Source organism: Rhinolophus ferrumequinum, chromosome 7 (assembly GCF_004115265.2).
Source record: "Rhinolophus ferrumequinum isolate MPI-CBG mRhiFer1 chromosome 7, mRhiFer1_v1.p, whole genome shotgun sequence".
Lineage (NCBI taxonomy): Eukaryota > Metazoa > Chordata > Mammalia > Chiroptera > Rhinolophidae > Rhinolophus > Rhinolophus ferrumequinum.
Window position 1 is genome coordinate 78,656,209 of NC_046290.1, and position 72,089 is coordinate 78,728,297.

General features: G+C 38.0%; 1 protein-coding gene across 2 annotated transcripts; it reads left to right on the forward strand.

The window, feature by feature from the left end:
• Nucleotides 1–2,480: 2,480 nt before the first annotated feature.
• On the forward strand, nt 2,481–57,887 carry LVRN (laeverin). Of its 2 annotated transcripts, none has more exons than XM_033110728.1 (20): nt 2,481–3,340; nt 16,786–16,928; nt 18,475–18,614; nt 21,805–21,931; nt 25,033–25,187; nt 26,645–26,758; nt 30,181–30,324; nt 30,854–30,919; nt 31,017–31,082; nt 31,474–31,646; nt 33,246–33,322; nt 33,696–33,835; nt 36,451–36,506; nt 39,486–39,639; nt 41,429–41,523; nt 43,823–43,930; nt 44,652–44,819; nt 45,034–45,171; nt 51,795–51,870; nt 55,499–57,886. In XM_033110728.1, the coding sequence occupies exons 1-20, from the start codon at nt 2,643–2,645 to the stop codon at nt 55,637–55,639; spliced, it is 2,979 nt and encodes a 992-aa protein (XP_032966619.1). In that variant the 5' UTR covers nt 2,481–2,642; the 3' UTR covers nt 55,640–57,886. The 2 variants fall into 2 exon arrangements, with proteins under 2 accessions (XP_032966619.1, XP_032966618.1); XM_033110727.1 differs by having other exon boundaries at nt 2,510–3,340; nt 45,034–45,160; nt 55,499–57,887.
• Nucleotides 57,888–72,089: the final 14,202 nt, after the last annotated feature.

Genomic DNA, 72,089 nt, shown 5'->3' on the forward strand with positions numbered 1-72,089 from the left:
AGGATGGAAAATTAAAACACATGCTGAAGCATAAACAACAAAAATAAATTGCAATACAAGATACAAGGTGAAGTTTCATTTGAGTAGCATATGAAAAGCTTGGATTATTGCTTTAGGTCAGGATTTCTGAACAGCAGCACTGCTGACATTTGGGGAGGGGTATTTCTTTGTGGTAGGGAGCTGTCCTGTGACTGCAGGATGTTTGGGGGTATCCCTGGCCTCTATCCACTAGATGCCATTAGCACCACCCCGCCTCCAAGTTCTGACAACCAAAAATGTCTCCAAACATTGCCAAATGTCCCAGGGATGGGGACACCAAAAGCTCCCCCCAGTTGAGAATCACTGCATAGTAAATAGAGTTTTAGAGCAGCTCATTAAAAAAAGATTTTAAAAAACTGTTTAGTTAGTGTTTTTCTAGCAACTAATCTGTGTTCCAGAACTACTCTTTCATTGAGATGGATTTCATATAATAGTATTTTCAAATATTTCATGTAACAGTATTTTTCAGTATTTTAATTACATAAGCATGACTCAGCCAGTATATTATTTTGCAACTTCTTTTGCGTGACATTAATGGTTTATCCAAAATATTTCCCCTTTTAATAAGATATTTAAATTGCTGAATCATTTGGTGAGATTTTATTACTTTGAAACTTTTTGTGTGGTAGCCAATCTCTATTTCTTTCATGATATTAGAAAAATGGAATTAAGTATTCGTGTCCACAGACTCACTTTTCAGTAGAGCTTCTTATTTAAAATTGAGGGGAGGGACACCTCTAACATGAATTTGAAATCATTCTGTTACTGGCTCCTTTTCTTTTTTCTTTTTATCTTTCCTTGGGACTCTGGAATCCTTCAAGAAATTGTCCAGGGGGCGGTAAGGACAATAATTAAGTAACACTACATCTGTGACAATCCCCATCTGACAATGACCTAAACTCAGAGTATCCTGCTAGCTCAGTAGCTCACAATTCTGGCAGCCTGACTTGGGGTAGGTTTTGCAGAGAGGAATAGAGGGAGCGTCTCCTCCCATGGCTCTACCCAGGATCTTCTGGGAGTTATTCATGTGGTCGTAATTATTTTTAAATACGATTGTTTCGTTTCTGAAGAAAGCAAACCAAACTTGGAATCAGGAGGCTGGTCCACAGATGACAGCACAACCATCTGCTTGAGCTTGGTGTCAAGTCTCCATCCTCTTCCCCGGCTCGTTCCAGAGGTTTTTATTTTTAATGTGGTTAGTTTTATTTCGAGGAGCGGGGAAGATCACATTTGCCAGGAGAATCACCTGGGCTTATCTTGTCTGTGAACTCAGGTGAAAGGATTTCCTCATTGGGAGATACAGTTCAAAGTAGGAAAGTGAAGACCATTTTATGGCGGTGACGGAAAGATTCTCTTCGTTCTGAAAAAACTGAGAGTCTAACGACGGGATGTGCTCAAATAAATCTGGAGGCAGCAACAGGACCTTTAACCACCCTCTCCTCCCTCTTCCGCCGCGCCTCCTGGGTACTTGCAAGCCATTCCCAATTCACCCGAGAGCGCGTGCAAACTCGGAACTCGGCTCACAGGCCAAACTCTCCCAGGAGCATCGCTCAACAGCAAACTGATGCCCGCATGCCAAGGGCCTCACTGACTAGGCCCCACCTGGGAGACGAGTTCCAGCCCCGCGGTTTCCGAGTGGGAAGGCTGGCCGCCGGACTGTCTTTTTCTCTGCTTATAAATTGTAGGCCGTTTTTTGAGAGCGGGATTCCCCTTTCCCCGGCCAGGGGCGCGGAGAACCAGAGCCGGCTCCAGGACAGGACACCCAGTCCCGGGCAGTTGCGGAGCGGCATCCCGCCCTGCCCGGTCCCTAGGTTAAGCGGCGGTCCCCACTCCTTCACTGCGGAGACGCAGACGTCACGCCCCCTGGCTTTTTGTCGCCCCTCCTCTCCAGCTCCTAAAAGGCTGCGGGACGCGGGACCTTATTTTCATCAGCGCACTCGCTACCTGTGCCGCGTTGAGTCCCCAGCTTATCCAGGAGATGAATTTCACGCCAAAGATTTGGCTCCGGAAGTTAGTTCTGACCGCACGGTTGTCCCTCGCAGAGTCATTTCAGAGCGCGCCCCGAAACTCCAGGTTCTTAAGCCTCCGCCGCACCCCCCAGCGCATGAATACCCGGTGGTGTCCGGCAGGTGTGCTGCCTGCCGCTCACCGCTGCGTTCAAGGAGCTGAGGGTGCTCCGTACCTGTCTCTTTTCCGACACCTGAACTGCACCGGGACTTACCCAACAAATCCCACGAATCCACATATCCCTGTCGGAGGTTTCCAAATTCCAGTTTCTTCCGACCGTCCCGCCCCCGCGCCGACTCTAGAAACCTCTTCTGTGAGGTCTTTCCCTTCCGACCCGAAGGGGCGCGCGCTTGGGTGCGCCGAGTCCGCCTCTTCCCCGGCTCTGGAGGGCGGGGTGGGTAGGCAGGGACCTGGATCTGATTAGGTGGGAGGGGGAAGCCATGGTCCCAAACCTCCTCTCCTGTCTCCCAGCGCCTCCGGGAGGAAGAGGGTAGGCACAAGAGAGGTGGGTCCCGTCTCCAAGCACCCTGCCCGGGCATCTGAGCCACTGCCGCCGTATCCGGGCTCTCACCTCGTTCTTGTCTGGGGTCCCGGCCATGGGGCCGCCTTCCAGCTCTGGATTCTACATGAGCCGCGCAGTAGCCCTGCTGCTGGCGGGGCTGGCTGCTGCGCTCTTGCTGGCGCTGACGGTGCTCGCTGCCCTGTACGGCCACTGCGCGCGCGTGGCGCCGTCGGAGCTTCAGGACTGCGGCGTCCCGGACGCCGCACCTTCCCCGCCGGGTGAGCAGGACCAGTCGCCGCCGACCCGGAAGCCCGATCCGGCTCTCGAGCCGACGGTGGCGGCCACCCCGGACAGCTGGCGACCCCCGGGGCCCTGGGACCAGATGCGCCTGCCTCCTTGGCTCGTGCCGCTGCACTACGAGCTGGAGCTGTGGCCCCAGCTGCGGCCAGACGAGCTCTCGGCTCCCGCGTTGCGCTTCACTGGCCGCGTGAACATCACGGTGCGCTGCACTGCGGCCAGCGCGCGCCTGCTGCTGCACAGCTTCCTCCTGGACTGTGACAGCGCGGAAGTGCGGGGTCCTCTGTCCCCGGGCACCGGAGACGCCACCGTGGGCCGCGTGCCGGTGGACGACATGTGGTTCGCGTTGGATATGCAGTACATGGTGCTCGAGCTCCGCGAGGCCTTGCAGCCCGGCAGCCTCTATGAGCTGCAGCTCAACTTCTCGGGCCCGTTGTACCAGGACACCAGGGAGGGACTATTCCTCAACGTCTACACGGACCAGGGTGAGCGCAGGTAAGGGCTCGACCCTCGCCATCAGTCCAGCTGTCTACCTGCCTTCAGGTGCGGGTCTCCTTCCCTTTCCCCCAAACCCTCCATCCTACCCCTCGCGACATTTTCTTTTAGAGCCAGAGGCAGAGTGCCTGCTTTCTCCCCTTCTCTCCAGAGATTCTGCTTGGAATAAAGGCTTTGAGACCGTGGTCCTTCCTCAGGCCAGTTTTCATTCCCATCCCTGCCCGTCCAGGTTTTTTTTTTTTTCTTTTTTTCTCGTTGCCCCCTTTAAGATCGCCGCCACCCCAGAAGTTAATCGTCCTCTTCAGAAAGTCCCATTATTCCTATAACCCACAATTTTTTCATCGCAGTGAACAAATTCCTTGCTACTCAAATTGGTCGCGGACCTGCTATAGCTGTAATAACCTGGGAGCTTGTTCAAAAGGCAGACACGTGGGCCCCACCCTCGATGGAGGGGATTAGAATTTACATTTTAACAAGATACTCGGGTGATTTCCGGGCGTTAAAATTGGAGAAAAGCGGGGCTATAGCATCCTTGCTCTCCCTGAGGATCCCTCCTGGGCGTCCCTCCGCGCTCAGCTCCCTGTTCTGCCTCTTTTCCACAGCTCTTTGAACATCTCTGCTGAGTGTTGGAGGCGCTTTCCGGATTCCTCAGCTGAAAAAAGTAAAATAAAAGCGATGACAGAGCTCCCCTCTGAGTTTGCAAGCTCACTCAGTGTACACATATGATCTTCTAACACTCATTTGAGATAATGTCTCTCACTAGGGATGTTTCCAGTTCGAGAATTGCCCTTGCCAGCTCTGCGACCATATTACTCGACCTCCAGCCAGTATGGGGGTGTGGAGTGGAGGGAATGGTTTAGGTGTAAGATACCAAAAGGTCTTTTTTACAAACTGGCGGTCTCCTTCACTCACGCACTGGCGAAGCTTTTGCGGTTTACACAACTGCATGTACTTTACCCTTTATTATTAAAGAAAATGTTCTCAGATGTTCTCCGAGGGGAAGAAACCCACTAAATTACCCCGTAAATCGTCCCCTGAGCTATTTTCAAAACTTCGAGGATTTAAAAAAAAAAAAAAGTTTAATAAGCTGCCTTAGTGGGTGTGTAATCTGTAAGTTTTGTTTTAAGGACAGTATGCCTCAAAAATGCATCAATGCTTGAAAAATCGTTTTGAAAATTTTCATAGTGGGATAACGTGTAACTAGACTTATGAGCACTGGAAACCTTTTGAAATTACTGTGTGTAGTTCAGGGTGCAAAATTTTTCAGAGAGAAAAAATGGCCACTTTCTGCACACATATCTGGAAATGTTTCCTGCTGTCAGGAAGTAAATCTTCATCTGTTCACCCATCTCTTTCTTCTTCCTTGATGGGAAGTCTTCATGGGGCCCAGACAACTGGCTCTAGCAAACATGGGAACGGAAAGTCCCTTTTTCGATTGTGCTGCCAACTCTAGTGGTAACTAGAAACCTTATTTTGAGAAAAGTAAAATTCAAACAAGCAGAAATCTTAATAAAGTTTTACCGATGTTCATAGACCAAGGTAGAACTCCAGAATTGTGACATCTTAGAGGAGCTGTTGCCTCAAAGCTGTTCTTCAGGGTCTGTGCTTCTGAAGCCACAAGGAAAAGAAACCTGCGGTTGAGCTTGAAGCCAAGATCACAAAGACACTGGACAAAATGATGACTGGTGGTGAGGCAGATTTTGGAAGCCCAATGAGGCCTAGGTTTGAACCTGAGCGGTGTGACCTGAGCCAGTCTCTTTACCTCTGAGTTTGTTGCCTCATTCGTGGAATAGACATAATAAGTGTCAACCTTTAGAGTGTTGTGAGAATTAAGTAAGAAAGGTGGGACAGTGACTGGCTTACAACCTGTGCAGTAGTAGCTGCTATTATTCGTTCTGGGTATAATTGTTAGGAACATTCTTCTGTTACCTACACCTGGAACTTGCCACATTCCTGGTAGACATGAGTTTAAGAAGAAGATTCCCATTTGGGAAGAAACTGCCTACTGATATCACGTTTTTCTCGGGCTATCTCTCACTTCAGCTGCAGCAGTTTGAACCTGTTTATCTCTCTTCGTTGGTGATCCTTTATCATATTCTGGACAGACTCATGTTTTTAAAGAATTTCAACATTAAGGGAACAGAGAAAGGAAATCATTGCAGAAAATACAAAAAGCATCACTCTCTCCCACTTTTAAGGTTTAGGTTATGATTTTCTACTTCAGAGGTTTCTGAGGGTGCTTCCCACTTTTCCTTGGCCCTTCTCCACGTGGCAGGTGTCATCACATTCCTACCATATGGCAGCCATCTACTGGACGCCTTGGACATGTATGTCTGTGTGTCAGTGCCTGGTTCCTTCGTTCCGTGTGTAGAAAGTTGAGAGCAAGATCCAAATGTTAATGTTCCTCAAAGCAGTATTTCCCAAACTTCATCCACTGGCGTGTCACAATTTCAAGTTGTGTCAAATTATTCACCTATCTCTGCCCATCGTATTTGCTAAAAAAAAAAAGCTACTGGATTTAAAGAAAAATATTAAGTAGATTTATTGAAAAGCAACTCCATACCATTGTCACAAATGGATAACCATTTGCAATTTATAGAATATAATGGCACAGTTAATACAGTGTAAACAAAACAATGCTGATGAGTTCTACCTATTATTATTGCCTGCTGAAGGGTCTGAAGGCTCTGAATCTGAGGGCTGTTCTCTCTTTGTCAAAAAGGAAAATAGGAATTAGGTGTTCAAGATAAATAATACCAAACTGAGACTTTCTCTTGACCTGATCAGAATTATTCATAAAATTGGAAAAGGACTGACTTTCTCATCTGTGAGTCAGATCTATAGAGCAGAGTACCTGAGGGCTACCAAAAATCTTTCTCCATTTATACTTTGGGGAATCCTGCGTGAGAGTAGTGACTCACAAACTTCTAATGTACATCAGAACCATCAGAGGAGCTCATTAAATATGCAGATTCCTGGGGCACAGCCTCAAATATTCCAGGTCAGTACACTCGTGTTCACAGCAACATAATTCACAACAGCCACAAGGTAGAAGCGACCCAGTGTCTATTGATAGATGATGGATAAACAGAATTGGTATATACATACAATGGAGCCTTATTCAGCCTTAAAAAGAAGGGAAATTCTGGCACCTGCTACCACATGGATAAACCTTGAGCACATTCATTATACAGAGGGTGCCAAAAAAAATGTATACACATTTTAAGAAAGGAAAACTTATTAAAACTGTAATACTCAATATATACTGATAACAGAAGATGAATATAATCATGTGTATACATTTTTTCGGCACCCAGGTATAAGGTACCTAGAGTAGTCAAATTCATAGAGGCAGAAAGTAGAATGGCAGTTGCTAAGGGCTGGGGGAGTGGAGAGTTGTTTAATGAAGAATATTTAGGTTTCCAGTTTAAGGCTATTATACATAAACCTTCTATGAGCAATTGTGTATACATTTTTGCATGAATGTGAGTTTTCATTTTTCTGGAATAAATGCCCAGGAGTGCAATTGTTGTATGGTAGTTGCATGTTTAGTTTTTCAGAAACTACCAAACTGTCAAATGTGTCCCAAAGGGTCTGTACCATTTCACTTTCCCACCAGTAATGTATGAATGACAGTTTCTCTGCATCTTGGCCACCATTGCATATTGTCACTGTTTTTTTATTTTAACGTGTATAGTGATATCTCGTTGTGATTTTAATTTGCATTTCTCTAATGGCTAATGATGTTGAACATCTTTTTTGTGCTTATCTGCCATTTGTATCTCACCTTCAATGAAATGTCTTTTGCCCATTTTCTAATTGAATTGTTTTTTTACTGTTGATTTCTAGTAATTCTTTATATATTCTATGTCTAAGTCTGTTGAGATATATGGTTTGCAAGTGTGTTCTCCCAGTCTGTAACTTGTCGTTTCATCCTTTTAATAGTTATTTCAGAGAGCAAAAGTTTTTAATTTTAGTGAAATTCATTTTATCAATTTTTTATAGGTCATGTCTAAGAATTCTTTTTTTAAAGACTATATATTTTTAGAGCAGTTTTACAATCAAATTGAGAGAGAATTACAGAGATTTCTCATTAACTCCCCACCCCCACACATGCATGACCTCCCCCACTATCAGTGGCACTTTTTTTTTTTCACCAAAGATGAACCTATATTGACACATCATAATCACCCAAAGTCCGTAGTTTACCTTAGGATTCACTGTTGGTGGTGTACATTCTACAAGTTTGGACAAACATATAATGACATATATCTGTCATTATAAAATCATACAGAGTATATTCACTTCCCCTACATCCTCTATTATCTGTCTGTTTATCACTCCAACCATTGATCTTTTTATTGTCTCTGTAATTTTGCCTTTTCCAGAACGTCCTATAGTTGGAATCTTTATATATGTATGTAGCCTTTTCAGATTGGCTTCTTTTACTCGGTAATAGGCAATTGAGGTTCTTCCATGCCTTTTCATGGCTTGATAGCTCATTTCTTTTTAGCACTGAATAATATTCCATTGTCTGGTTTGATCACAGTTTATTCATTTACCTACTAAAGGACGTCTTGGTTGCTTCCAAGTTTTCGCAATTATGAATAAAACTGCTATCAACATCCATGTGCAGGTTTTTGTGTGGACATATGAGATCAGATAATTAAGTTTGCGAACTCATTCTAGAAAAAGTGCTACATACCTCATTGCTGAATATCACTACGGTCACCTTCGAAGTACTCCCCTTGGGAAGCTATGCACCGACGCCAGTGCCTAGTCCACCCTTCAAAGCAATTTTGGACCTCTTTTTCTGGAATTGCCATCAGAGCTGTCGTCATATTACACTTGATGTCCTGAATGTCATCAAAGTGTCTTCCTTTCAATATTTCCTTTATCTTTGGTTAAAGAAAGAAGTCAATGGGAGCCAGATCAGGTGAGTAGGGAGGGTGTTCCAATACAGTTATTCGTTTACTGGCTAAAAACTCCCTCACAGACAGTGCCGTGTGAGCTAGTGCATTGTCGTGATGCAAGAGCCATGAATTGTTGGTGAAAATTTCAGGTCGTCTAACTTTTTCATGCAGCCTCATTAGCACTTCTAAATAGTAAACTTGGTTAACTGTCTTTCCAGTTGGTACAAATTCATAATGAATAATCCCTCTGATATCGAAAAAGGTTAGCAACATCATTACAACAAGTTCGCGAGTCCTTGTACATTTTCAGTTTAGGTAAGTACCAAGGAGCATAATTATTAGACTGTATGGTAAGAGTATGTTTACTTTGCAATAAATCATCAAACTGTCTTCCAAAGTGGCTGGGCCATTTTGCATTCCCACAGGCAGCGAGTGAGAGTTCTGTTGCTCCACGTCCTCATCAGCATTTGGTGTTGCCGGTGTTCTGGGATTTGGCTATTCTAATAGGTGTATAGTGTTATCTCATTGTTGTAATTTGCATTTCCCTGATGACATGTGATGTGGAACATCTTTTCATATGCTTATTTGCCATCTGTATAGTTTCTTTGGTGAGATGTCTGTTGAGATCTTTGGTCCATTTTGTAATTGAGATATTTGTTTTCTTATTGTTGAGTTTTAAGAGTTCTTTGTATACTTGTATCTTACATAGCAATCCTTTATAAGATGTACATTTTGCAAATATTTTCTCCCAGTTTGTGGCTTGTCTTCTCATTCTTTTTATATTGTAAAGACAATATAAAAACTTTGCAGAGCAGAAGTTTTTAATTTTAATGAAGTTCAGTTTATCATTTCTTTCATAGATCTTGTCTTTGGAGTATTATACAAGAAGCACCATATCCAAAGTCATTTAGGTTTTCTTCTCTATGTTATCTTGTAGGAGTTTAATAGTTTTGAGTTTTACATTTATGTTCACGACCCATTACCAGTTAACTTTTGTAAAATGTGTAAGGTCTCTGTCTAGATTCATCTTTTTGCATGTGGATATCCCATAGTTCCAGCAACATTTGTTGAAGAGACTATATTTACTCCTTTGTCAAAGATTAGTTGATTGTGTTTATGTGCATCTATTTCTGGGTGGTTTATTCTGTTCCATTGAGCTAGTTGTCTATTCTTTTATTTATTCCTATCTTATTGATAGTTTTTATTGTGAAGCGGTGTTGGATTTTGGCAAAAGCTTTTTCTGCATCTATTAATATAATCATGTGATTTTTCTTATTTAGTCTGTTGATTTGATGGATTACCTTAATTGATTTTCAAATGTTGAACCACTCTTGCATACCTGGGATAAATCCCATTTGGCTGTGTAGTATAACTCTTTTCATACATTATTGAATTAAATTTGCTAATATTTTGTTGAGGATTTTTACAACTATAGTCATAAGAGATATTGGTCTGTAGTTTTCTTTTCTGGAAATGTCTTTGTCTGCTTTTGGTATTAGGATAATGCTGGCCTCAGAATAAGAGAAAATATATTCCCTCTGCTTCTATCCTCTGAAAGAGATTGTACAGAATTGGTATTTTTTTTTCTTAAATGCTTGGTAGAATTCACCAGTGAACCCATCTGGGCCTAGTACTTTCTGTTTTGGAAGATTATTAATAATTCTTTACTAATAATTATTATTAATTTAATTATTAATTTAATAGGCCTATTCAGATTGCATATTTCTTCTTGTATGAATTTTGGAAGATAACATTTTTCGGGGAATTGGTCCATTTCATCTATATCATCAAATTTGTGGGCATAGAGTATTTCATAGTACTCCTTATTATCCTTTTAACATCCGTGAAATCTGTACTGATGTCCCCACTTTCATTTCTGATATTCTTATTGATATAGCTGAATTAATACCTACCATATTCATTACTGTTTTCTATTTGTTTCCCTTACACTATTTTTGTCTTTCACTCTTGTTCTGCCTTTCTTTACTATGTTGAATTTTTCAATCCATGAACACGGAATGTCCATTTATTGAGAGCTTTGATTTATTTCATCAACATTTTTATCATTTTAAGCATACGAAGTCTACATCTGTTTTGTTAGATTTATATCTCAATATTTAATTTATTTAAGCAATTGTAAATGATGTTATATTTTTAATTTTAGTTTGCATGTTCATTGCTGCTATATAGAAATACTGAGTTTTATATGTGTATCGTGTATCCTATGACTTGCTGATCTCACTTATTAGATCTAGTAGTTTGGGGTTTGTTGTTTGTTTTTTGTTTTTTGTAGATTCCTTTGGATTTTCTATGTAGATCATCATATCATCTGCAAATAGAGACAGTTTTATTGCTTCCATTCCAATCCATATACTATTTGTTTTATTTTCTTGCTTTATGTGCTGGCTAAAAGTCCCAGCATTATGTTGAATAAAAGTGAAAATTCTGGCTTTTTTCGTGATCTTAGGGGGAAAGTTTTTAACCTTTCTCCAATAAGTGTAATGTTAGGTGTAGATTTTTTGTGTATGTTCTTTATCAAGTTGAGGAAGTTCCCCTCTATTTATATTATTTTTGAGAAGTTCTTTTGTTGTTGTTCATGATGAATGGATGTTGGATTTGTTAAACACTTTCTCTGTATCAGTTGAGATGATCATGTGATTTTTTTCTTCTTTTGTCTGTTAATGTGGTGTATTATATTGATTGATTTTTGAATACTGAATAAGCCTTTGTGTCCCCTTAGTTTTTGATAACAGCAGTTGAAAGGGGGAGTAGTAGAAAGCCCTTCCAATATGGGAAGGAAGGCTGGGAAGAAAGAGAGAAGTACAAGTGAGCAGAACTCACTTACTTTTCACCCTCCTTCTTCTGACGGGGTGTGACCCTGAGACAATTTTTTCAGTGAAAGTCATTTCTTAGGAAGTGGCCCCAGGAAAAAACGATTGGAGAATGGGGGAAGTATGACTGGGAAGAGAAGGAGGCCATACCAGGATAAGAGACCAGTCAAAGTCCTACAGAGGAGCATTCTGGAGACAGTATGAGCCACACCTCCAAACTGTCATCATTAGGAGCAAGGGAGCAGGAGCATTTGTACAGTCCCCACATCTGTAAGTCAGTGATGGTAGACTGGCCATTGGGCCAAGGTCATCTGCCCTTTAAGGGTACAGCCAGTGCAATCCCAAGGGAGACACAGGTGCTGACTGCTGGGTGAGGGAGAAAAAGTGATAAATAGATCTAAGAAGATACAGACAGAGCACTGGCATTACCTGCTACAGGGCAGAACATAGTGTTGGATGCAGGATGCAGCCACTTACCAGTTATCTAATCGGTTACATAAACTCCCAGGGTATCAGCTTTCACATCTGTAAATTAAGAGGGTGGGGCTCTCCAAGGTCTCTTCTACTTTTGAAATTCACTGAAAGAGAGAATGTATAGTTCCATTCCAGTTCAAAGGGTTCTTTAGGAACACTCGCATTTCTGATCATTCCATTTCTTTCATAAAAGGTAAGAAAGACTATGGAGGTGTTTAGAGAAATGAAAATACAGGAATCAAAAACTGGGAGCGGCTTGCTAGTGGGAAGTGGCTGGAGAAAAATGAGACCTTTATTTGGGACAAATTATGGCAAGAACAGCATGATCAAAATCAATCATTTGTGCAGGTGTGGAAAGAGCATGCAGAGAATTGAAAGACTTCCTTCCAGTCACTGTTTATGCTAGGAAATCTGGCACAGCCCTAGCATATGACACACAAGAGAGAAATTTGAGTAATATTAGGAAAGAATTGAGAAGTCTCAAAACAAGACCAGTGAACTCAAGTGCCAGGCACATGATGTCATAGGTGTCACAGAGAACAGAGGTCATTTCATTATCCTATAGAGGTGTTGAGCCCACACATTTCAGGTGTTTTTCCTAGGAGGTGCTTTTGCTCATCAAAGATTTAGATTCTGTATCTTTTGAAAACCACTGTAACCAGCAAATTGAAAAAGCACACCTTATGGTGCAGTAAAAATGCGGCTGTGTTCCTCCCACTGTCCTTTTACAATTTAGTATCTGGGGTATTTCTTTCCTGCTCCTGCATGAATACTCTAGTAGTCCATAATTTCCTGCTCATTCTTAGGTGACAGATGATCTATGGTCACTAAGTCACAAACGCTGTCCAGATGCAGAAATTAGAAGATCCAGTCTTGTGTGATACTCAAAACTTTGAACTTAATTTACTGTGAAATCTCCCTCTCTTCCCCTCCACCCTCACTTCCCCAAGCTTGGGCTGGCTTCCGGATGGACAACTGCAGTAAGGTAGCGGGTAGTGGTTCTTCCATTTCTCCACTGCATATTTCTAGTCCTCCCCTTCCATCTTGAGCTGTTGTTTCAACTCCACAGGGTCCAGTGGGACTTGGGGAGACGGGGAAAGGTGACACACAGGGCAGTTCTAACTTGAACCAGTACTTTTGTCATTTAATCTCACTCGGGTCGAGCAGATGCCTTTTCCCATTGAGATGTCATTTTCCTGGACTGTTCAGAGTTTTCTCACTGTTTTTCTCTTTCTCCTACAATTCCCTTGATCTTGCAGGATGCTTTTCTTATTTCTCTGTTCTGACGGTCACCTGTGACTCCTTCCTCAGCCTCTGGACATCATGTAGTGCCTCTCCATGCTCCTTCAGGGAGCTATATTGGACAGAACCAAGACTGTCCCCATTATGGGGACAGGTCCACAGGTCCTCCCAGGAACACTCATACATCCCTTGCCCAGGACTGACATGGGTCCCAAGGCAGCAGCACTCTTTTGGTTCTGCCTCTAAATCAGTCATTTCTCTTACCTTGCGGATTTCCACCTTGTAGGAGTTAGACTCCAGCCAGTGTCAATTTCAACTTTCTCAAGAGTGAGTTGGGCACCAGCCTCTAAGTCTCAGCCTCAGGAAACATGTCTTCTGCTCTCAGGGATTTTCTCCTCTTAGCTCAGGGTTAGAGGGCTTGACCCTCCCTTTTCCCACCCTAAGAAATCTCTTCTTTGATCTCTTTTTTCTTCATTTCCTGACCCTTCTTCTCTGTCCTTGATGTAGCTGAAAAATCCAAGAGGAGCCCACAGGTTCTTGAGATCATGTACTTTGAAAATCTTCGCAACATGGTTTGGCATCTTTCTTTGGAATTTTACATCTGTTATTTTTTGTTGCCTGGTGGAAACTTCAGTTTTAGGATCCGATTACACAAGTAATAAACAAACATGATTTATGGGCCAATCCTTGAACCACAGTTCAGTGGTATAACATCTGTCTTTACTAAACATTTTGATTTCTGAGTGTGCTGTGTAAAAAAAAAAAAAACAAAACAAAACAAAATGGGGGACAACTCTCCAAAGAGTCTTATTTAATCTTTGACCATCTATGTTAGTTAGCACTTGTTAACTAGAGCTATAGGCATACAGAGTTCATAAAATAATTTGGAATGAAATACCTTACTCAGTGGATATTTTTATATGGTAGCAGATTGATCTCCAAGGGCATCATGTGTCCTTGACCGCTAAGACCTCTTCCAGCATAAGAAAGTCGTGAGTCCATGGTTCTCTGGCTGTACAAGAGGGCAGGAAAGAAACTGGCTTTGCAATAGTGAGCCACTAGGAGACAAATTCTCTCAAATTAACTCCTCGCCAGCTGAGCACTCTAAACGCAGACTTCATGGGTACCATAATAGCATGTTTCAGTGAGGTTTGAAGGGAGGAGAGGGTGGTGGATGGTTCTATTTTCTGAGGTCAGGATATCCTTACCAGGGCTTGCTTGAGTCCAAAGCAGAGAGAAGGGAAATAAATACCAATCTTTGATCCCCAGATGTGGCAGAACCAGATCCTCTGCGTTGCTGGTTGGCCCTGACCTTTGAAGTTAAGGTTGAGGGCCAGAAAGCTTGTGTATTGTAGGGATTTTTTCTCTCCCGGGGTTGTTTTTTCTCTCCCGGGGTTGTAAAACCAGGGAGGAAAATAGTTGAGTAAAATCCAAGAGATGTTTTAAAATTGCACTTCTCTGGAGACCTGAGTCATGGAATTGAAAGGCGCTTGCTTGGTGTTTGATTTGTTAAAGTGGTGACTCCCTCAGCCTGTGTCTCTTAGCCTTTTTGAACCTATAGCCCATTTTGATGAGCATAAAAGTTTCCCACTTCCTTGAAGAGTCTGGTTTTCCTCCTTTTCCCCACTTTGCAACCTCCTTGAGATTCATATGCTTTGTGATATATGGCAGCGGAGATTATCCCAAGCTTTATTTTTGGTAGTTTCTATTACATAAACAATAGGCATTTGTCAGCTTTCTAAATATATAAGCATGTATTATGTAATTGAATGTGCTTTTTTAATTCTACATTATACTTTTTCATGCTAACGTATCTCCATTTGTGCAAAAAAATCCTACAATTTCAGAGGGCTCATAGATCTCCAGAGGGCCACGTATGAACTCTCAAGGGACTGTTTCTCTCAATCCTAGATGACTTAATCCTTACCACCACATGGGCTCTTTTTGCATGCTGTTGGATGTTTTTAACCCTGGTAGAATCACTTTTAGAGCTCTAAGTAGACTTAGACCTCATCTAGTCCTGTCTCTGCATGTTATAGAAATGGATGCACAAAGAGTTTAAGCAACTTTCCCCAAGTTACACCACTGTGTTTACACTGCAGAGCCTGAGCAAGACCCACGTAGGTGAATTCCCTGCTCAATGTTCTTTCCACTATGTTGTCAATTGCTTGAATCTTCTCTGCTTTATTCCATTCTTTTTAAAGGTAGCAACCAACATTATAAAACAAATGCCAGTACAACAAATTGTGTAAAAATACTTTGTGTTCTTTGTATAAACTAATATCAAGCTGCCTTTATTTTATAGTACCTACAAAGCTGAGAAAATATTCAATTGCTATGAACCCATATTTTTGCTAAGTATTATAAATGATACAGGAGAAAAAGTACTTAACCCCTAATTTCTGGGAGTTTGAAGTTTTTCGGGGAGATCCACGTGGTTCATATTCAGCTTATGAACAACTGTGACCTCTTGGGAGCTTTTTAAATGCATTCGTAATTAGTGATTTGCAGCTTTCTGCCCCATCCTAAAAGTTATTCCTCCTTGAATTCTTCTGTAGTTCATCTATATCAAGAACGATTTGTGACATTGGAAGGAAGATGGGAGAATTCAAATGTCATTTATTGGTAAATTTAGCTGCTAATAATATGAAAGCTTAAACAGCAATAAGAGATAATGTCATTTTTTAGAAGGGGAAACTGAGGCTCAGCAAGAATATGTGTCTTGTTCAAGACTGCTCATTTGGTAGTAGATGGAGTCTCGGAGTCTGGCAGCCGAAGTGGCTCATGCCGGAGCCTTCAAAACTCCTTCTAGTCCATGCAAACAGGAGATAAAGTGGGAAAAAGCAAATAGGGCAAAATAAGCTTGTTGAAAATTGTAGTTTTGTCACCGTGAGGTTACGAACCCATCAAATTAGCTGACTGTGAGAGGCTGTGGAACATGCCCACTGTTCTGTGTATCTTTCCTAAAGCTGTATGATTGTTTTTCTGTGAGCAGAGGCCTTCTCATGGCAGAGGAGGCATTCACAGAGCTAGGTCATGGATGGGCCATGCTCTTTGAAGATACCTTTGTTGAATCCGCCTTTTATTTGTCTAAGAACTGGGTCTAAAGGAAAAGACCCAGAGACATCAGAGACGTTAAGTCTCAGGACCCGAGGAGAAAAAAGGAATTTATCGTCCACAATTGTCATCTAAAAACAGGTTCCCAGTTCAAGGAGTCTTGGAAAATGGGATAATGAGACTGCAGATTTATTTTGAGGAGTAAGTCGTTTGCTGGGACCCATCTTGTGTCAGACTCAGGCAGTTTTTACAGAGGGTAAACCTGACAATCTCCTTGTTTGCTCAGGGTACTCTTGTCCCTAAGCTTTTCCCTATAAATCACCAGTGGACAGTGGGATAAGGTCACTTTTTGTATTTTTCCATGGAGATTGGGGGAAGGAGCAGTAGGAATTTGATAAATCTACCCGTATGTAAAATGAAAGTTGTTTTGTTCAGTTGGCATGTACCTGCATTGTTTACCCCCGGGAATGTGCAAAATAAAACTTTTTGTAAGTTTTCAACCAGGAAGAAAAGGTAACACATGAACAAAAGATAAAACTGTAGACATTCTTCAGCTGATTTGCGCTTTGGTGGAGGATGAAAGCAACTGGCCATTCCCAAAGTAGTAACCCTATTTCAAAAAATACTTGGTTCTCAAAAGCCTGGCATTGTCCATTGGTTATATTTGTTCCTATTTTGTTTGTAAAAGGTTTTAAAGGCATATGATGTAATGAAGTAAATATTATTTTGTGGTTGAAAATTAAATAGTTCTTTTGTATTTTAGGTCTTGTAAGAAATGGAATGTGTGTGTTACGGGGAGGGCAGCAAGGAGGATGGGAAAACTTTCTAGCTCCTTCCTTATAATTATAAACCATAATCCCTCAGTATTTTTTTTCTTCCACTGGCTTGAGATAAAAATAAATAGATTTTTCCCAAAAATGTATTTTAGGGTGCTGTTAGCATCTCAGATGGAACCGACATTTGCCAGGAATGTTTTCCCTTGTTTTGATGAACCAGCTCTGAAGGCAACTTTTAATATTACAGTTATTCATCATCCAAGTTATGTGGCTCTTTCCAACATGCCAAAGCTAGGTAAGTAATATTTCCTGGTATTTTTATAATATAGGTATTTTTATATATTATATGTATATATCTAACTCTGTAATAGCTTTTAAATCAATAGCTTTCCTAGGCCATGTGTTGGCAGTGTATTATAATTGTAGTGTATTATAATTAGGGAGAGAGAGCAGTCACATGGGGTATGTGGCAGTACCCACATCTTGGAGGTAACAAATTCTGTTGTTTTTTTTTTAAGTTAAGTTTGCTGAGGTAACATTGGTTTATAACATTATATAAGTTTCAAGTATACAGTTTTATAGTATATCATCTGTATATCACATTGTGCACTCACCACCCAAAGTCTAATCTCCTTCCGTCACCATATATTTGACCCCCTTTCCTCTTTTCATCCTCGCCCCACTTCCTTCCCTCTGGTAACCACCATACTGTTGTCTATGTCTATGAGTTTGTTCGTTTGTTACTTTCTGTTTGTTATCCCACATATGCAGTCATATGGTTTCTTGTCCTTTTCATGATACTCTCTTAGCATGAGAGTATTTCACTTAGCATGATACTCTCAAGAGCCATCCATGTTGTCGCAAATGGCAATATTTCCTCATTTTTTATGGCTGAGCAGTATTCTACCATATATCCACCACATCATTTTTATACATTTGCCCATTGAAGGACACTTAGGTTGTTTCCGTTTCTTGAATCCTGTTTCTTTTTGTGTTAGAAGCTGGGGACATTATACTGTTTTATACACTGGCAGCCTGTCTGCCCATGAGTTTGGGCTTCAAGTATTGATCATAAGTGATAACACACTGGTGGACTCAGTCTGAATCTGGTGCACAGATGTGTTTTATTTGGCTCACGGGTCTCTTTTCTTTTGATTGAAGTAACATCTAACTTTTAAAAATTCAGAGATTTTTTCATGAAAGTCAAAATTCTTACTTCCTTGAAAACTTAAAAGATCTAACTAACAACTTTGGGCCTGCAGTTCCTATATGACAGCAATAGTTACAGCTGAGAAGATGCTGCCTCTGCAGACCGGGCCCCCAGCCTGCTATGAGCCCCATCAGTCACCGTTAGTGTTCACCAGCCCATTTCATGTCAAGTACTGGGCCCTCGCAGGCACCTGACTTTGTGATTTCAGGTTTAAAGGCCCCAGCCTGCCTCCACTGAAGACCTCGCTGAAACCTGAGATTGGCAGAATTGTACCTTGTTGACCTTCCTGGGAAGCTCTAGATTAAATCTTGTAAGAAATAGGCCGGACTAGGAAATGGCAGAAGTGGATGGAAAAGAGAGGAGGCAGATCATGGACCTAACTTACAGTGCTCATGGATTTGGCCTTCAGGCAAGACTATATTACTCAAGATACTATTTCAGAACCAAGGTGCTCTCCTTAGATCTTCCTACTATGATTCTGATAGCTTAGGTGTAGAGACATTCGAACTGCTACATTATGGGGAGTAGTTGGGAAGAAGTAGCCGGGTGACAATCAACTTGACAAATTACTTCAAAGGTGGATATTATTGCTTAGGTTTTCAGTGATTTGGACTAAAATACATTTCTCTAGGTCAGTCTGAAAAAGAAGATGTGAACGGAAGCAAATGGACTATTACCACCTTTTATACCACACCCCGCATGTCAACTTATTTAGTCTCATTTGCTATCTGTGACTATGACCACGTCAGCAGAACTGAAAGGGGCAAAGAGGTGAGTAAGGAAGATTCTCCAGTTAAGGGTATGTTTGTACCAGCTGCAGACTGGTCACCCACTCTTTCTGCATCCAGGAGTTATGCTTACAGCTCCTGGTTCTCACTCCAACATTTTCAAGCTTTTAGTGTGGCTTTGCCGAACTGGACACAGCGAGTCCTGTTTGTAGTTCTGCGGAGGGTTTCCATGGAAGGCCACACATTAAGCCCCCTCTAGGTAGGTTGTACACCCCCTCTCCCGAAAGGCCATTGCTGCCTTTTAGAGGACAGGAAAGGAAAGGGAAAGCTGCCATACTAGTGCTTTGAAGCTGTTATTTACTTAACCTACAATGTTAATGCAGCCTTGAAGCTGGGGTGATACTCAGAATATCTAGCAACCAGCATGGCACGGCCACCAAACAACCAAAACCGGCACCTGCTGGGCACAACTGCTGTGGCTGAAATAATGCCTGCAGGTAAAATACCATCCCTATTGAGAAGTAGGGCTGCTGGGTTCCTCAGCGTGGGGACGTGCGACACTTCCTCAGAGTTGTATGAAGTAGATGCTCTGTCTGGAAATACCTAGATTTCACCCAACTATACCTTCATCCCATAATAGTGCTTTAGGAAACTACCCAAGTTATTGTGGCCGTACTTTATATAATGGTTCACTCCCAAGACTACAGTGTGGAGGTAGGCGAGTGCTGTAGGCCCAGTTCTTTCTGGTCAGATCAACTTCACGGGCTGAGGAAAATCAGGCCCTCCAGCTGGCTGAGGCTGTCTCTTGGGCCCAAGATCTGCCAGGCTCCTACTGTTGACTTGTGGAGACACGGAAGCAGTGGATGAGCCAAGTGTGTTACCAAGGGGAGAGTCACTCAAAGTTATTCCTCATGCACGCCTAACCGAATCATGAATTAAAAAATACTGTGCTGGATGCAAACAACAACTCGTTATCTTCCTCAGCTGTTGGATCCAGCCTGATTTCTCTTATTGGCTAATAATCACTGATAGATCCTGGATATTCACAGATATAACACCAGTCAAGCAAACACTCATGACATATATAGATAAATCTACTCAGGCATGGTTTGGAAGCACATGTTTTGTACTTGGCATGAAGGAGTGGGCCCCAGAGCTCATGAGGGACCCAAGGTGGTCTGTCAGCATCCACATCTCAAGTGGCTTGTTGCTGTCAATGCTGCTGTACAGTGAACAATTCTTATAAAGATATCAAATCTGTTTCTTCGTGAAAGATCACCCTGAAAAGAAAGCCAGCTGCCATACAAGCAAAGAGGAAATGGAACCTTCTTAAAAAAGTCATGTTGTTAGCCAGAAAATTGAAATTTGGGATGAGTTTATCAGTGGAATGTTGCATTTGGCTAAGGCTCAGCTCTGCTAAGTAAAGGAATCCACCATATATTCCTACAAGGGAACCAGAATGTACTCTTGGAATAGCATCCAGACTATTCAAAATTGCTCATTAAGTAAGAGGTAAAAATTTAGTGAAATTGACAATGTGGGCAACGCATGAGGATAAACATAGGAAATGCTAATCTAAGGTTGGAAATAACATAGTTTGAGTAGAAAGTTAGCACACATGGGCATGTGTAAAGATATTCCTCTCTTAGATATTGAAGTCTGCTATCTCTCAGGAGGGCCATAAGAAGACACTGGTGGACTGGGTGTGAGTTTGAAGGAACTTTATGGCTGCATCTCCAAAATGCTTCTTGCTGCCCTACCAGGGCCCACCCAGCTTGAAATCTCCACCATTTGCCTGCCTTTTGGCTTATAGAATGGCAGTTTATGGGAGGAGCTTTCTGAACTGAAAACGAACATACGGAAGTTAATTGTTATTGGCATGATGTTCCAAAACGGCTGCAATTAAAATGCCTTAAAATGTGTGGAGCAGTAGCTATTCTTTCCACTCAAAGCTTTGGTTTAGCAGTCTTCCTGTTGCCTCAGAAATTAGAGCTAGAGTTGGGGAGGGTACGTTTATTGTAGGGGCAGGGCTGAGTCCTGGGCCCCTCTTTCTCAGCATAATGAGACCTCAGCAGCATGGAGGAGGATGAAAGGATGAGGGGATCAAGGCAGGAAGTTGCAAGAACAGGTGGTGCGTTTTGTGAAAGGGGTGCATTCCTGAAGACCCCACATAAGTCCAAATTCACATAATTCAAGACAAATTTTCCAGCAGAAATTAAAGCAAAGTAAGGTGAACGTGTTCCTGGAGTACGACAATCTGCAAATATTAATGTGCTGCTTTTCATTTCCTTAGCGTTTTCTCTAATGTTTTGCAGAGAGCTCTTTCTCAAATTAACTGTACTCACATCAGAACAATTATTTTAATTCCCTCATATCCCTCTAACTTTCATTCCAGGGTTATTGAGTTGCATACATGTTCTGTAGCATTAATAGTAACAACCCCATTAAAAAGTACTTAGGTGGTATTGTTGTTGGGTGTGAAATGATTTCACATTAAAATAACAATGAATGTTGAAACAACAGCAAATTCCGGTAGTCACCAAAATCACCCAAATAAGTTCCCAAGTGCCCGAATCACAACATGGTTACATTAAACTAACAACACATTGCAGGGATTTCCTCTTACCTACTAAAGTGGAAGTATCATAAGGAGAAAATATAATTCACTTACTTCAGCAACTGTAAAATCATAAGACTTTTGATGAACTTTTTAAAATTAGAGAAATTTATTTGTATTTCACAGTTTGAAACTAAGAGAGAACTATTAATGTTTTCATTAAGAAACCATTTTAAATTGGCATGATTCAAATGATTTAATGGGTACCATACTGCATAACCCTCACTAAACTAACTGCACAATTTTGTTTTGGAACATTGGAAATATGTCCAGAACGGGGAAGCAAGGGGCCAAGGTGCCCTTTTATTCTGACATAGACTCTACATTTTCTGTGGAGGTAGACACCATGTCATGGAGTGTTTTTAGATTACAATAGTTATACATATTATTCCAAAAGATTGAAATAACACTTTTCTGGGTGAGCCACTGTTCGCAACTTAGGGAATACCCTTCTGGATTTTTCTCAGCCCGTGTATGCATTTAAACATATTGCTTTATAGCTTTTTCTGAAAAAGTGTGACTGGCTCTAGAGTATCGGAGGATTGGAGCAAGCAGGCTGCCGCTTTCCAAAATCACTACTGCTTTTCCTGATCACTGCTTAATTGTTTTGATTTAGATACGCATCTGGGCCCGGAAAGATGCCATTGCAAATGGAAATGCAGACTTTGCTTTGAATATCACAGGTCCCATCTTCTCTTTTCTGGAGGATTTGCTTAATATTAGTTACCCTCTTCCAAAAACAGGTGAGGCATCTTCCCTTCCAATGCAATCGATTTCCTATCATATGGGGACTCTGGGTTGAGGTCAGAGGGTATCCAGACTAGCCTCCAAAGACCCATTGTCCCCAGTTAGCTGCTATTTGGGAGTTAGCGCTATCTCTTTCCTAACACAGAGAGGCCTGCCTGCTCTTTCTCTGTGTGGTGCCAAGTGCCCAGCAGGTGTTCAGTGAGCTCTCAAGCTTCAGATCCCTCCTGGGTCCTCCCTGGCAGCCTCGCACCCTCACACCCTTTCTCTCTTGCATTGTGTCCTTGTTTCTCATAATGCAAGTGTGCGATGCAATGTTCTGGATCCTTTTAGTGGGCTTGCATGAGTTACCCCAATTCCCTTTACTAAGGTTTTGTTGGTTTTTAAAAAATAATTTTTAGTTATGAGTCATTCATTGGATTAGGACTTAAGGGTCCCATCTGTGAATTTTCATTGTATGAAATTGGAATCATGTGTGTACATAATATGATCCTTGAAGAAATATGTAAACATTTTATCTCTCATAGATCTATACAGTATGTCCTTAAAATTGTGTGAGCCACTCAGCTCAGAAAGTTGTTCAATGTTTCTTCTCTCTAAATTGAAGGGATTATGTAAATGTATTTTTTCCTTTGACATGGATTGCTGGGTGGGATGGGAGTGGGTGGAGGAAAAGGAAAGTTAAAGAATGGGAAACCTAAGGCAACTAAGTTGGTCCCAAGATAACAGAGCATTAACTGGTAGACGCTATGTAATGACCTGAGTACACACTTGATTACACACTGTCAACTTCAACCATGTATAAATTCAACTTAAATTATTGAACACAACACAGCACAGAATATTCATTAGGTGACGCAGCATGGATTATAAGAATGCCATTTCTTCCATTGGTAAAATAAAAAAATAAAAAAAGCTTTTATTGTTCTAGTTATAAAAGTAGTAAATAATCATACGGTAGAAACTTTGGAAAAACAAAGACAAGCACAAAAAAGAGAAGAAAAATCCTCTGTAATGCTACCATGCAGACATAACCACAGCAGCCATAACCATGGCTGACGTTTGGAGTATATCCCAATGCCTGGCTTAGTCTGGATCATTGTCTTTTTTCTATGTTTGTTTCTTTGTTTTTAACAAAGATGACAACGTAGAGGTGACACTGTTCTTTGAATGGCTGTTTTGGGGGTTTTTTTGTATGTTAGCAACATGATGCAGATAACTAAATATTCTTTTTTTATTTTTTTATTTTTTTAAGACAGAAAGCTATATATCAATTTGACAAAATAATTGATTTAATGCTTGGTAGTTGAATATTTGGACTGATTCTACCACCTTTGGGGGCACTACTTTCAAAACACTAAAGAAAACCCTTGTAGGGAAATGTTTACAAATATCTGTGCTATTTGCCTTAGTATAAATTCCAAAAGTTGAATGATTTAGTCAAAGGGTTGGAACATGTCTAAAGATTATGAAGCATTTTTCTGGATTGCTCCAGAAAGGTTGGACAAGTTCATACCAGCACCAGAAGGCTGTGTCAGTTTTCCTATACCTAATTATTAATACCAGTTATTAATACTAATGCTAACCACTACTAATTATTAATTTTCTTATACATTTGAAAGATTAACTTATTGTTTTAATTTTTGTTTTTGATAACTAATGAAGTTGAAGATTTTTGGCTGTTGGAATTATTTCTTTAGTGAATTTTAATTTGTCAGAGTTCTTTAAATACTAAAAAAATATTGTCTAGTTGTGATATATGCTGCAAATATTTTTCCCAGTTTGTGGTTTGCCTTTCAATTTTGTTTATGGTGCCTTTGGTGAACTGAAATATTTAATTTTAAGTAGACTTTTTTGGAGAGTTCTCATATACCTGTTCTTTCTCCCCACAACCGCACCCCAAGTTTCTGCTATTAATATCTTGCATTAGTGTGGTACATTTATTGTAGTTGATGAACCAATATCGATACATTATTATTAACTAATGTGCATAGTTTACATTAGGGTTCACTCTGGGTTGTACAATTCTATGAGTTTTGAAAAATGTGTAATACATGTATAAACCATTGTAGTATCATACAGAATGTATTGTGTCACTACCATACAAATCCCTTGTGTTCCACCTATTCATCCTGCCTCCTCCCCCAAAGTCCCTGAAAACCACTGATCTTTTTACATTCTCTATAGTTTTGCCTTTTCTGTACTGATGTAATGTTGGAATTAAAGCACATGTAGATTTTTAAGACTGGCTTCTTTCGCTTAGCAATATACATCTAAGGTTTCTCCATGACCTTTCATAGATTGATAGATCATTTCTTTTTATCATTGAATAATACTCTGTTGTATCGATGTCCCACCGTTTATCCATTCACCTACTGAAGGACATCTTGGTTGCTTCTCATTTTTGGCAATTACAAATAAAGATGTAATAAACATTTTTGTGCAAGTTTTTGTATGGACATAAGTTTTCAACTCATTTGGGTAAATACCTAAGAATCACTTGCTAGATTGAATGGTCAGTCTATGTTTAGCTTTATCAGAAATCTCCAAACTGTCTCCCAAAGTGGCTGCACCGTTTTGCATTCCCACCAGCAACAAAGGCGAGATCCTCTTGTTCCATTTCTTCTCCAGCATTTGGTGTAGTAAAATCTACTAGGATTTTAGCCTTCCTAGTAGGTGTGTTAGTGGTATCTCCTTATTGTTTTAATTTGCAGTTTCCTAGTGACATATGATGTTGAGTATCTTTTTCATATGCTTATTTGCCATTTGTATGTCCTTTTTAGTAAAGTGTCTGTTTTGATAGTTGCCAAATTTATGAAGTTGTTTATTTGCTTATTGTTGATTTTTAAGTGTTCTTTGTATATTTTGGATATAAGTCCTTTAACAAAAGTATTTGATTTTTGTATAGTTAATACAATTTTTTTTTCTGGCTTCTGTCTTTGGTATTTGTCTTTAAGCCGTCTTTTCTCTCAGATTATAAATATTCACTTGTATTTTCTTCCAGTAATTGTATGATTTAACTTTGAGATATTTATATCTGGAAATCTCAAGTTTTTTGGAAGCAATGATTCCATTTTCCCCTCCATTTAAATCCACTTAGATATAATTGCCTTGCCTGTTTTTGACAACCGTGCAATGGAAAATTGGGGACTAATGATATTCGATGAGTCATTATTATTGCTGCAACCAGATGATCAACTAACAGAAAAAAAGATGGTGATCTCCTACCTTGTCTCCCATGAGATCGGGCATCAGGCATGTGGTAAAACGTTCTTTCTTATTTCACATGGAGATGTTCTCCAGCTGCTCTACCAAAAATAGCCAAAAAACAAAAACACTGCTATATACCAAATTTTTAAAAAAAATATTCGAAAAATGGGATAGTGAGTAAAAACAAAGAAGGATCTGTGTAATCAGATCTTGGGTGGATTTGAATAATTGGTGAGGTTGGATCATAGTGATAAGACCTTACAGTCCATTTGAAGGGCAGGTATTCACATCCAAAGATTAGCTTTGCTCCACAAAGTCCATTTCAGGAAAAATCCACCAAGCAGAGCTATGATTATTTGTTTTCATACAATCTCAAAATAAGGTACATTGGAAATGGTCACTGAAAGATATCAATATTTCGTCAGTAGATTGTTATAAACTTTTTTTTTTTTTTGGAGAGATTTAAGGGATGTAAGGCAGTATATTAGTGTTAGTGAGATGAGTTTAATTAATCCTCGAGCTACATCCATAAAGGTGGTATAAACTAAGATTCATTTCATTAGATCTATATGCTTTCATGTTGTGATTTTAGAAGTTTAGTTATTTGATTTGATGGACATTCTCACATCTGCATTTTGACCTTGACTGCATTAATACAAGTTTGCCAAGAAAGAAGTCACTTAAACTATGAAATTGTTGTCTTTTTGTTATATTGATCCATAGGAAATTTTGTGAAAGAGTGGTTTACTGGGATTGTATAACACCCTGTTTGTTACACAGTCAACACACACTTTCACAAGTTTTGATCAGTCACCCAAAGTGTCATTTTTTATTATAGCCTAAGTGACACATTATTTTGGAATACAGGCTGCTAACCATTAGTACATCATAGCTGTTACGAGAATTTGGTTAAATACCAGGGTGGGGATTTGTTGGTTTTGGGAATTATTCTGTATGTGTTCTTTTTTCCCCATTCAATTCATCATCTGCTTGGCACTTTCTTTCTTTTAAGCTCAAATACAAAATAATTATAGCTGGATTATTTTACAGAACATATGATTACTTGACTGATTTGTACATGGCACAGATCAAATCATGTTCTTAAAACACAATAACTGCTTACCACAAAATCCCGACATAGTCTATTTAGAATATAAGATGCTGTAATTAGTAGGTATTAAGTGAACATTCAGAACTTCTCTCTATTTAACTTATGGGCAAAGTGGACAATGTACGAAATGCTACTCTAGCTTACATTATTTTTGCATAGCAGTTTTAAAACAAAAATTGCTTTCGATCATTGAATGTGAAATACTTATTTCAGATAATTGCATGACTGATATCTCTTCATGTTAAAACAACAGCATGCTTTTCGGAGTCCTGTTTTATTGATAGCAAATAAAATTTAATTATGTTTTTGACCTTATATTTATTTAACATGCAGTTACAAAAATTTTTACTTAAATTTTAAAAAAGCTCTTTTTTTCTCCCATTTTCAAAAGTGGTTTGGAAACTTGGTTACCATGAGTTGGTGGAACAATATCTGGCTCAATGAAGGTTTTGCATCTTATTTTGAGTTTGGAGTAATTAATTACTTATATCCTAAACTCCCAAGAGTAAGTATGTCTATTAAATTTATTTATAATTTTTCTTACTTATAAAAGTAATGCATATTCATTGTTGAAAATGTGTAAAATCAGAAAATACAAGGAATATTAAATTATCTGTAATACCAGAGATGATCAGTGTTATCTTTTTAATGTGTTTTGTTTTTCTAGACTTATTGTAAATATTCATAATAGTGGGAATTACACAGAAATGTGTAAAAATGCCTTTTCTATTTCATATTATATCAAGAGCATTTCCACAAATCATTAATTATTTTTGAAAACAAGATTTTTAAGGGTGGCTTAAATATTTTATTGTATCACCTTACAAGGTATACATATATAATCTTTTCCTATTGTTAGGTTTTAGGTTATTTTCACTTATGCCTACCAGAACTAAATTTTATAGCAGTTGTAATCAGTAATCTATGACTTTAATGATAAGTAATATGCTATATTATATATTATAAATATTATATATAATATAACATAATATAGCTGATAGTATATGTAATATTAATAACTTATACATATTATAGCTGATATTGTTTTACTGTTTTGAGTAAATAGTAATACGAAAAATAAATTTATAGGTATGCAATTCTGATGATTTCAAGTGAAAATTATATTTCTGATCATTTATTTAGAGTAATTAGGTAGTGCTTCCAGAATGGCATGATAAAGCCTAACTGATTTTATTTGACTTACGTGTTTAAATGTTTAGATTTAATATCATCCTTTGACACAGACCTCACATCTTTCTTGCAAGTCAGAGATCCTTTCTTCGCCTCTGTTCCTGCCTCCTGTCATCTCTCTGATGCTCCAGGCTGCTCTTCCTGCTGCTCTTTGCTGCCTCTCCCTGATCTCTTCTCCCTAGTGTTTCCTAGGCTCAATTCTTGGCCTCTTTTCTCCTCTCCACACCTTTACTCATTCAAAGAGTGTATTGTTATTTGAAATGCTGATCTCCACTGGCCAGATCTTCCTTATAGGCTAAATTTTTTTCACTTTGAAGGAGATTCTAAGATAATGAAAATTATGTTCTTTCTATAATATTGGTATTAAATTTCCCTTCTTTTATGAAAGATTGGTGATGGTAGATAGATGATATTTGGTTTGTGTTGATTAAAAAGTTGGTTGAACAAAAAGTTGACAAACCTATGTTGGCCCCACAGAAACTTAAAAAAACATTTTTTTTCCATCTGTTTGTGAAATCTCAGTTTGTGGGAAGCACTGATACAGCAGCCTCTTAATGCCCCAGTTTCATGCCGCCCACCCTACCCTTTGCAGACATCCTTATATAGATCAAGAGAATGAAGTATAGAAAGGTTAAGTGACTTGCTAAGGTCATTGGCCCGATGAGGACAGATCCGTGACTATAACCCATTGTCTGACTGTAACCCATTGTCTGGATCTAGTCTGATGACAGGGATAATGATGATAACACTGTATTCACCATTCATGGAGCACTTAGGACTGTCAGATAGTCTGAGTTCTATACATGCATCATCTTACTCAGTTCTCAAAACAATCATCTGATTGTACTTGATATTTTTTCTATTTTACAGTTGAGGAAACTAAGGCATTAAGTAAGTTGTTCAAGGTCTCACAGTTAATAAATGTCAGAGACAAGATTCAGTTCCAGGTTTCTCTGATTGCAAAGCTCCTGTCTTTAACCACGCGCTCTGCAGAGAAAGCACCTGGGACCTTCTTGTTCTCCAGGAGCTACTGGTGTGTGTGTGTGCGTGTGTGTGTGATATGACTCTCTTCATACCGTGTTTCCCCGAAAATAAGACCTAGATGGACCATCAGCTCTAATGCGTCTTTTGGAGCAAAAATTAATATAAGACCCAGTCTTATATTATATAATGTAATATAATACCGGGTATAATATAATGTAATATAATATATAATGTAATATAATACAACACAATATAATACCGGGTAGAATAGAATAGAATACCGGGTACAATGTAATATAATATAATACCAGGTCTTATATTAATTTTTGCTCCAAAAGATGCATTAGAACTGATGGTCCAGCTAGGTCTTATTTTCGGGAAAACATGGTGTATATAAACTTTATATACATATAGTAAATCTTAGTTGTCTTCAAAAGTCATTTCCATATATTCTATACCTACAAAATTATTTATATCTCTTTTATAACATCGAATCTACACATGGTTAGTGACGTCTGTAACTGTTATTGAAAATGTTAGGTTGTATCCCAAATTATCTCATGCTCAGTCACCAAGGGAAGAGGTTCCATTCCCCTAAAACAATTAGATTCACCCTCTATGTTTTTAATTGAATAGAATACATTATTAACATTAATTATTTACCTCTTACTGCAATTAAAATGGCTAAGATACTGTCATATCTGGGAACATTTGACGAAAACATATTACTGGTGTTTTTGAAGCTAAGATGGTAAGATCAGCCTCTTTTTGTACCATTTAGTTATTTCTTTTCATCATTGGTTTCTTAATCACTCTTTCCTGAGTCTATATTTCTCAGTTGCTTGTAGAGCTGAGTGAATATAACCTCTGCCAGAAGAGCATAAGATCCTGTCACTTGAGAAAATTGCCACAAGTTTTATTTTTTAAAAGCTTAAGGCCTTATTTCAATGATCTTTGAGAGATCATGAACTTTGGTTTCCTTTGAATCTAGTCATTAGATTGAAATTGAGTATGAAAAATCACAGAGCCATATGCAGGAAAACAGAACTCTTGAGTGTTAAATTAATAAAACCTATGCTTAATGAATAAGATCAGACTTATGCAGATATCACCTCTAAATTCTTGCTATTCAAAGTGTGATTTTTGAACTAGCAGCACTGGCATCATCTGATAGTTTATTAGAAATACAGGCCCCAACCCAGACCAAATGAATTAGAATATGAGTTTGATAAAATCCCCAGGTGATCTTTAGTCGCATTAAAGTTTTATATGTATTGCTTTAAATGACAGCCTTTCTCAGAGTTTGATAATAGCCCAATCAATGGCATTTGGTTTATAAATGTCCATGTAAGAGAGACCGATTGATTTTAAAGGGTTACTAATACAATCATCAATGAAATCCTAGAGGATTAAAGCCATCTAGAGATGCTATTCCCTGGATGGCCCTGTTTGGGTATCCAGGGACCTCTTTAGGGGAAGTATAGATAGCTATCTTGGAAATAACACCAGCTTTCATATACAATTTATTTTTTAAAAATTGAAATATAAAGGTTACCAAATGGAAAGGGAAGTATCCTAGAGTTTTATTATTCACAGAATCCTGACTTATTTGGCATATTGCAGCTCACAGAGCACTTCTCAATTATTCTTTTATTCCCTCTTCAATGTCAGTTTTTGAAAGTGTTGGGAACATTGAATTTTGTGTTTCTGTGACACCTCAGAGGTTAATGTGGCTCAATCTTTTTCTTTTAGAATGAGATCTTTTTTTCTAACATTTTACATGATGTTCTCAAAAAAGATCATGTCCTGGTGTCTAGAGCTGTATCCACGAAGCTGGAAAATTTCACAGAAACGAATGAAATAAATGAGCTCTTCGACTTATTTACTTACAACAAGGTAAAATCAGTTATATATTTCCTTTTGTTTTGCATTCTTGCAGAAAGTTGCATAAAATGGATTCAATGAGTCACAGACTAATATGCCACTGTACAACTTTTGATACAAATAACCTTAATTATATTCAGTAGATAGATTTCAGAATATGTGGTTAAATCAATTCTCATCTAGTAAATATTAATCAAGCCCACACATTAGGTGCTCAGTACCATCTACCATTATAACTAGAGTTAGACTTTTAAGGTGAACCCTTCTGTTTGGTGCAAATTTATTCTTGCCATGTAACTATCTCAATTAAAAAAAATTTATGTACCCTGAACTCTTTATGGGTAGGACATTTGCTCCCCTTTTACCTATTAATTAGTGTCAGTCTACTATTTTATTAGCATATTTTGGAATAACCGAAACTTTCAACTAAAGTGCACGATGCAGGCAGGGACACAGTCTAGAATACTGCTTATCAAAATGGAATGTGTCAGTGTTTAGATATGAATTTTGTTCAAATCATGGAGAGCTTTTTGTGTCTTAGGGAGCGTCTATGGCCCGGATGCTTGCTAGTTTCCTGAATGAGAATTTATTTATCAGCGCACTTAAGGTGAGTTTACAAAATTGTTGTTGCCTGGAAGGCAGTCAACATAAATAATTGCTTTGGCATGTGATTTATTTTCACCTTAACTTTTCTATTTTTACAGTCATATTTGGAGACATTTGCTTACTCAAATGCTGAGCAAGATGATTTATGGAGGCATTTTCAAATGGTAATTGTCCCACTTCCTGACGTGTTTCTACTGAGTTGTTTTGTATGACAGAGTTCAACGAGATCAGTGGCCATGCCACTGGAAAGTAATTTTGCCTTGTTTGTGAAACTCCCTTAGGTCAGGGCTGTTTCTTTAGTCTTCACCATTGTACTCCTGTGCCCAGAAGAGAGCCTGCACATATTATATCCATAAATATTTGTTCAGTGAATGAATAAATGAATGAACTCAGGGACCATTCAGATACAGAGTTGAACAGAGTTCTGAATTTGGCCCAGAATCTCTCCCACTGGGAATTACTGTATAGAATAGCTATGTAGTTTCTTTTAGGAGATTGCTACCTAAAAAAATTTTGATGACAAATATCTGCTTTTCTGATGATTTTTTAAAACAGGCCATAGATGATCAGAGTGAAATTGTTTTGCCAGCAACAGTAAAAAGCATAATGGACAGTTGGACACATCAGAGTGGTTTTCCAGTTATCACCTTAAATGTATCCACGGGCGTCATGAAACAGGAACCATTTTATCTTGGAAAGGTTAAAAATCAGACTCTTCTAGCTCACAAGTAGGTAGATTTGCTCCTCTGTTTTCACCTTCCTTGGCATTGAGCTGTGATCAAATGGAAACCAGCCTGTGGGTGAGGAAGCATAATCTCTGCTGGCTACACACCCTTCTGTAGTGACTCTGGGATGGTGACTTAGGGGTTCACGCAGGTTGTTACTGGGGTGCCAGTATGAGGTAGAGCACCTGATGTCCAGAGCAAGGCCAGAGACTTGCATTTAGATTCAAGGAAGTGCCCCTCCCTGGGATTTAGGGCCACATTACTGTCCAAATCTTTGGGTGTCACGTATTCCTTTTTGTCCTTTGGAGAGAGGTAGTGAATTACTCGGGATTCAGGATGAAAGGCAGTAAGATAGAGCCATGGATGACTTCATGTTAGTTAAGAGAAGAGGGATCCTGTTGCAAGGTTGTCTTCCCTGAATGATAACTATGTCCTTGAGGAATAATTCTTTGCATGTCTGCAATGCACACATGTTTATATTTGTAGCCATACCCGAGATATTAGAATTATGGCCTTCAGATACTGTTAGACCTGGGTTCAAATATTTACTTCACCAAAATTCAAACCTTAGGTAAGTCTTATTTAAAATCTCTGAGTTTCAGTTGCCTTACCTATAAGGTAAATGTAATAACATGTATTCCAGGAGATTGTTGTAAAAATGAAATGAATTAATGAGTATAAAGAGGCCTAGCATTTACTAACTGTTCCCTTCCCTTCTCTTTCTTAGCTTGTTAGTTTTCTGCTGTTTTTGATAAAGTTTTGATCCTCACATCTCATGGTAGTAAGTAGTAAGCACAGATGAGTAATTCATTTTCAAATACCACCACCAAAATGTTCAGGTCGTTCTACTCTTCCTTTAAGGGGAGAGAAACAGGAGACCTGAGGTCCCTTCTCACTGTGATAGTCAGTGACTTTTGAGAAGAGGTACGCTGTAGCTATTCGATAAAACACAGATCATCGGTTCCAAGTCTTTAAGAAAGCAGACTTGTAAGCATTTGAGCAAGATGGGACATACTGCGCAAACTCCAAGCAGTGTGTCCCAAGCAATGTGTCCTCCCTGTGGTCAGGTACTTCGTCCAGGTCACGTCCACCAATGCGAGAAGAATGTCAGCATTCAGTAAATATGAACGACCTGGCTGAGTCATGCTGAACACTTTTCAGACAGGGAGAAAGCCTGAGGCAGAAAAACATTTTGAGATGTTTGTCAAGCCTTTTCTTCTTAAATTACCCTTTAGCCCTCTTGGCAAGGATGGATCTGGGTCTGTCTGCAGCATTTGAACAACCTCTGAGTAAGGCCAGGGGACTATAATTTACTATAAACAGGCCTTGAGAGTTTCAGATGTAAGATAGTCTTAGTAGCTACTGTAAGTTATAAGAAGTAAATCTATAAGACAAAACAAGAGAGAATAAACAAATAGCCAAAGCAAAACTGGAATGTAAAAACAACAGTGAATTATCCTTAGAGCAAAGTCATACATATCCAGATGGAATGACCAAAGATTTTGAATTCTGTCTGTTATTTTGTCATCAAATTTATTATTGGCTCAGTGTTTATATTCTTATGTGTGAAAATTAACTGAATTTAAATTTTTTTTCAATAAGTGACACATGGATTGTACCTATTTTTTGGATAAAAAATGGAACTACGCAATCTTTAGTCTGGCTAGATAAAAGCAGCAGTAAGTAACAAATTTTTTAAGTATCTTCACATATATACATGATTATATATTATATATATAAAAGCAGATAATAAAATGTTGAAATATCTAGCTTTTGAAAAGCTATCTTGTTTAAAACTAAAATATTATATCATTCTTATTGAACATAGATATTTAAAGAAAAGTTTCAAATCAAAAGCTATTATATAAAAAATATAATTATATGGTAAGATATATATACATGCACACATATATGTGTGTATATATAATATATATTTTAATTGCTTTTTGTTTTCTTGGGTTTACTGTTTAGATTTAAGAGGATATAGTATAAACATGTATTGGAATATTGTTTAAATGTACTATTTTAAAGTTTTCACATATTTCTTTGTAGAAGTATTCCCTGAAATGCAAGTTTCAGATTCTGATCATGACTGGGTGATTTTAAATTTGAATATAACTGGATATTATAGAGTTAACTATGATAAATTAGGTTGGAAGAAATTAAATCAACAACTTGAAAAAGATCCCAAGGTAAGGTTATTTTTTATACCTTTTATTAAATATCATTAATATTGCACTTTCTAGCCCTTTAGATTTGAGCTTTCATAAACCTGTCTGGTGGGAAGAGACCCCCCGACTCGTTGCCACCCCTCACCCCAAGGCACACTGGAGTGCTTTGTTGTTTTTTTTCCTTATTCTTAGAAAGGGGAGATTTTTCTTGAATGTATTGTGGTTTTGAACATTAATCTCACTTTTCCACAATAATTTTACCTTTCTAGGTAAAAAAAAAAATCAGAATATATTTTCTTATTAACCATTATTTTTGTGATCTCAGTCAAGTTATAATACTTAAATATTCTGCTTCCATTTCTTCATTTTCAAATGGAAATAATATTATATATTTCTTATTTATCATGAGGATTAGAGACAATGTAGATAAACATGTACTCAAAATTTCTAAGTTCATAATAGGTGTGCAGAATATGCTAGAAAATGTTAATTTTCTAAAAATTATATTTTTACTCTCCTTTAGAGGGGAGAATTTAATTCACAAAATGTCAACAATAATCCAATATCATTTTAAATTATAAAACAACTGTAAATCGTTATGTAATATATAAGTATTAAAATGTTGGCTAGTTCTAATCTGTCAGATTTTAATTGGTTGAATTAAACCAAATCTCCATTGATGGAGGTGGATACTGGCTTAGAAGTCTTTAGAGTTGGCTCAACTGTGAAAGCTTAGGCAGTTCATTGAGACTCCATTCACAAAACTAGAGTGTTGAACTAAAAGATACCTTAGATATCTCTTTGACTGCCCACTGAGACATGCATGCAGTACCTTCTCTAGAAGAGGCAGTAGAGTATCTTGGTCCAGAGCTTGGGTTTTGGGTCAGGTAGGTTTGTGTTGGTAGTTTTGTTCATTATTTACCAGATGTGTGACCTTTGGCCTTTTGTCTAGTCATGCCTCATTTTCCTTATCTGTATAATAACTTTTTATCTGTGTAACATACCAAACCTGAAGGGTTGTTGTGAAGATTAAATAAAGTGATGCGTGTGTTATGTTTAACAGAGGCCTGACACAATTCTGGCATTCAGAACATGTTCACTAATTTTTAAAAATTATCACTGGGCTTTTGAATAAAGCTACAAAAAACACTTATGATAATATTTTTTTTTAGATTTATTATTATTATTATTATTATTTTTTTATTGGGGAAGGGGAACAGGACTTTATTGGGGAACAGTGTGTACTTTCAGGACTTTTTTCCAAGTCAAGTTGTTGTCCTTTCAATCTTAGTTGTGGAGGGTGCCATTCAGCTTCAAGTTGTTGTCCTTTCAGTCTTAGTTGTGGAGGGTGCAGCTCAGCTCCAGGTCCAGTTGCCGTCACTAGCTGCAGGGGGCACAGCCCATCATCCCTTGCGGGAGTCAAACCAGCAACATTGTGGTTGAGAGGACGCACTCCAACCAATTGAACCATCTGGGAGCTCAGCAGCAGCTCAGCTCAAGATGCCGTGATCAATCTTAGTTGCAGGGGGCGCAGCCCACCATCCCTTGCGGGACTCGAGGGATTGAACTGGCAACCTTGTGCTTGAGAGCCCACTGGCTCATGTGACAATTGAATCGGCAGCCTTCGGAGTTAGGAGCATGGAGCTCTAACCACCTGAGCCACCAGGCCGGCCCGATAATATTTTATCTGTTTCAGAGTAGCTATATTCTTGTTAATTCCTAAGGTAACTCTTGGCTATGGAAGCGCTAATTCATGTCCTTATAGTGACGATTTCTTCAATCTACTGTAGATTTCCTTATTGAAAACCTGGGTCAGTTATTTCTACAACATAATTAGAACAACATTTTTATTAATATTCATCTAGAAAGTGTGTTATTACTGCCAGAAAAGAAATGAGACGACTACCAAAGAAAAAATTAAGCTTGGCTTGCTCAGATGTTTAAAGGGGTGTTGTAAAGATAAATTTTTTAGGACCAATATATGAAAATGCTGGGAGGTACTGAAAGCATGCTGTAGAAGGCTTTGGGCATCTTCAGGTCTCTAACGCTGAGACAGAGTCCTGTGTCCTGGCAATACCAAGGAGCTCAAACCAAAGCCTAAAGAGTTAGGTTGGCACTGACTGACTTGTGACTTTCTGTGATTCAGAGGGCTCTGTTGGTGGTTCTGTGTCAAAGTAAAAATCTTGAGAAGAGAGATACCTTTTAAAAGAGTACCTCAATATCACCAAAATAGTGCTAAATAATATTTATTAAGGGCCTCCTATACCAAAAAAACTCCCCTGAAAATAATCTGGACATTGTAATACAATTTAATTGTATACTTTCTGTTTCAGAGAGGCCTTTTAAACTTGGGTTCCTGTTTTATTTTTTAACATGCTGTTTTCAGGGAGTGTTTTGGCAAAATTCTCTGCCATATTTAAGGATTATGATTCATGTCCAGAGGATCATTTATCAAAACCAGACGTATAATAAATAAATTATGGGGACTACCCTTAGTAATTATCATTTCTCTGCATGAGACAATTCATGTGAAAGTGCTTTGTAAGCAGCAGTGGTCTTTAAATGTTATTATTTTGAAAATTATTTTTTTAGTAAAAAATGTTTTCATCTTTTCCTGCACATATTGGGATCTACAGGCTATTCCTGCTATTCACAGACTGCAGTTGATTGATGATGCCTTTTCCTTGTCAAAGTGAGTATATTTTCTTCTTTCATGGTTTTAGAGTGTACCTTGAGAACTTTATAAAAATAATAACCTCGTCACTGTGAAGTTGGTTCTTTAGTATATCCACTCCCTAACTTATTAAGATTGGGATCAAATTTCTGTGGTTATAGTAGGATTTCATAATATAAAGTTTGCTGGAATATACAACAACATGGATGAACCTTGAGGGCATAAAGCTAATGAAATGAGCCAGTCACAGAAAGAGAAATACTGTACGATTCCACTTATATGAGGTAGAGTAGTCAAAATCATAAAGACAGGAACTAGAATGGTGGTTGCCAAGGGCTGGGAGTGGGGAAGAAAGGGGGAATGGGGAGATATGCTTTCACGGGTACAGAGTTTCAGTTTTACAAGATGAAAAGAGTTAAGAAGCTGGATGGTGGTGATTGTCACAACATTATGAATGTATTTAATACCACTGAACTGTACACTTAAAAGTAAATACAATGGTAAGTTTTATGTTGTCTATTTTCCACAATAAAAAAAGAAAAAATGCCAATTTAAAAAGTCATATCAGGAAAAAGCAATAATGTCTACTACAATTAGAAAGCCGTAGAAAACAATGGTTTTTACAACTTGAGAGGAAGGAGTATGTTCTTTCTCAAGTCAAAACTTGGCAGTCAATTATGTCAAAGTCCTATACATTTTCAATTAGATTAAGTTTGTTACAATAAGATTTAAACTGATTATGGAGAATTTTTTTAAGGGGTCTTAGAAGAATAGCAAAGATGATTCCATTTAAAAGGAACCCCTCAAAGGAAAAGTTTTAAAACAATGCAATAGAGAAGATATAAATAGAAAAAATATATAATAGTGTTTAAGTATTTATAGGATTATTACAAAAAGTATAAGAATCATTATTTTTAAAATCATCAGGAATAAAAACTTAGGTAAAATACAAGTGAGTCAGGCTTGCATTTGTAAAGGCTGTTAAAGATTAAAATGGATAAATTAAGAAGATTGTACATATGTTCATATTTTTCTGCGATATTGGAAGTTAAGGAAATAAAGTAGCTGACATATTCCCCCCCCAAAAAAAAAGTTGCTGGAGATAAATAGACTATGAATTGAGATTTTTGAAGTGATAATATGTTACCCAAGGGTGATGGCTATAGATATAATTTTAATGGGATATGGCCTGTATTTTAACATATTACAAAATTATTGATTTTATTTATATTAAATTTGCTCAATATAAACTGTGCTGTTAAGTATTTAACCAGGTAAATGAATATATGTTCAGAATTTGAATTTCAGACAATAAAATTAAGGCGTATACATAATGAATTATCAAGTGTGTTCTCTCTTTCTTTGGCCTCTCATATTTCTTGAATCAATGTCTGCTTATTTTATCCTTCATTTCTTTACTACTTTTTCCCTCTGTGACCTGCAGCATACTTCCCTGCTCACTGCTTTGCTGAAGCTCCTCTCTAAGAGTACCATGACTTAGAGACTGATGACCACATCCTCCTGGAAAGTTCTTTTTTGTCTTCCTGAGACTCCAATATGTAAACCTGGCTTTCCTCATTTATCTGATTTCTCTTCTTCCTGCTGCTGTGAGCATCCTTTAGACCAATCACGGGTATGTTATTTTCTTCTATCTTTCCTTTGGATAACTCATGTATTCTTTTGGCTTCAGTGATTATTTTATCATGTACATTTGCAGTGCCTAACAGATGTAAGGTACTGAGTAAATATTTGTGGAAGACATGTTGAGGACTTCTAAATCTACATCTCTATTTATCTCTTCCTGTCTTCTGTTTGTCCTGTGGTCATTTAAATTCAGACACCAAACTTTATTTTTGTCTATAAATTGCTCTTGCTATCATTTTTCTCTCTCTCTGTCAAAGGTACCACTATTCTTCCCATCACCCAAACTTAAAACAGTAGAGATATCCTGGACTCCTCTACGTTTCCTACCTAGTCACCATGTCTTATCTATTTGTTCTTGGGAAGGTCTTTTGGATTCTCACCTCACTTACTGCCTTTACCGCTTCCATACTAAGTCAAGTTTTTATCGTCTTTTGCTTGGCCTATTGCATTAGCTTCTAGCCTTTAGTTCCTTTGAATTCCATTCTATCTTCTTCAACACAATTGCAATAAAATGAAGGCATCAATTTCAAGATGTTACCCAGTTGTGTAAACACCTTCCTACCACATGTAAGCTCTTCATCCCGATATTCAAGGCTCTCCACAGTGTTGAACCGTCTTGCCTATTAGTCCTTGCCTCTCAACTGTATGTAAGAAATCATCTGCCTTGGGTTCGCTTGGTCTGCCCATCACATTAATTCCTACTTTATCTTTTTTGTCCTAAGCTGTCTTCCTCTCTCTCTCTACCCAGTTAAATCCTACCCATCCTTCATTGTTCTTCTCAAATTCCTTCTCCAGGAGGCCTTCCCTGACTTTTCTGTCACGTGCATATGTTTTCCTTCTTTGTTACTTTGTTGTATCCATTGCCTGTTGTAGGACTCTTGTTAACAGCTTCTTATGCATAAATCTCAGCTCTTCATGGAAGTAATAAACTCCTCACTAGTAGGCAAGAGTATTGTCCTATATTCTAGTTTGTGTTCCCATTAAGTAGCTGGCATAACATTAGATAGAGAATGATATTTTAATTAATACTTGTTGAATGAAATTTACACTCTTATAAGAATGCATCCTGAATACACAAATATTCTTTTGCCTCCATAATCAGGCCAATATTTGGCCTGGGTTTTCTATAGCCTCCAGGAATTTGGGTACTTGAACGTACCAAATTGAAACAGAGGGTCTGTCAATGTTGCTTCATTCCCATCTCATCAATGAGATGGGCCTTTACCCTCTAGCTTCTTGATTTCACATACCTTATTGAAGTCAGGCATTGAAGCATGGAACAAATAGGGAAAGGGTGCAAATCATTTAGCAAGTGAAGGTTTTTTTTAGTGTGTGTGTTTTTAAACCAAACAGAAACAATTATATTGAGATTGAAACAGCACTTGATTTAACCAAGTACCTTGCTGAAGAAGATGAAATCATAGTATGGCATGCAGTCTTGGTGAACCTGGTAACCAGGGATCTTGTTTACGATGTGAACAACTATGATATATACCCATTATTAAAGGTAATTTCATTCTTTGTTATGTGGTTTAAAAAAAATCCATTCTTCTTCTTTCTACATTCTATATTCTAGACAGCTTCTGTGAAACAGGTCTTTCCAAAAGTAATAGTCTATTATATTAATTCTGTGTGTGTGTGTGTGTGTGTGTGTGTGTGTGTGTGTGTTCATTTTCTTAGGAATGGCTGATTATTCTTAGAAGAAAATAACCTTAGTCATAGACGTGGTCTAGGAGATGAGTCTGAGAGAAGTTTGGAAAGGTACTTAATTCTTACTGAAATGACAATGTGTCCTAAGAAATCAGAAGTGGATGGAAATGATATGCCTTTTTTCTTACAGAAAAGAATAGTATCTATTAGCAACTATTTTCCTAAAAGATTGTTAGTCAAACAGAATGACTTTTAACAACCCTATAATTCATAATTGAAATACTCTGATTTAAAGGGCCAGCACTTAAAACCAGAGAGATATGTTCCAGGAAAAGTAAAAGTTTTGAAGCTGCTTTTGATATTGTGAAGAGAGAGAGGGAAATTACAATTAATAAATGAAGAAATGATGTGCCATCATAACTGAAACAATATAAAAAGAGAAAAGTTCCATTGTTAGGACTTAAACACTGATCATAAGAAGGACAGCACAGGTAAAATCAAAACTAGAGTTAGGGAGCAACCCTTCGGAGAGCTAAGGGTCACAAACAAACCAGAAAGTATGTTAGGTGATGCTTCCAAGTGAGTTTCTGGGACAGTTTGTGGGCAAGATCACAAGTACCTCAGAGTTCCAGACTTTCTTTTCTCTACGGTGCAAAGTACGGATGGGAACTTACTTGAATGTGGGAATGGCAACCAAGAGACAAAGATGCTTAAATGTTTGTGGGATCGAGGCAGCTCATTGAAAAAATGTGATGATTGGTTCTGGGCAAAGAAGTAAAAACTAATACCGTGTTTCCCCAAAAATAAGACAAAGCCAGACAATCAGCTCTAATGCGTCTTTTGGAAAAAAAATTAATATAAGACCCAGTCTTATTTTACTATAAGACCCGGTATGATATGATATGATATGATATGATATGATATATGATATGACATGATTATAGTGTAATATCGGGTCTTCCATTGTTTTTTGCTCCAAAAGATGCATTAGAGCTGATTATCTGGCTAGGTCTTATTTTTGGGGAAACAGGGTATTTGTTTTTAAAGAATGTCAATGAATAACATCTAGTTTCTTCTCAGGAATGTATTGTAAATGTATAACTTTTAAAATCTTATTTACCAGCTGATTCCTCAATTGAAGAAACTTTATTTCAGACTCAGGGCTTAAATTTGTCCAAGGTATAAATCAATTCTTCTTACCTTCTTGGAGGTATACAAGAAAATACTTGTATATACTAAGCATGAACATTTTAAGGTAGCAAGTTTAATAGTTTTCAATTTTTACATTTTTTTCTTTATTTTGAGGACATGTTTTATTTTATCTGAAATGTTGGGGTGATATTAAATGATAATAATAGCTAATATTCATCGAGTTCTTACTATATGCCAGGCAGTGTGCTTACATACATTACATTGTTTAGTCCTCACAAAACTGTAATATTAGCATTATTATAAACCCCATTTTTGTATGAGAAAACTGAACCTAGGGAGGTTAAAAAATAAACCAATTACCCATTACTAACAAAGATCATTTCTAAAGAAATATCTGTCACTCTCTACTAACGTCTTTTCAGATAAAGAGAAATACAGTACAAATTCAGTGACATGAACCAGAACTAACAGTATATTTTCTTTACTCTTTATAGAAGTATCTGTTAAAGAGACTTATCTCAATATGGAATATTTATTCAACTATAATTCGTGAAAATGTCGCAGCATTGCAAGATGACTATTTAGTTCTGTAAGTATTTTTTCAACAGTGATCATTGAATAAAATGATTCCTATTAATAGATAGGCTTCCAGATTTACGTACTAAGGGCATTATATTGTGAGAACTGACACCATTATATTGTGAGAGAGATTTTGTATGCTATTTGAGAACAGTAGCTTTGAGATTGGTGAGCTACATGTATCGTAATAGCAAACAATAGTTTTGGATCTTAATTTACCTTTAAAGCACATACATGCACACACAGGAATTTACAGTTCTGTGTTCTCAAATCTGAGGCTACTGGTTGAAATTGTGTGTCATACTACCGGTAAAGGGTTGTGCTAAGCCAAGTACTCTACCAATGAATTGAAGGGCATGGGAAGGCCACAAAGGCTAAAGAGTCCCTCCTGTGTATTATTGGTGACAGAAATTCTACCATTGTGCAAATTTGGTAAGAGAGGTTGACAGTGAAATATATCAGTTATGGTGAGCATAGTGTTGCAAATGATTTCTACAAAATTGGTTTGGCGAGGGGAGTAGGCTTGTTGCCTTGATGGTCTGGGAAGTGGGTGAAAGGCAAAATAGGGCTGTGGTTCTGCTGGTCTAACTGTGACTCAAGGGTTGTGTGTATGCTGGGCTTCTAGGTTTAGGGAGAGAGTTTGGTACAGGCATTATTATCTACAGCGCTAGTCAGTATCCAGCTGAAATCAATTAGACCAAACAAGAAATAACAAAACATACAAAATGCAGGGCTGGCCCGGTGGCTCAGGCGGTTGGAGCTCCATGCTCCTAACTCCGAAAGCTGCCAGTTCAATTCCCACATGGGCCAGTGGGCTCTTAACCACAAGGTTGCCAGTCAACCACAAGGTTACTGGTTCAACTCCTGCAAGGGATGGTGGGCTGCGCCCCCTGCAACTAGCAAAGGCAACTGGAGCTGAGCTGCGCCCTCCACAACTAAGACTGAAAGGACAACAACTTGAAGCTGAATGGCACCCTCCACAACTAGGATTGAAAGGACAACATCTTGACTTGGAAAAAAGTCCTGAAAGTACACACTGTTCCCCAATAAAGTCCTGTTCCCCTTCCCCAATAAAAAAATGTTTTAAAAAAAACATGCAAAATGCAATTATTCTCTCTCAAGAGTACCCTTCTGAGAGGGGAGAAATTTTAGTGCTAGGGTGTGTGACTGGAAGGAAGGACATGGGGTTGAATGGACAAGTAAATGGAAGATGGTGAGGATGAGCTGGGATAGTAGGGAATAAACAGGAAGGCACACATGTGCCTAATTCAGGCAGCACACGTGTGAACTAGCCATGGCCTTGGTTCTCCCGAAAGTGGACTGAAGTGACCCGCTTTTTGTAGCCTCCCTGGCTCAGTTCTCTTTGGAGCAACCGTGGGGAATGAGACTGCACTTGCAGAGAACTCCGTCTTGCTGTCGCCAACTTCAGATAGGTGGGGAGAGAGAGTGTGTGTGTAAATGAAGGCTCAGAGCTGTCTCTCAGAGGGCCTCCACCCTTGGATGTTCCACGTCTGCTTATCAGAAGGCCAGGTCAAGCAGGGTTGAAACTAGACTGTGTAGCAATAGAAATTTGGCTCTTGCATTTTCTGGAAGCTTATGCCAGTTTGAATTCCTTTACCTCTGACGCCAAACTCAGAGAGTGTAGGGAGACGTACAACTCAAGGCACCGCTTATCTGGATTTGTTACTATTCTTCACTGTCTTCTTTTGAATTTAGTTTGTGTTGAACCATAATGTGTACCCCTTCTCAGCTATAAAAACAAAACCAAACCAAAACTTCTATTCTTTTTCTGGATGGAAATAGAATAGCCAGGAGGAGCTGAAGAAGGAACAGGCACTTAAGCAAGGAAAAGCACATTAGTGTTGCAAATGTCGAAGGAGAGAAGTAAACCGTTCCCTTTCCTTTCATGTATAAAGAACTTTATTTTTAAGTGTATTAGATCAAATACTCTAAAGTCATTTTTTTATCCATAAGGCAATTATTATAAAAGGGAGGAAAATAAATTGATAACAGATGTGTGTGTGTACACCGTGTGTGATTGAGGGAGATGAAGAATGGCAGTAATTTATTTCTAACTTTTCAAAAAATACCAGTCTTGGGGAGCTTATTTGGTGCCTGACAGCCTCTCAGCAAATATTTCTCTGAATCTTAAACAGATTTGCTATCCACAAAAGCTATTTTTTAGCAAACATGATGTTATTGGAAGGATGTTTTAGAATATCTATCCTTTTATGAAACATGCTCTTGGAGGCAGAAACAATAATATAGTAATGCAAAATAAAATGTTTTTCTTTGACTTTTCCTTTAAGAATATCACTGGAAAAACTCTTTGAAGCTGCATGTTTGTTGGGCCTTGAAGACTGTCTTCAACTGTCAAGGGAACTCTTCAAAAACTGGACCAACCATCCAGAGAATGAGTAAGAGTAATATTGTAATTGCTTTTGTTTCTGTCCTGTTCAACACCAACAATTTCTCTACCTTTTGATGCTCTCATTCTGGGAGTGATTGTTTTGTTTTCACTTGGTTAATCTCTCCTACTATTTTTTTCAAGTATCCTTTTATTTTAAATTTTAAAAAGAGTCATTTAATATAGGTCTATGCATAACAATAGATTAGAATTTATACAGTGATTGTCACCTAGGACCTGTCATTGCCAATGCATTTCCTATAAGCACTTGTGCTTATTTTGCATCTTATTTAGGTTGTTCTTTATATATATATATATATATATATATCTTTCTCTTTCAGTTTGCAGTCTCACTGAGAGCTGAGACTCAGACTCTGTCACTTTGGTTTTATTATATTACCTTTAATATATGACCTCAGATGGACTCTTAGGAAATGTGATAATAAGATATGAGACCAAACTTAATTATCAGCATATACTTACTGTTTGTGTTATTCTAATTTACTTCTCTGTTAAAACTCCTTAGTTTCTAAACTAATTGGATGATCTTGTCTCATGAGAGTACCGCTAATGACAGTTCCCAGCGTTGCCTTACTAGCTCCCTACTTTTGATCTTTATATCTGAGATCTCAGCATTTGTTTCTAGATACATACTTCTAAATATACAACAACCTACATAAGCATATAACTTAACTACTATGAGAAATATCATTGAATGTTGTACTTTACAGAATACTTTATCCAATTAGTACTGTGGTTTTATGTTATGGCATTGCCTTGGGAAGTAATAAAGAATGGGACCTTTTGTTAAATATCTACATGAATAACACAAATGAAGAAGAAAGGATTCAACTTGCTTATGCAATGAGCTGCAGTAAAGACCCATGGATACTTCACAGGTGATTATGGTCCACTTACCTTGAAAGTTCCTGGTGGAAGAATGTAGTTAATAAACTAAAGGGAGAAAAACAGAAATGTGCTAAGATAAGAATTAATGAATAGTTGTGAATTATTACCTTAGAATCATATGGGATTGTAATTCCATTTATTTAAATTAACTTTTAATATTGCACAATTTTTACATATTTATCTTCTGTGAATGCATTTTTGTAGATATATGGAGTATGCTGTCACCATGTCTCCATCCATTTTTAATGAAAGAAACATAATTGAAGATGTGGCAGAATCTGAAGTTGGCCGGTATATAGCTAAGGACTTTTTAATCAACAACTGGCAAGCTGTGAGTGAAAAGTAAGAAGGAAGTGTAAGAACTGTTTTTCATTTGGGTCATGGATTTGGTGCTAGAAGTTCCGCTTTAGTCTGGCCAGGTCACAGAAGTCCTTTGCACTGACTGGAAAAATGATGATTTGTCCCACATTTAGCCTCACAAACTGGCTGTATTCTGGAAGAGATGGTCACTTATCCTCAGTTTTGGCTTTCTGGATGAACATGGATTTGCGTGGGATAGTTTTATACCACAATTTTTCCCATTGTGCAGACTAAAAAGTTTGCCTTCAGAAACACAGATTGGAGCAAGTCACCTTTTTGGTAGGAGGGTACATCAGTCAGTCATTTATTTTGTGAAGTACATCACCGTATCTTTAGTAAACAACAGTGCTCATTATTACATTAGCCTGGATTTTGCCCTTGTCTTTTCTCATCTTCCTGGGAGACACGAACATGAGCAAAACAGCCTTCCTGCACCTGCTGCACCAGAACATTTTCCCCACTGGGCTGACAGCTACCGGGTCAGAGAAAGGGAGGCTCAGAGAGGTGAAGTGGTTTGCCCGAGGTCACACAGCCGGCACAGAGACAGAGGGTGGACAACGTACAGCCCAGTCAGTTGTCTCTGAAGCCAGCTCTCCTTCTACCTCCTAGGCTGCCTGTCTACACTGCTGCCTGGTTGAAGGGGGAAGAGGCATACTATCATTAGGAAATTTAAAAAACTATTCCCGTTTTATATCTGGGTTCCATATTCTTGAACTTTTTCATATTTCTCACCTTTTAAGATTAAATCTGCTTGCTTCCTAGCCCATCTATTGGGTAAAATATACATTGACATGCACATATCAGATAGCACACTCTTGATGACTGGTCTTTCTAGAACATTACTTAACCATACATTCCTAATAGTCACATATTGTAGAGTTTAGCAGACACAAAGTAGCCAGTAGTTCAGGTCCAGACACCTGTAAAGTTGGAAGATGCTTTTCGTAAATAAGGTTATTTGAAACAGAAAGTATATTTAGAATAAAAATGTTTAAGAATGTGATATGGTTCTCTTAAAGTAAAATAATGAATGGATTTTTTTTGGGGGGATGGGGTTGGGTGAATGTTTATTGAACACTTTACAACACCAAAAAATATGGTTTAAATCAGAAATTATTTGTACAGACCCTTTTTCTAGCTCATCACATAACCTATTCACATACTGAGAAAATTGTCTTTATGTCCTGTTTTAAATTATTTATCATTCTAGGTTCATTGCTTCAGAGGGCCTTATGAATTCCTTAAATTTTCTGGGATCCCTAACACCTGGGGGGTAAACGTTGTTTCCATTTTTGCTTAAATCATTAAAGATAATCCCTTCCTTCCTAGGTCGTATGTCTCACTGGGAATGTGGGAGTTGGGACAGAAATCAGAACTATTTACATAGGTCCCCTTGTTCCATGATGTTTCAGAGATTCCAGCCTCATAGGGTCATCTGTTAATTTCTGTTCTCTCTCCCTGGAGCTTGTCAGAAAAGCTCCATTGCCATGCTCACTCTAGTTCTGACATGCCTGGCTTTGCCAGGTCTGTGAAGCCATCTGACCTCTTGCTGTGACAGTCATGTTTCCCAAGGTCATTCACTTCTGCTACAGTCCTTGACTGTTTTTTTTTCCCGAACTTCCTGCTGAACCACCTAGTAGTGATTTTGGAATGAAAATCTTGAGAGAACAGCTCCTTGAAGAAATACAGTCCTGATTTTCCTGAGGGCCAGACTTGTAATCACCATAGCCTGTCATGCCCCCCATTCCTCCTGATGCACTGCTGAGCCCTGAGGCTTAGGATTTAGTTGTGCCTGGCATTAGCTGTGCACTTGTGTTAAGGGTTGTGTATGTATTGTTGTTGTAGCTCCAGGTGACATGGTGTCTGTCAGCCTCAGGCCATATGCACCCTAAGCACAAACCAGACTCTTCTCATGGGGCAGAGTTTGAGAATCACCTGGCGTGGCTAAGAAACCTAAAGACTCCCAAGCTTACCTATCCCTTTAAATTCAGAATCTGCCAAGATAGGGCAGGAAATATGCACCTTCCACTAGCTCCCTAGGAGACTCCCGTATAGTTTAACGTGGAACAAATTGATACCAGATTGGAAAATGATCTAAGGCTGCATTGCTCAACATGATAGCCACTAGCTAACATGTCGGTAATTAAATGTAAATGAATCAAAGTTAAATAAAATTTAAAACTCAGTTCCTCTGTTGCACTAGCCCCGTTTTAAGTGGTCACTGGGGCCAGTAGCTACCATATTTCACAGCTCAGATATTGAACATTTCCACCATTGCAGAAAGTTCAGCTGGACGGTGTGGCTGTCTGCGATAAATCAGCTCTCAGTCAATTTTTCTTCTCTTCATATACCATACACAGCATGTGTCCCAATTAAGCTTTGAGCAACCCATGGAAAAGAGTGCTCTCAATTTAAGGGACTTTAAATGTGTCTTAATTTTTATTCCTCAGAAGAGAACAGGAACATGTTGGCAAAACTATCTGAAAAGTCCATTGTCTAGCAATTTATTTAAATGATCTACATAGCTGTATTAGAGATGGAATTTTTTTTTAAAAAACAAAACTCTAAATGGGTCTTATCATCATCCCCAAGAAGTTCCCAGAATTCTAAATACATGAACTTTTAACCATAGCTTGAATATTTTTCTTTGATAGACCAAATGCTATGCTTATAAAATAGATACCTATTCTATTTATGGGGAATTCATCTCAGTTCACTCTTACACATTAATGTCTGATACAAAAAGTCTTTCAGATTCAAATAAGTGTGCTTTCCACATCTAATACATTTATTTTTAGGGTTCAGTTTATATTTACCACTCTTGCTGAATTTTGCAAATGATTTTGTTTAAACAGATAGTAATAATATTTATGGATTGTTAGAAGGAAATTAATAATTTAAAAAATTAATAATAAAACGGTGATATACACTAAAAATGGCACAGGAATATTTCAACGTCAGTATGTTTAATTATCACTTATTTAAACAGTTATATTTGACATGAATATATGTATGTTATCAATCTTCATATAATGATAGAGTATAAAAGTATAAGTAAACAAATACTTATGACATTAAATTTTATATTAATAACATGGGAAGGATTTACTGAATTTACTGAAATGTAACTCTTCACTTGCAAGTTGGTACTGAAATTAGTGTTTCTCCGGTGTGTTCCAGTGAGCATTATGCATGGAAAATGTTGATAAACTCTCTGTCAACAAGGAAGGCGGTAGCCCAGTCAGTTTGGAAACTGTCAGCTTTAATCTCCACTTCTGCAAATTCACAGTATATGTTACCATCATAAAGGCTCCAAGAAGGCCTGTAGAAGGAAATCTAGAGATTTCCACATACTTTGCCTAGCATCTTACAGATGTAATCCTGCTATGTACTGTCTATGCTAATATAAACAAAGTGTTATTTTGCCAGTAGATCAGTTGTACCAGGAGAAAGACAGATAAGAAAGTAAGTTCTCCAATCCACTTTTCTAGAATTGTAGCTAGAACAACATCTATTTATTGTTTGCCTATCAATATTTAGGCCTTGGTTTCTTTGTCTATAAAATGAAAGGCATGTATTTGATCGATTCTAAGGTTCTTTCTAATAATAACCTGTTTTGGTTTTTCTATGCCAAGGCATGGTTAGTTCAAGCTGCTGTTAGGCATATAAAGTGATTGGGGTGTAGTACCTGGTACATGCTATAGAGGAAAGGTGGAGAGGGCTTTGGGGATTCAAAGGGAAGTAAGGGATTGAGTGAGATTTGAACAGGCAGGGTTGGCAAAAGTCACCTTCCATGTGGAAGGACTGGAAGACCGAGTGGGTACTCGTCGCCATCGCTGTCTAGAGCTTAGGGCACTGGGAAGGTGGAGATAGGACTGGTCACGTGTTAGAGCTGAGTACACTGCCAATAGCGTTTCTGGAGCATCTGCTCCCCTCAACCAGGACTAGAATTCTTCTCAGGAAGCCTAATCTGAATATGTGTTTTAGAATATTTGGTTGAATAAAACACCTTCGGGTTGGTCCTGCCCCTTCACTCCCAATGTGCAGGCCCTGCACTGGCTGCTGTAGGGCAATTTGTGCAGGACCAAAGATGATCTTTTGAATATTGATCCAAATGAAGGAACTTCCACTGACCATAAGGATATCTTTCAGGTTACAGGAAAATCAATATACTAGTATACATGCGTATACTGTGTTTCCCCGACGGTAAGACCTAGCCGGACAATCAGCTCTAAATGCATCTTTTGAGCAAAAATTAATATATTATATAATATATTATATTATACAATATAAGACCGGGTCTTATATCATGTTATGTTATGTTATATTGTATTATACCTGGTGTTGTGTTATAATAAAATAAGACCGGGTCTTTTATTAATTTTTGCTCCAAAAGACGCATTAGAGCTGATTGTCTAGCTAGGTTTATTTTTGGGGAAACACGGTATCAGCTATAGATAGATTCTATGGAAGAATGTATGAGTAGAGATGGAGCAATAGGATTTTTGTGACTTGTTATTGGCTCTTGTCTTTATGTTAATTAGAATGTATTTGATTACTGGTGGGATAAACTGTCTGTATTGTAAATATTTTTGTTCAGTAATATTTCGAAGAGATTGTTTTCTCAACAAGAGTGACTGAAAAAAATCTCTCATCTTGTAGTTTATGAGAATAGGAAGGAATGAAGTATGCCAGGTATTCTGATAGGTGCTTTAACATACATCATCTCATTCAATCTCAGAACAATGCTTCTAACAATGTGTTATTCCCTACTTTTACAAATTATAAGTTGCCCAAGGTAATGTCAAACTGAGCCCTGCCTCTTGGGGTAAACTTTTTTCCTGGATCTGTTAGAAAATCACCCATGTAGCACCCGAGGTAGTTTTTCCACTCTTTTAAATGAAGGTTGGAACTCAGTTTCTTGGCAAATTTTGCTGTTTCTTGAATCATCTCACAGACTTTCTATACCTGGTCAACAAAACTGGAGCACTATGAAATATTTCCACTTTTCCCATAGAATCACGTTTGCCTGCCTGAGTTATATGGAGACTATCTCTTGTCCTCCATTTTGCTCACGTGGACACAGTTTATGTTATAGCTGGGAACTTAAGAACAAAAGCGCTGTTTTTTCCTTAACTTTGTATCTCATGCCAATGTTAACTTTTGAAATTTTGAATTTAACTCTTTAAATTTTGAACTTAACTTTTTAAATTTTGAATTTAACTCTTTTAATTTCACTTATACATTTCTGAAGTAATCCATTGTGTGTATTAACTATCAAGGCTGTTCAACCATTTCTTGTTCAGTTCATTATATTAACCCTATTTTAATTTTCTTTCTTTTTTAATGCATCAGTCTTTATTTACATTTTTAACCACAACACCACTTTGGGTAGGTATGTATCTGCTCTTTCTCTATATCAATACTTCATGGCTTTTTTAAAGGTGATTCTCATTGGGTGTTCAAGGACATTAAACTAAAGAGGAAGTTTCAATGACCATACCTTTTGGAGGGAGCGTAAGTAGAGCCAGGTACTTCACCTTGTGTGATCACCAACATTTGGAGAATCTCAGAAAATATGGATCCTCCCTCCAAAAAGTATACACAAATATAGCATTTAAAATAAGCTTTTAGGGCCTTTTAGTCAGAGTTTCTGAAATTAATTCCATATTAACTACTATTTTTTTAAGGGGTGCATATTTACTTACACTCTTATAAATTTTCTTAATTTGAGGTATGTGACATCTATTCTAACCACCTCATTTAAAAAGATAAAAACAGTTTTCATTGTTATTGTTTTTAAGAAGAGCTTTTTTCACTTAAGTAAACTTTAAAAGCTATGTGTTAACAAATTAGTATTTAACTCTAAATATTTTTTAGTGCTAATAGAATTTTCTATATAATAGATTTTCCATTAAAAGATGAAGGTAAACTAGTTCATACATGTTTTTCTTAGATTTGGGAGATAGGAATTAAAAGGGGCTGTATACTTAGCATTTATCTGGCATATAATATATAACGTATTTTGCCTTGTATAATATGCACCCACATTTTTGGCCCAAACTTTCAGGGGAGAAAAAACTTTCATTTTAATTTTTTTAATTCAAATGTTTATTTAGGTACTTGTTTTTTGTATTTATAAAAGAATTATATTTTGAATTTATAAAGGAATTTTAGCATTTATTTTTTAGCATATTATGGTACGAGAAATTTTATGTAACAAATAATTACAAAACACAAGAACAGATACAAGGTACAAGAAATTTTATGTACTGGTAACAAACGTACACTATTTACACAAATTCGTCCTTTGCAAATTCGTCCTCAGTTCAACAAAACTGATTATAGTATTCCAGGGTATTATTTTGCATATGGATATTATTATTGATTTCTAGAGTTACACTTTTAACTCATAAGCACCAAAACGAGAATTAAAAACATTTATATAGATACAGAATGAATACTACCCACGTATAATGTGCATCCTTATTTTTTTCTTACCAATTTGGGCAAAACAGTGCGTATTACACCAGTACAGGGCAAAATACGGTACTTTATCTTGCAAAACATTTTCCAACCCTGATTAGCATCTTGTTGCTTTGTAGGTATGGACCACAATCATTGGTGATTCTCATGTATATAATAGGGAGAACTGTAAGTACAGATTCACAGATCATGGAGGTAAGTACTTTAGACATTGTGAATTATAATAATAATTTGGAAGCCACTTTTTATGTAATTTGGAGTTGCTAAAATTAAAAAATAATATGCTTATCTGAATTACTACATTCTGTGCTCCCACTGGTGCTACTATAACTGCATGAAGTGTTTTCTAATTCTATCTTGCTTCTGAAATAGAGACTGTCCTTGTTTATGGAATGTTGGGCTTCATCCTTTCTTGTCTGAATTACTGCAGTAGACTCTGGCCCCGGCTCTCTGCCCCAGGCTGGATTTGCCTCCATCCTTTCTTCACATTGCTGCCAGCCACTGCCCTACTCCCAAAGCTCCAGTAACTTATCATAGTTTTTAGGAAATTTAAAAATCTTTTCCTTAGCCCACGAAGCCCTGCATAATCTGTCCCCTGCCTTACTTTCTAGCTTCATTTTTGCCTACCTCATCACCGAGTATCAGAGAGCAAGAGAGACAGACACCCCCAAACATTTTTCCTCTAGTTGTACTCTACCACTTACAGATTTTCTGAAGTTATCATGCTGTTTTACATTTTCTAGATTTCAGAAAAACTCTACCTTGTATCTAGGGTGCCCTCTCTACCCGCCCTTGGCTAGATAATTCCTAATCGTCCTGTAAGTCCCTGATCTAACAATCTATTCTAGGATTTTTTATGAATTGATTTATACCCTCTCCTCCTCCATGTTCCCAAATCATCCTATGAATAACTTTATCATAGCCCTTACCACATTATACTATAATCAGTGTGTAAATATGTCTACCCCATGAAGCTAAAATGAGCTCCCTGAGGAATGAGACCATATTTTATTAATGTCTGTATTCTAGAACTTAACAAGGGGGCTTGTTATTACTAGTTTCTGCTTTCCTCTGGGCTGACTTTCTTCTTAGTCAGGTTTTTCTCCACGTGGAGGCAATCATAGCCCCAGGCTTATGCGATCCTTAGCCCCCTCATTTGTAGAAGAAGGAATCCTTTCTCACCCAGTTTCAAGTTCCAGCCCTGGAGGAAGGACTGCTTTTGGTCCTACTTGGGTCACATGTATGAATCACTGTGTCCAGGGGGAATGAAATACTCTGATTGGCCTAACCTGAGTCATGCACCCACATTTGGAGCCAGCTCCACCCAAACCACACGCACTGGGGTAGTTCTGGAAAGAAAAAGGGATCTTATAACCACGAGGTAAATTGAGGAGCAAAAGCAAATGTCTACAAAAAAGTCTCTCTCTCTCTCTCTCACACACACACACACACACACACACACACACACAAACACACAAGAGTAAAATGTAAATATAATCTCTACACACCCAGTAGCATGGGTAAAATTAGAAAGATTTACAATACCAAACCTTGGCAACAATGTAAAGCAACTAGAACTCCTCTTAGCCTACCAATGGAAATGTCACACGGTACAACTACTTTGGAAAACAGTCAGAATTTTAAAATATTAATTAGACACATATGCCCAACCGTTTCCACTTTTAGGTTTTTAGTCAAGAGAAATGAAAACCTATGTCTACAAAAAGGCTTGTACATAAATGTTCATTGCAGTTTTATTCATATAAGCCCCAAACTGGAAACCATCTAAATATCCATCAATAGGTGAATGGACAAGGAAAGTATAATATATCCACACAATTAAATACTATCCCACAATAAAAAAAAAAAGGGGACAAGTTTGTGTAGCAACATAGATGACTCTCAAGATGATTATGCTGAGTAAAAGAAACCAGACACTTTGTAGGAAACGCAAACTAATCTTTAGTGACAAAGGCAAATCAGTAGTTGCCTTGGACAGAGGGAGGGAGGCCCACAGAAGGGCTTGGGTCATGGAAACTCGTGTGGGTGATGGAAATGAACTGTATCCTGATTGTGGCTATGGTTTTACAGGTGTATACAATGATCGAAACTCAACTTGTGCACTTTATGTGGCTATAGTTTATTGTACATAAATTTCATCTCAATAAAATTGATGACAATTTTTTTAAAAATACACAAGTACAAATTAACCACAGCCTGAAACCATATTAATAAAAAGAGAAAGGGCTTGTGTAAATAGAAAGGAAAATCAATTCCTCTGTCCCAGCAAGTAAACAAATAAATGCGTAGGTCATACAGGCCTGAAATTTGATCTTAAACGAAAAGAAGATAAGCAGTTTCCTAGTTGTTATTATGAGCGAGGGGAAGAATTGGTAATTCCTGAAGGGTTATCTTTGTTTGGGTTTGACCTGCCTGAGGCTGAGCTGTCTGGACCTGATTGATTAGGGATTCCCTGGACAAGAAAGTAAAGGGCACACCCAGCAATGCTGGAACGAAAGCTCCTAGAATCAAGACTGAGTTTGTGTTGTATCTTCTAAAATGCATCCGCTCATCTTTGATCTACAGAACCCAGTAAAATTTTGTTGTTGTTGATGTTTAATGAATGAATGAAGGTTGTATAAATGTAGCAGTCCTCAAAGTTCCAAAACTCTGTAGTCACTGATACTTTATTTAAAAAAAAAATGCAAAAGTGGATTTAGCAGTGATTATGTTTTTGCAATTTTGAAAACAACTAAATTAGCTGTTATGAATATCCTTGTCAAAAACCTACTAATGCCCAACAGTCCTACTATAATGTAGTTCACATGATAATGCAGAACATAATGACTAAAAAGAAAATGAAAAGAAAGCACAGTTTCTATATACTCTTTGCTTCTCTTGCTCTCATCTTTATACTCCATCCTGCTGGAGCCTGACCTCCCTCTCAGGCACACAGGAAGCCCCACCTACAATCCCGTAGATCCTGACTCCCCTCCCACTGAATGCAGGTGCACAATCCTATGGGGCTGTGGGCATTTGGCTCCCACTGCCTGGCAGGTGTGGGCAGGTGTGGGAGCGGGTGGGAGGTTTGTTTCTGGTTCCTTCACCTACTTTTTCCTAGAACCTGCCTTTTCTTTTACATTGTATTAGCCTTGATAGCCCTATTACTACTCAATTTCAAGTGTCTTAGGGTTTAAGACGACATTTTGTGAGCTGGTATGCAAATATTGTCATCTCACATGTTGAGCTCTAATTCATTGATGGAGAAACAGACTTTTGGGGTATAACTAAATAGTCGGTGGGGGTCTGGTTTGTATGTAACATTGCAGCATATGGTCTCATAACTGAATACTTGACTTCATTCAATGAAGGAATTTAGCCAGTGGACAAATCGATAAAGGATAACATTTGTAAAGACATAGATGTTATGTGTCAGTTTTGAGTTTTGAAGTTGCAAAGTTTGTTTGAGATAAAAGATCTCATTGTATCTCTGTCCACAAATCTTGTGTAATATCCAGTATGCATTCAGTAAATCTTTATTGAGCACCTACTATGTGCTTGGGGAATAGAGCAGTGAATAAAGTAGATGAAGTTCCTACATCATGGATCTTCTAGTCTGCATCTGATTCTTCAGATGTAGGTGGTCTTCATATTTTTCTCCATCATATTCTCCCCAGGGACACACAATCTAGGGGTACACATTTCTACCCATTCCAGCTGTCATTGGCCATTTGTAAAATCATGTTGCGACTTAGCATGAGCTCGGTCTTATTTTGTCTAAATGAGAAGATAGATTGCCCTGATCATCTCTTTGTCCTTTCAGCTGCAGCAGTTTTTCAGTGCCATGTTGGAGGAACACCAGAGGCTTACAATTCAAGCCAAATTACAGACAGTGAAGAACGAAAATCTGAAAAACAGAAACCGAAATGCCAGGATAGCTGCATGGCTATGGAAAAACACATAATTTTGTGTCCACTTTCTGTACTACCTTTGCATATTAGAATGTAGTTTGCTCACAGTTTTGTCTTCCAATATGTTGTGAGTCTAGAAAACCACATGTTTTGTTATTTGTATTTCAGTCACATTTACTACTCAGAGTCCTGCTCTTCCCATGTTGTCACATTGGCACTGACGTTCAGTGATTGCTGAGGATTTTGCCAACACTGCTGTATTTCTGCGGAAGATTTCACTTCAAGTTGGGCTATAAAACCATAGAATTTACTTTAAATGCCTTGTAGAAACAAATTTACCTTAGAAAGTCTTGTTTATTCTATTGTGAAGGTCAGTGGGATATTAAATCATTGGCTAAATGAGCACATTCTTTTCTGAGGGAAATACAGATTTGCAATACTCTAGGGTTTATTAGTTCAATATTTAAAAGCATAATGAGCAAATAAAACAACAGTGTAAAGAAACAGAGACCAGAAAAATAATATTCGTAGGAGTCCTTAAGCTGCCTTTAGGCTCACCGTTGTGGAGGACAGAATGGAGAGGGAGGTCCTGCCCTGAACCAGACTGTGTGAATTTACCTGTGGGACGGACACTCTTTCAGCCAAAGTTTATGAGCAGAAATAATGATGTCAACGGACAACAGCAATTATGAGCTAATCTTCAGCACAAAGGGAGATCGTCAAATAAAGAGAAATGGAACTACAAGGCTAACCCGAGCACAACCTTTACAGCTTTGCACTCGGGGTTAAGTTTGAAATATGGTTTCATTTGGCCAAATTTAACCTACTTGTAGTTTGGACAACTTGAAACACTTTCATCGGTCACAAAGTATGGAATTAGCTTAGTTTCCTTACACCTGATTAAATCAGGACAGCTAAGACGAATCATCCTACTCTAGAGTTTGTGTATATATGATTTCATTGTTAATTTTGATTTTGTTTTTGTAGACTGGGAGTAAAACTATAGATCTCCTATCTACCTCAGAGTGATATTGTAAAGATTAAAGAATATGTCAATTAAAAGTCTTTAAAATATGTTATATAAGCTCAAAGCAATGTGATCTAAGGTTTTCATCTCTATTTCTTGCAAAAGTTACCATAGCCACAAATTAAAATGCAAAACAAAAGTTCACTCTCATGTTTGCTTCATAAGAGATGCTCCCTGAGTGGGCCTGGGAGGCTGAGACTTGGGCCTGAGGACAAAACAAGGCACAGTCTACTCAGACTTGACCATGGGTCATAGGTCAGAAAGGAGTTTCTTTAAATTGAGACATTTTAAATTTAAGCAATGAATGTCTCCATGTCTTCAAATTGTTACATATGCGATCTCGTCCTGTGCTTTCTTAAACATTCTTTCTATATTTCCCATAGTTCCTCTGATTATCAATCTCATCTTGGCATAACCACGTCACATGGACTCTCAATGGCTTCTCTCTGCATCTCCTTCCTCTCACTTCCACCTCCTCTCTTTCTCCCTCGGGCACCCCTGTCTTCCGTTCCCATTTCCAGTGATCTCTGCCCAGTGGTCCACATACTCTGTCCTCGGTCTTCCTACCCTACAGTGTTCTTGTTCCTCCAAGGGCAGTGAGAGGCTGACAGGTGGGGCCCGAGTGGGCTCTGGAGCCTGTTCCCGCGTGATGCCAGGCACTGCCTGATCCTACCAAGAAGCACACAGGCAGAGTTCTCCAGACCATCTATTGAAAATTAAAGTCCCCTTATATCTTAGCTTCTGTAGTAAGTAAACAGTACTGAAAGTGTATCCAAAATGAGATGCTCAAATACTTGGTTAATAGTCCTCCCTCTAAATATGAAGAAGAATGTTGAATAATGTAAAGTTTTTCTGACTTGGATGTAGCCAGTTACTCCAGATAAGCATACATTTTATTGTACCTTATACTTAGTATAAAAAGAATTATTGACTGAGTATTGTGATAGCAATAAGTTGGAATGATACGAAGGCAGATTTGTCTAAATGGTATAAACACTTTATTAACTAATAAACCAGCTTATTATCTATTAGCACTGAAGTATAAAACAATTTCTCTGACACATGTAGTTTACTTTATACTGTTCGTCCTAAGAAGAGTTAACAAGATGTACAGTGTATTCATGATTTCTTTCAATTTGGTAATTAGAAATTAGTATTTTCCTTGCAATTTTATGCTTCTTTCCCGGTCAAACCCATCAGTGACATTCCACTACTGATTTTAACTGAAAGAATAAATGCCTTGAAGATTCTTGAAGATTTTGAACATTCAAAATCCTCTGTAATTTAGAGCCATGGGCCAATTTGTCTCTACAGGAGTTTATTCTGAGAAACAAACGAAGAAGCAAAATAAGATGAGATTTAAAAGGGAGCTCTACTAGTTTACTTTTCCTGTTTGTCCCAATAAATGCAGACTTTTTTTTCCCATGCAAACTAAGCAGGCTTAATATGTCCAAAGCAAAGTCTTAAGGGGGGCTTACAATAAATATAACTGCCTCCCGTACACACAAAGAATTATGTAGCATAAACAATAGCGTTTGAAAACACACATCATTGCCTCCAGCTCAATCTTCTCTCTAATTCAGCAACATTCAGCAAAGATGTTCTTTACAATATACATATTTAGCAGTTATTTGGACTCTTCCCTTCATTTCATAAACAAGTCAGTCCCAATTGTGGGGCAAAGCAAGACAGGTTTCTACACCAGTGGGAACCAAGGGGGAGCTGTGGTGGCCCATATCCTGGAATGGAGTGTAAGACCTTGAGTGGTGTGAAGAGGGAGTCCATACAATGGGAGCAGCTTGGCACAGGCTATCAGAGCCCAAGAAGAGTGAATCAAACGACCAAACTTCCAGGGAGGGGCCTTATGACATGGAGAGTCGGAGCCAAACAGGGTACGGAGGACATCTATGCAGGGGGTCCACGAGCATGGGTTGTCAAAGCCCAAACAGGGTAATAATGGGGAGTCCAAGTCCTAGTGGGTGAAGAGGAGGTCCAGACCAGGGGTGGGGTGACCAGCATGAAGTATCAGAATAGTCTGCGGAGGGCATCCCCGTGGGGTGGGGGAGAGGCAGAAATAGGAGCTTGGCTACTACAGGGGTATGGAGCAATACGAAAATATATAGATAATAATAGAATCCAGATTTCTCACTGTTGGAGAAGGGAGTTGCAGATATTCAAAAGGGAAAAACTAGGATGAACCTTTTGTTGTAAAAATTGAAATTGGAGGTATCGATGTAAACGGTTCTCACAGTTCTCAATACATGGATAGATTTATACATATAGATGTAAATGTGTTTGTAGACATCTTGCTCTTTGTCTCTCTTGCTCACTCTATATCTATCTGTATCTGTATCTGTATCTATATCATCTATATCTGTATATATTACAGATATGGATATGAATGCAGATGCAGACCCTAGGTTTCAGCTGAGAGGGTCTGGAAGCGGTGATGTGCTAATAATGAACACAGCTAGTGTCCAGATCCTGCTTTCTAAAAGCCATGCGCTGCTAAAAGAACCAGGGCTCCTTGGAGAAATGGCTGACTTCAGGGCTGGGCCAGGAAGGGGACAGTTTGAAGTGGAACATCTTTTTGTACCAAAAAGACAAGGAATTGTTCAAACAATGATGGGGGACATATCACAGAGTACAAAAGCCAGTTTGAAGGGATCTCCATTAAGCAAATCTGGGGAAATTTGAGCATCATAACATATAAAGACAGTAATGGAATAAAATAGGGGTTCATGAATCTGCTTATATGTCTAAATAATGAAGAAATTGACATTCTGATGAGGAAAAGGAGATCAACATACCTGCAAAGTAACTTCCCTCAAAATACTGATAAATCCCAAAAGGAAAGTGAGTCATTTACAGTGGAAAAGCCTGGCAGACATCACCTTAACCAATAGATAAATGTGAACTTCATCACAGTGGGATAAATAAAAAATTTTGTTCCATTTAATAAGATGAAATGACAAAAATACAAAATCACTTTTGTTATGTTCCTGAAAAATTTGCATCAGATGAATCTAATGAGGAAACATCAGAAAAACTCAAACTGAGGTTCATGCCACAAAATACTCTTCAAAAGTGTCAATGTCATGAAAGTCAAGGAATGATGGAGAATTGTTTTACACTGAAGGAGATTAAAGATACATGACAAAGTACAACATGTGGTCTGAGCAGAATCCTTTTGCTGTAAAGGACACTATTGGGACAATTGGAATCATTTGAATGGAGCCTGAGGATTAGATACTAGAAATATATCAGGGTTAATTTTCCAACTTTGATGGTTGTGTTGTGGTATTTATGTAGAAAAAAATCCCTGGTTATAGGAAATATACATCAAGGGGAGAATGGGGCATCAGGTGACAGCTTGCTGTTAATGATTCACGAAAAAATATTTTTACTGTAATTCTAAGTAATCTATAAATTTGTGATCAAATAATTTTAAAAATAAGTAAAGTAGTTATTTTTTATTAGAACAGCGATGCATTTTTCTTTCAAACCATTTTTTCTTTCAACCTTGGTAATGGCCATAGTTGCAGTCCTGAAGTTATCTATTAAACATTTCAATAAGCACAAAGTGAAAATACAAGTTGTCCCAAAAGAGTTAATTTCTTCTTTTAGCCAATATGTTCCATCTTAAAACAAAGGGAATAAAAAAATTAAAAGTTTATTACTCAAAATAACAAAACTATATAAATATAAAATATAATCTCATTCATTTATTGTAGCTTTTACTTCCCTTCCCTTGCCTTTGAAGTCAAATTCATAAAATCCTTTTTGATCCAAGGTCTATAAGTTTAGTACCTATGTTTTCTTCTATGCAGTTTATTGTTTCAGGTTTTATGTTTAGGTCTTTCATCCATTTTGAGTTAATTTTGGTACACAGTGACAGCACGTGGCTTTCCAATTCTCCCAGTACCATTTATTGAAATACCATTTATTGCACTTTACTAATAATTGTCACCCCAATAAACTTTAATTAAAAATAATAAAATAAAATGTAAACATTAAATTTTCACAGTTTATTTTGAAACTTGTATGTAAGTTTGTAGTGTTTATACTTCTGAAATTATTAAAACTTAAAACTGAACTAAGTCTTTTGAAAAAAAACATATATATGAAAGTAAATTTGAAGTCACTATGGCAACTTGACTTAATCTTTAATCTATGCACAGTAGTCCCTAAACAATATATTGCCATTTCACACAACTAGTGATAAATGATATGAAAATCTAGAAGATGTATAGTATATAATACCTACTATATATCTATGTATTCTTTATTCTTAAGTACTGCTATTTTGATTTAATAAAAAGTCTGCTAGGTACATATACCAGCTCCTTTCATTACTTCCCTCATTGGAGAAAATCTAACCAGAAGAATAAAAACTATTTTGACTTGAGTGCTTTAAAATCCTAAATGGGAGTCAGAGGTATAGAATGAAAAATACAAATAGAGACCTCTGTTCTATTTAAAACGATATCCTTGGATTAGGATTTTTAAAAATACTAAATTGCAGGCATTTTTATAGAAACTTTTCCTATGTAAGCTGTATCCTTAAAAAGTGTAATTTATTTTGTTTGCTAAAAGTTTACTTTGTGAGAAAAGCCTATCTGTGTATGTATGTGTACATATAACCCAGTATATGTGTGTGTTTGCATAAATACTATGTGTGTGAACACCTGCCTGTCCTACGCTGAACTGCACATTGATTGTTTTGATTGCCATGGAAAAGAAATAGCAGGATATATATTAAGTGGGACAAACCAAAAGCATCCTTTGTCTCATAATGCCAAACTGCTAAAAGTGGGCTATCTTGATGAGTCCTGGACCCTGGGGATTCATAGACACATATCAGAGTAAAGGGGTGCTAAGCATGGGGTTTGCAGGAGTTTTGTCTTTTTTATCCTCAGTGCAATGATCACTCTATCCTTTAGAATGGCCCTTCAATCTCAGCATATTTTAGTTGGGGTCAACACAGTCTCTTAAGTCTCATCAGTTTCTATGAACCTGAACAATCCTTAGTGATGTCAGAGGTTTCATACCTCATTTAGGAAATTGTCCAAGGAATGCTCCATAACAGAAAATAAGTATGTTTCCTTTCAGAAAGTGTTTTTTGGACTTACCAATAGTGAGGAAAAGGCCTTCCTAATCATTAACACCAGATGGTGGGTTCAGTATTTATGAGCTCTTGTGAGAGGTAAGTAGGATGAGAGTAATTATTTCTTCATAAGGTTGATGTTCTCTCTCATCTCCCTCCAACATACGAGTACTGCAAATTTTAGAAAAAAAATATAGTCATTTTATAAATAAGTTCAGAGAGAAGTATGACCTATCCAACGCAAAATAGCACAATGGATTAGAGAGGAGATGTGGTCAGTAGGAAAACATTACTATCTACTGAGTGCCCTCCACATATTATATACTGAGCTGGGTGTTACATACATTTTATCTCATCCTCAAAATAACCCTATGACGCTGTGTTTTCATTACGAGCCAGTTAGAAAAACAGAAACCAAACCATTTTTGTTTGTTTGTTTTACCAAAGAGATTTTAATGTTAGGGATTTGTTTAACAGCTACTAGAGAAGTGAAAAAGCAAAAGAAGACCCCTAAGTTATATAGTACAGGAAGTAGTTCTCTCCTTTAGGGCAGGAGAATAAAGGGCAAAGATTGGAGTTACTAGAATGTAGAAGCTCGAACTAGAAAGTACAAGATTTTCTGTTTTGTTTGAGTTCACCCATACGTCCTTATTCCAAATCTCAGGGTCTCACTCCTTTCCCATTAATGCCCTAATCTCACAGCAGAGACTTGGCAAGGCCATGAATTCAACTTATATCGTAATGATGCATCCTGCAGAACAACTACAAGAATTGAGAGATTCTTCTAGGCTGCCTTTGAAGTTCTCTGGTTCTCTGTGACTTGAGCTGATCATTTTCTTCCCGTAATCATCCAGCACATTCAGAAATAGCCATCCTATTCCATATCCTTGCAGTCTCAGTGGTGAAACACAGTAGCCACTGGGTCCCCAAAGCCACTTGCTTCAGGAGGTACTTCATGGTAATCAATCACAGGTGATTACGTGACTCATCGTGGTGGCACTAGGGGTCAGCGCTGTGTTCAAGGACAGGCCATGATCAGAATTCCACCTTGAGAGTCTATTTCCTGGGAGTTAGCTGGTATCAGTCAGGGTCCAGCTAGGAAAACAGAAACCAGATCAGCTTTTTTTGACTAAGAACTTATTTTAAGGAATTGGTATATAAGGAAGTGAAAAGTCAAAAGAGTAACATTGAGATAACACCAAGATAGGAACTGCAAGAATAGCTAGCACTCGTAGGTCAGGGACAACAAAGGGAAGGCGTGGGGTCATTTAGAACCTAGAAGCTGATGTTGGTGCCTCAGGAGCCCAGAAAAAGAGTCTGGCAGAGCTGGAACCCAGACCTTGAGGAGGGAATAGGCTTGGCTGGTGCGGATGCCCAGGAACTCAGATTGCGGCCCCCTTACAGCTGGGCCCGGATCTCTGAGGAGGTGGCTCAAGGTGCTGGTGTCTGTGAGGGAACGTCCTAAGCAACGTCTGGGGGCCTGGCGGGGATGAATCCTGGGAACTGGAATCCCACAGCCACACCACAGTCAGGAGGAAGACTGATGCTGCTAGAAACCGGAAGCAAACAGGAAGGAGCCAGCCCCTGGTCCCCCCTGCAGCCTTCCCGCGCCCCTCAGCGCCCCCCGTTGGCTGAGTGGGCAAAGCGGAAATGCCGTTTGCAGAGTCACGGCCCTAGCGTCACAGAGCAGAGAATAAAAAGGTGGATTTGGAACCCAGAGCGTGGCTTAATCACCAACCCAGGTCAGTATAATTGTTCTCATTTTTACACAAGGCGAAACAGAGGCGTAGGGCCACAGTGCTGGCCTAGGCGGAAGCCAGAATTTAAGACCCTCTCTGTTTACTGCTGAACCCCATTTACTTCGGGTTTTTCTTTTACTTGTGAACTTAGGACGTGACTAAGATACTTTTATATACTGAGAAGCCTCATCTGAAAGTGTTTTAATCCACACACATCTACTGTGGACCAGAAATATCCGGTGTCAAGTAGGCAGCTATTGAAAATAAGAGGCAGTGTTTCACGTATGTAGATGTGGCCATTCAAAACAAAATTTTCTAAGAAGAATTTTTAAAAGAGTTAAAGTTGGACTTGTGTTGAAAAGAAACTTTAGGTAAATGCATTTAAATAGATTGTTGCATCTACTTTGCAAACAGTATTTAGACCGATTTTTTACAGGATTGCAAAATTCTTAAATAGCTTCACGTTGTTAAATCACCATTTGTATGCTTTATAATTGCATTTAAAAATTATACGCTATACAGTAAGTACAGCCTGAGGACATTTTATTGATATCAATAAACTTTATTGATATAAATAAACCCCAAGAATATGTTTATATTACTCATGAAAGTCAGCTTTAGCTAAAATGCTGAGTTCCTACAGTTTTCATAAACCCCCATTAAAAAGAATTGAGGTGAATCCAAAGTTTAAAATTTAAAAGTTTAATTCAATATAAATTCTAAATGCTCTATGTCAATTTTGTGAAAAATGTTAGAATCAAAGATATTGATGCTTTGTGAATGTCCTTATTGAATTGTCCTTTAAAAGCAATTAATGATTTTTGTTTTTGCTTTTTATATACTTTTCCATTTCAAATGGGAAACTCTTCTTCTCGGAGTATCCCCTTTCTCACTAGTAAAGTGAAAGTATTATACTGCATTAATGGTTTTGTCTAGGGCTTCTTGGAAGTATTTTATGAAATCCATAGATGGTAAGTATAGCAAATTCTTGATTATGTCAGCCACCAAGGAAGTAGGGGTGGGAGATTTGGACAAAAAGAAGGCCCAGCATGGCTCTTGTCCCCAGCCTCCACTTCAATTAGAATAGCTCCTGTTTTGTTGCTTTCATATATTGGGATTTATTTAGAGAAAAATCTAAAAACAATGTTTGAAAACTGATGGACAATATGATCTCCAAAGCCCTTTCCTGCTTCAATATCACATTGACATCTAGTGTATCCATTCCTTCAGAATCTTCTACACAAATCATCTTGCTCTGCAGCCTCTGTAGGTCCTTTACATCCTGTCTTCAGAGGCCCCTTACTTCCCTCTGAAATGACTCACCCTTGACTGCAGAAGAGGTCAAATAAATTATATTTAATAGACATGAAAATTCTGGAGCCAGTGACCATTTTGACTGATCCTTGGTCACTAAGAAACGTGCCCCCACGTGTCATTCTTGAAGTAGTAAGTGTTATTTTAAAATCTGTTTTAATTCTGGATTAGGGTTTTTGCACCATCTGCTGGACATATTTATTTTGTACGTACTATGAGAGAACTAGACATTTATTCTCAAGTATCTTTTAAATTCTATACTAATAAAATATTTACTAATACTTTAAAAAAATTGTACAGTAGATGTTTACTATAGGAAATGTGTAAATGTAGGAAATAATAAAGGATAAAACAATAATCCAGAGATACCTACTATTAAGATCTAATGTTATTGCTGTCCATGTATAGAAGAATATATTATCTTTCGGTTTTGGTTTGTACTTTTGTTTTAAACACAGATTTGAGATCAGTGCTATGGAGATTTAGGTTGTCACAGTAGCAAAAGGAGAGGACACGTTGTATACTCTTAGATCTAAGATTCATGTGAGGACCTGCTCTTAGTCCTTAACGTGTGTGTGAATCTTAAGCTTTGCTTTGCCTATTATGCCCCAAGTTAACAGGGCAGGGTGGGAGTAGAGGTAGGGTTGAGAGAATGGGTTAGACCCTGGAAAAAGTGCCTTCTATTGCTCAGATTCACAGGAAATAGATCCTCAAGTTACTGTTTCCAGCGAAACGTGGCATCATTCCTTTCTATGAGTGGATATGTATTCAGCACCAATGTGCTACTTTCTGCAACATGTGCTATAGAATGAAGAAGTCTTATAGATGCTGTGTCGAAGTGAGAGAAGTCCAGGGAGGGGAGACAAGTGTATAAATAACTGCAGTACAAGCTTGGAAACATAGAAACGGGGTGCTTATCCTGACCGGGCAACAGGGAGGGTTTCACAGTGGCAAGTTTTGAAGCACACTGTGAGGAAAGCGTAAGTGGGTCCTGGAGTTGGGAACATTCCTGGCATTTAGTTCCAGATTAATGGAGGGAATTCAATGACAACAAGGCTGGGAAGACAGACTTAGGTCATGTCAGGGATGGCCTGGATATCATCCTGAGGTTCACTGAGCACCAGAAAGGTTTTGGAGGAGGGAAGTGACACAATGCAACAAGGTTTTAGGAGGATATAACTGTGGTAGTGGTGTGTGAAGGTGTGAACTGAAGGCACAGAAACCAGGTTAGGGGCCGAAGCTGACCTGGAAAATACGGGGGGGTATGAAACAGATGAAAATTCATTATTCAGTGCACCTAGGAAACAGCACAATTGGAAACCACAATCCATGAATAATTACTGCTAACTAAAGTAAAATTTGTACCCAATTGTGAAAGAAATCTGAGAGCAAACATATGGTCCTGTGGATCTTAACAATATGCAGAGCCTTCCAAAATAAACTTGCGCACCCTGAGCGGTGAAACTGAAAATCCTTTTCTTGGAACTGCACACCCCAGACAGGCTAACAGCGCATCCTTGGGGCCTGAGAGACATCCTGGAGTGTTCGAGAAAATGGAGCAGAATGGGGAAATGTACAGACAAGTCACTCTTGCTGTTGGAGGGGTGGGGTAGGCGAGATGGGGTGGTCGGCACTCAGCCCTGCAGGTAATCGTCTTCATCGGTTAACTGACCAGGGACAGTCCAGGCTTAATGGTAAGTCAGGGGCACCTGTGAGCCTGGGCTAGAGGTTACGCCCAGAGCAGGGGATTGGTGGGAAAATTTCCAAGTGAACGTACCTCTACTTGCTCTCCTGGGTCACCCCCCAGTCCCTCTTCCCACTATCATTCCACAAATAGCTGTCCCAGAAACAATGGCTTCCATGTAAAGATCACAGATAATCAGAAAGGATCAGAAAAGGACCTCTGCAAAGGCACTAGGAAAAACAACAACAAATAACTGTTAAAGAATATATAGCAGAACAAATACACTATAAAGCAGAAGAAAAGATGAACACACTTCTCCATGAAATAAAAAAAATTTGAAAATATTTCTTCTTTGAAATGAGATCACATCAGAAATAGGACTTAAAAGAGATACGATTTAAAAAAGAGAGAAGATGAAAAGTAAACTGGGCTGGCAGAGATAGACCAAATGAGATTTATATCCATAAATCCTTATATTGGGGGGGGTAGGGGTAGGACTGAAAACTAATGTTAATAACATTAACACATACCTAAATAGAAGGGCATGAAATAGAAAACAAAAATACAAGAAGAAAGGAGGATGGAAAAAGGAAGGGAGGAAAGGAGGAGAGAAAAAAAAAGGAGAGAGGAAAGCTAGTTTTTCTTTGATAAGATGAGAAATCTGAGAGAGAAAGCACAAATAATATTAGGAATAAAAAGGGAGACATAACTGTGGGTGCTGCAGCCATATAAGGAAAAATGATGATGTTATGAACAACTTTATGTCAATAAGTTTGAAAACTTGGAAGAAATGGTTAAGATCCTAAAAAAAATGTAATTTATCAAAACTGTCTCAAGAGGAAAAAAAAGTCCTCTAGATTCTCATTTGGAATCTGCTTTGTTAAGAATCAAGTGTGTATGTCTTTCTTCCTATCAACAAAGACATTTTCACAATATCATTTTAATGGCTGCATTGTATTCTATAATTTTGTTTGATAATTAAGTTGTTAAATTTTACTCTCTTAACCTAGCAACTCTATAATCTAGCAATTAATACAAGATGCTAAATTTTTGCAAAGAGCTTTCTTTTTTCTTAGAAATTCCCCAAAGAGGAATTGCAGGGGCAAAGATGCCTACTTTAAAGCTTTTGTTACACAATGGCTGTCACTTTTTTTTTTTTTTTTTTAAAGGCACGATGGAAAGGCATTCCTGGAAGAGACTCACAGGAACAAAATTAGGTACAGCAAATACAGAATGTGGCCTGAGAATGGGAAGTAGTCCATGAAGTAGTTAGTATACTATGACATTAGTAAATCAAATTAGTAGAGCAATATTAGCATAATAATTATGCTAATAGTAATATCAAATATTAGTAAATATATAGCAATTATAGTAAATAGTAAGTATAATAGTACTAATAGTAAAACAATTTAATCCTTTTAAAAACTGTTCACCTACACATCATATATACATACACTGATCTCTGCTCAGGTTCAAAATTGTGTAAAACCATCTTAATGGTTTTTCAAAATGGAGCTGCTAGAGGTCCTGAAATTGCATAATTCTGCTTACTCTCTTCTGTCTTGCCATATTTGATCTGCTTGCCAGCCTCTCCATTTTTGTCATTGGGAATGACATTTATTAGAGTTTCCATAAACACACAGATGCTATTGCAGTACACTTGGGGTTCAGCTTTATCGTAGCCTGAACAACCCCTCCCCTACACCCTTAGAAGGGTGTAGTTACACCCTTCTAAAATATGTAGACTTCCCCTACGCAAAGCTCTTGCTCAGAGTGGCGCCATCCACCTAGAATGCCCTTCGCATTCCCTATCTACCTGTATTTGTTCATTTTTCAAGATTAACTCAATCAGCAGCTCTTCTTGGGGGCCTTTCCTCCTCAGGGAAAGCCACCAGTTCCTCCAGTCTCACTACGGGCCCTGGCAGTGTCCTGAGCACTTGTGCTGCACATCTTGTATTTGTTTGATTACACATCTCTTACTAGATTTGCGAGCTCTTTAAAGAGCTCATATTTGTCTTTTAATCTTTCACACAGTGCCTGACTGATAAGAGGCGTTTAATCGGGGCTTACTGAGTGAATGATTCAGAGTCCTGGTGATAGATACGCTTGAGTGCCTGCAGTGATGGGACCACCGATCCTGGCTCAGGGTCTCAGTTCATTCATATCTGGACCTCCATGGTGATTCCCACTAGGAAGTTTGCCTTTTCCAAAGTACAGCTGTTACAGTTTCACAGTGTAACTGTATCTGCTATTTTCATTTAATAATATATTTAGAAATAATATATTCAGAAATAATATTTATCACTTCATAGAGAGCTTCCTTATTCTATTTTCATAGCTGCATAGTACTCTATGTTTCTGGCACATGTGAATGTACTATATAATTTATTCAACTACTACCCTGTGTATGGGCATTCCAATATTTTGCAATTATAAACAATACTACAGCAAATAAGTTTATGAGTTGTGCTACCTTTAAGTATAGTACATATTACAAATTAATATATAGATAGGTATAAACTGATAAAATAAATTAATGCAACTCATAAAAGTAAAGATTTTTTTACTCTCCAGGAATTAATAGGTAAACTGAGGAGTGTTTTAGTGTGTGAATCCTTCATTTGAAAAAGCAACCAATTTTAAATTACATTCAACTTGTTCTCTAGAAAACCTGAGATTATCTGAAGAGAAAGAAACATATTTTCTTTGTAAAAGTCATGTCAAAAGTGCAATAAATTCTGGAGTAGTAAATTTAACGAGTTATTATTAACTTTGAACAATACTCTTTCATCTTTTAAGATTAAATTGTTCTTTTTTAAAAACATGATGTAAAGTTCTGAAGATTTGCCAGTTAAAGACCATTAGTTTGAAAAGCTATAAGGTTTTGCTTGAGAAACTTGGAAATAATACAGGATAATTATTTTATATGGTTTATTTTCTTTTTTTAAATTGAAGGAATAAGAAAACAGAACTTTCAGTTCTGTGGTGCACTATTATTTCTCAGCTCTTTAATTTTTTTAAAGTTTTCATTTGGGACTTTTTTTGGTTTGTCAGTCCTTATCCTTTAGATGATTTTCCTCCATCAAATTTTAAGAGGATTACCACCCTTGCCTTTGGCTCTTGATATGTTTGTTCTTTCTGTAGTATCTTGTGTGGTTAGATCAGTGAAAAGTGCTTTCTCCTGTTGATTGTATAAGAACAAAGCGGGAGGGGTGGGGGGTGGGGGGGAGGGTGAGGGGATTGGAGGGCAATCGGTGACCATAGGATGGCCACGGGCTTGAAAATTAATCTGGGGAACGTAATTTGGTGGTTACCAGAAGGTAAAGGGGTTGGGGGGTGGGGGATGAGGGTGAGAGGGATCAAATGTATGGTAATGGAAGGGGAGCTGACTCTGGGTGGTGAACACACAATGTGATTTATGGATGATGTGATACAGAATTGCACACCTGAAATCTATGTAATTTTACTAACAATTGTCACCCCAATAAATTAAAAATAAATTTAAAAAAAAAAAAAAAAAGAACAAAGCTAGAAGTTGGCCAAAGAATGTCTTTTTGTAAGGTGTAATTGTGGAAAGTCTGGTAGGATTTTTACCTCCTTTGAGTTTATCAGTCCTTAATTGGCAAGATGGAATTGACAATCCTTAAATGGTAAATTGGCAGATTTTTGGTAGGCAAAATGTACTGTGTAATGTCAAACATATAGCAGTTGCTTAATGGATATAAAGTTCAGGTCAAATATACTTAATTCTGTTACCACCTTAAGGTTTCCCTTCATTGCCAGATGGATTGTGAGCTTTTTGTTGTTGTTTTTTCCTCTCCTTGTTTTTTGCAGCAAAAGTAGTTAGGAATGAAATGACAGTTTTTATTCTATAATTCACAAATAAATGGGGTGAGTATTAACTTGTAGTAGAATGGTTTTAATGACTCACAGGACAATATCTGAGTCCTACTGGCACAGGACAATGGTTAGAGGGTTGTAATTTAGAGACGAATATGTCTTAGATACAGCTTATCAACATGGTTTGGATTTGTCTTGGGTCAACACAGTTTTTTCTTAAATGGGTTTTAGCTTAAGTGTGTGTGTGTGTGTGTGTGTGTGTGTGTGTGTGTGTGTGTGTGTGTATCTTGTGCTATTTACTCTGAAGTATAAAAATAGCCAGCGGGCAATTTGGTGTTAATATTAGTTGAACATTTTAAGTCAAGATATGAGACTGAGCAGTAGAATCAAAATTTAAACTCAAATTTCATTGCTTATTGCAGATGGAAGATGAGTGAGCAGATGAGTTATCGTTTTTTGATTTCATATGACTTTAGAATAGACTTGTGGTGGAAAAGAGAGTTAACGATGATGAATTACCTCAATACCCCACACCTAATCCCCTGTTTTTCCACCTCTCCTCCTCTGGCCAATATTATTAAAGTGCTAAATTATAGGAGCACCTTAGAGGCCTATGACTTTTTCCCTAGAGGGTTCTATGGTTTCTCAGCAAAACAAAGGAAACAAGGCAGTACAGTTTCTCTTTTGTCCCCAGTATTTTGTCCTTCTTTTTCAACCAACTTAAAGGTATGTGTACTTTCTCTTTACTACCTATGGCTTCAGCTCAACAAGGCAACTGGCGTGAAGAAAGAAGGAGAAATAGAACTGTGAAGGTCATAGTTAGAAAAGCACTCCTTTTTCAGTGATGCATTTAAACTTGACTCCCTCTGAGGTGGGGAGAGAGAGAAGAGGTAAAAGCAAACCACCAGCTATTGACTCAGAAATTATATTGCTGTATTAATCTGTTGTAGTTAAGAGTGGAAGAAAATTGGTGTTCTTTTGCTGCAGTGAAAATGAAAGCTAAGAGATGAGCATAAAAGAACCTTAGGATCTGAAAAACTAACTTCCACCCTTGAAATTTGGAATGAGTGGTTTTGAAGTATATTTATCAGGATAATTCTGAATGTATTTATCAAGATAATGTGGAAAATGGCCCAGGCTCCTGGTCTCATAAAAGAGTTTTCTTCCTTCTCTGTGTTCCACTGATGGGGCAGAGTAAACAGACAGGCTTCTGGTGTTTATAATCCTTAAAATTGCATGGAAGAATTTAAATGTGTGATTCAAGAGGTCCAGATTATAAACAAGGTGTGAATAGAGAGGCCCTTGTGGATGCTGATCTCTAACTGACTCAGACGAGCCCTTCAGAGCAAAGCCAGATTGCAGAATTCCCAGCATTAGCAAAAACAACTATGCCATTTGTCAGATTCTCTGCTGGCTGCACTTTCAAATTACTTTAAAAACGTGATATTGTTTTTACGTTATTTTATATTGAGCCACAGAACGGGGTGTGTGTGTGCGTGTCTGTGTGTGTGTGTGTGTGTGTGTGTGTGTGTGTGTGTTGGAAAGCACAGCAATAAAAGTGCCAGTAGGAAAATTTATATATTGTAAATCAAGTTGCTTATAAAACATTAACACTGTTTATCTAAAAACACTCTCAGAGGTTTAGATCAAAATTGCTTTTAATTCTTATGGACAAATGGCAATCAAGATTTTGTTAGAGGTTATTGAGCAGTTTTTGTAGCTTTGAAAACAGCTGAATCAGCAAGGGAATGATATAGCAGTTGTTTCTCTTTACCAATTGTGTTCCTGGTGG

What these genes read in the sequence shown, in the direction of transcription:
- LVRN (XM_033110727.1), top strand. Translation starts at nt 2,643, where the DNA reads ATGGGGCCGCCTTCCAGCTCTGGATTCTACATGAGCCGCGCAGTAGCC. An exon ending in TATATCCTAAACTCCCAAGA is followed by an intron (nt 26,759 to 30,180) that starts GTAAGTATGTCT and finishes TTTTTCTTTTAG; the next exon opens with AATGAGATCTTTTTTTCTAA. An exon ending in CTGGCTAGATAAAAGCAGCA is followed by an intron (nt 33,323 to 33,695) that starts GTAAGTAACAAA and finishes ATTTCTTTGTAG; the next exon opens with AAGTATTCCCTGAAATGCAA.